Source organism: Melospiza melodia, chromosome 1 (genome assembly GCF_035770615.1).
Source record: "Melospiza melodia melodia isolate bMelMel2 chromosome 1, bMelMel2.pri, whole genome shotgun sequence".
NCBI lineage: Eukaryota > Metazoa > Chordata > Aves > Passeriformes > Passerellidae > Melospiza > Melospiza melodia.
The window spans coordinates 26,022,716-26,094,804 of NC_086194.1; the positions used below are offsets into that span (position 1 = coordinate 26,022,716).

At 39.9% G+C, this 72,089-nt stretch overlaps 1 protein-coding gene across 2 annotated transcripts; it reads left to right on the forward strand.

Annotated features, from left to right (window-relative positions):
* Positions 1 to 11,346: 11,346 nt before the first annotated feature.
* On the forward strand, positions 11,347 to 40,550 carry SDHAF3 (succinate dehydrogenase complex assembly factor 3). 2 transcript variants are annotated; one of them, XM_063151850.1, is made up of 3 exons: positions 13,534 to 13,676; positions 13,826 to 13,945; positions 39,766 to 40,550. In XM_063151850.1, exons 1-3 carry the CDS (start codon positions 13,653 to 13,655, stop codon positions 39,964 to 39,966), a joined length of 345 nt encoding a protein of 114 aa, XP_063007920.1. In that variant the 5' UTR covers positions 13,534 to 13,652; the 3' UTR covers positions 39,967 to 40,550. The 2 variants fall into 2 exon arrangements, with proteins under 2 accessions (XP_063007912.1, XP_063007920.1); XM_063151842.1 differs by lacking the exons at positions 13,534 to 13,676; positions 13,826 to 13,945 and adding an exon at positions 11,347 to 11,508.
* Positions 40,551 to 72,089: the final 31,539 nt, after the last annotated feature.

Sequence of the window (72,089 nt, forward strand, 5' to 3'; positions counted from 1 at the left end):
GGAAATGTCTTCCATATTTTTCTGATATGTGTAACTTCTATAAACAGAGCTCTTATGGGATGTGAATTGTCATGTTAAACATAGTGACACCTAACAGTGAGTAAAAAATAAATCAGATGCAGATTTCTGGGCTGCTGTCCTCTGTCACCACACCGTCCATGACTTTTGAAAGTGGTCATGTATGTTAGTGGTTCTCACACTGTAGTAGCTGGGATGCAGCCTGAAAACAGCCAGTGTGATACTCATGTCCCTGTTCAGTGCCAACATAAACCCTCTGTCTTTCATGCTGGCAGGCGGGTGCACCATGTGTCCATGGGTGCATTCCACAACAATTCTGGGTAATAATTATTACCAGAATAATTACTGGGGAATAATCATTACCAGAATAATTACTAGGACTCTGTGGAGTCCCCCTAGTTATTGTCTTCCTTCATTTGACTTTCATTTACATTTTCTATGAACGTACTTACATAGAAATATTAAAAAATATTTGTTTAGATAACAAAGGGTGAGCTTTGTTTTTTTTTTTCTTCCTTCCAAACCCCAAAAATCTGCTGAGTGTCTTGGCCAGCCAAGAAGATGTTCACTGGTAACCTTCACTCCCCCTCCAAAAAGCATTGCACTGCCTGGGTTATTTGTTTAAAGAGATACTGTGATGTCAAACTGGGACCTAAAGATAGCAACTTTAAACACAATCCTTTTAACAAACCAAAGACTCCTGGAGACATTTCTATGTTTATAATTTCCAGTGGATACAGGGGATTTTCTTGAATCCTTATTGCAAATAAACATCTTCCACTCAGCCAGTCATCCCAGACAATGCAGCATGGGAGTTAGGGAGTAAAAATGATGAGAAATAATTACTTCAACTTGCAATGAATCAACTAATTTTGTTTAATTTGGAAGAGTGAGAAAATACAGAGGGGCAGCTAAATACTTGAAAAATATTTATGAAATCTCAGAAAGTAAAGGTGGGAGGGTTAAGCACTCTGGTTAAAAACACAGTTGGAAGAACATTTGTTCTCAGCTGTGCTAGATCACTGCTATTTCCAGTTAAACAAAGTTAGGAGGAGCCTTTTACATAATTTTCTTCATTTCTGTCTTCAATACAGAGATATGTTTGCATAAATATGTACCTTCTCCATATACATATGTAGAGATGAACCAGAGAACTTTGCATGCACAGAACTGCAGTCTCCATCTGCAGGATCCACTTCAGGACTGAACTGCATTATTCATTTTGTGCTCACTTTGAGACATCCTGGAAGATCCTGCTTTTGGGGAGTTCAGAGCCTATACCATCCTTGGGACATTTAATCCAGACTCTAGACATGAAGAACACTGTTTCCAGCCTTAGAGCCTCATCTGTCAAGCCTAAAGACAAAACTCCTCTAGGACATGCAAAGCTGGGCACAGGGACACCCTGGGTGAGGGCTGAAGCCAAGAGAGGCAGGTGAGGATGTTGATGTTGAAGCTACTCTCATCTTGCCTTGATCCCTTGTTGGTCCTGGGTAAATCTCTTCATTTTTTCAGCAAGGAGACACCCAGTGAGAGACAACTACTAGACAGTGAATAAGCCAACTGTGGAATGGCTAAACAACATAATCATGCTAATAATTCTTAGCAGTTTTTAGTCCTCATCTCCTTTAAAATAATTTTTTTCATCCTGTGGCAACATTCAACTGCCTTTCTCTGGTCCTGCAATGTGGCACAATGCTGAGGTTTGGCTTACCACCATCTGGAGACGAGATGGATAGAATAAAAACTTCCACTTCGCTAAATGACCAAATACAAAGAGTTGTCTTTGACCACTTCCCATCCTTCTCCACCCTGAAAAGATCAACCAGAAAATGGAACAGGATGTATATAAAATATCCTTAAGCTTGTAAGCATCTCCTTGTAGTTGTTCACATGACTTTTGAATGTTTCAGCATATCTTTAGTTCTCTTTGATTCTTCTGAGGTTATATGGGTGGTTGCTGGCAGAATTACACAAATACAGTCTTCACAGCTCAGCAATCCTTGCATCCAGATTTGGAGCTCAATGTGGGTGGCATAGGAGTAGATGCCAATAAGAAGGCTAGGACAGTGTTGTTACTTTCAGAAGCTAAATGACTCAGTACAGAGCCTTTGCAAGCAGCAATTAAAGAACCAGAATAATGTTTTGTAACTACTAAAGAGTAAGAGGGAAACCTCATTTTTTTGTAATGATGTTTTATTTTCACTCTTTAATGAATGTTTTAATCTTGCCTTAAGATATATTTCTGTTACTGAATGTCAGATAGAGACAATCAGTATCTTTCAAGTCTTTTGCTGCTAGGGCATTTCCACTTTTGCTGTGGGAACACCTTTCAGTTCATTTTAGGGTTAAGGCTTCAGATCTCAGTAGCTGCACGTTGCTGTTGTTGAAAGAGCTTCTATAGGATGTATAGAAAGCATTTACTAAAATCCTCGTAGGCTTTAGGTTGATTTGTATGGGTAATATATCTGATGATGATGACAATGATATATTGTCCAAAAAGTTTTAAATAAAAACTGACACATTGATAAGAATGTGAAATAATACAAAGCTGTCCAAACCTCAGAGACAATATCAACTATTAACTGAAGCACTGAACTGAGACACAGGAAAGCCTTAAGTTGTTGTACCATCTCTGACACTGTCTTACTGAAGGCTAGGTTGGCATGATGACCCACTCTCCCAAGTTTCCCATATGTTGAATGGTGATGTGGTACTCTCACACAATCTCAGTGCACCTGGAGGCACATTTTGATAGGCAAGTGTGCAAAGCAATCAGTGAGTGTCAAGTACACATGCACAGGACACAGTTTATATTGTGGAAAGTACTTGCAGCAGCTATCAGAAAGAAAAAAAAAGGCACATATTAAAAGCCTTAAAAATCTGATTACAAAGTAAGCCAGGAAAAATGGGTTTGTTATGTTATTTCAGCAAGTTACAGTAACAAAGTTCTGTGTGCACTTGTGTGTGTGTATTTGTGTCCATGGACATACATATGTGAGTTTGGAGGGGCATGTGGGGGGAAGTATATGTATATACATTTTTATAAAAACAGGTACATGCACATATAGCTCATACTACTTGTGTGGCATGTCTATTCCTTTGCTTGTACAGCAGCACATGAATCAAACACAAAATACTTGAAAAGGAATTGAAAGTATTTACTGACAGCAAGAGAAATTATTCATGTTCTAGTATCAAAAAAGTAATTTTTGATTTTGTTTTTCTTTTTCTGAGCTATCACTCTAGTGTTAAATATTTCTCAACTTGCTGTTTACCAAATTTCAAGTGTCTGTTTGGTTAGCTGAAGAATTAAGCTTAAGATCAGTCTGCAATAAGTACATATTTCATGGGTTTCATACCCTCAGATTTCTCTGAATTGTGTTACAAAAAAAAGATTTAAAAAATCAAGAACCAAAAGTTGCTTAGCAGTTTCACAGGGAGGGAGGAATTACTCCAAATTTACACTGGGAAATGTTCCAGTTATTGTCATGACTAAGTTTTCAAGACCATCATAATATCCCAGTGGATTTCCAAGCATATAAAATGCAGCTCTCCTGGGAAGGTTGAAAAGAAGGGGTATTATCTGAAGACCTGTTAGACCAATTGACTTCAGACCTGCATGGATAATGATGCCTCTGGCTCTGGTGAGGTGTAACAATTTTCAAAACATGTTGGAGATGCCTGTGGATTTCAGAGCACTTTGAAATCCAGGTCTTTAATGAGAAGTTTTGCTCCCAGGGCATAACTTTGAAAGCAGAGTGCAGGAAGACAGTAAATGAGTCCCAGCAAAGCCCTCTGGAAGCTGAGAAGAGTACAGTTTTGACATATGAAGCTGAACAACAGAAGGGGTACAATCCTTGTCGTTTTGAAGAATTTCTGAAGTACTGATCTCCTCAAGAACATCTTTTGATATCACAGCCTGATATTTTACATAGACACCGTACCCTGGACCTAGATGGGATTCTCCAAGTTTTCAAGATGCCACAGCAATTATATGAATTTTGGAGCTCACAGAAAAATCATCTGTCCTACAGAATGTTGTTTTCACCATAAACTCCAGGAGTGCATTGCTGCACCATTAAAAAGTTTGCTTTCAAGATTAATTTTAAAGGATTTTTAAATGTACATTATCTTTACACCCTACTAATGAATATTAAAAAAAATTAACTTCTATATGGTGGGAAAATAAAACTGGAGAATAAACAATGCTAGGACACTTTGCTGTATTCCACCAGTGAAAAGTTTCCAACTTTTTTCCTTTCAAGAGATTGTGACCATCCTACTGTCTAACACATTAGAATGAAACAATTGAAAATTTTCCCCTACATTTTGGTCTGTGCTTCCTACAGCACCTGGAGCTGCTACTGCTCCATAGCATACAAGTTATCTTTCAATATCTCAGTTTAAAAGCAAATCTCAAAGAAGTCAAAAACCAAATGCCACTTCCACAAAGCAACAAGCAGTTTGTGATCACTAACTTGTTTTCAGTCAAAAAATTATTCCTGTGGCACCTTGCAAATAACTTTTGTTTTGGTTTAGGAGAAGTGAAAAGCCATTATTCACAAAGCAACAGCAATAAACTCACTATTAAAAACCATATCTCACTGAGGTGATAATTTCAATACTAAGAAATGCTACATGTCCTTTGATCACCACTGATCCTGCCTTCAGGTGGTTTGGGGAGGGGGTGGAGGGAGGAACTGATTAACAGTGATAGTGATGTCGGATAAAAAGGGTTTAAGGAACCCTGAGTATTTATTTAAATACTTTTAAATAATTTTTTTTCATGTGGTATCCTATAGTTCTATCTTGAATCCCAACCATTAACACAAGATGTTATATCAAGAAACCACATAGGAAAATCCTGACTATCAAGAAATGTAATTACAAATATTACCAGATCCAGTGAATAATAAACCTTGGATGAGTAGCCATCCAGATACACCCCCAGTTTGCAGTGTGGTGCTGAGTTTCAGGGCCGGGAACACAACAAAAGAGCACAAACAGTTTCAGAGCTACACAGTTTCATGTTGGATTTGTTTTCCTGATTGATTACAACATCAGAAACTGGATAGAGACAAGAGATGCCTATCCAAGGCTGCACATCAAAGGTGATGCCAAGTGTTTTAGCGTGAGGCCAGTTAAGTATTCCAGAACTTGGCCGGCATGTTAAATTGTCCTGGACAGACTGGATGCATTCAGAAGGCTTTTAAAGCACTAGAGACCTGAGATGGAACATGTGCTTTGCTGATAGCATATTGTTTATGCCAAAATAATGAATGATGTTGGATTATGCATGCTTAATTTTAAACTGCAGACAATGATCTGGATTTGTGAAACAATAACAACGTTATAGCAAAGCCTTGAACCTGAAAACATGTAACCACTGAGCATGGTAAAAGGAGAAATACAAATACTCTCAGAGGCTGTCAAAATTTATGTTTGGCTTTGAATTTTGTGGGTTTGCCCTGCTTTCTGCTCTGAAGTGTGCAGCATTGGCTGGACACTTGCAGCTGCACCTCCCATGGTCAGGGCAGTCAGTGGCTTTGTTTCTCTCCCAGTGGGAAGGAATGGGCTCCCAGACCAGTTAGAGCCATAGGGCTCATGCTTTATTTGTGACATGTAGACTGCTATCTGTAGATCTTATAAAAGCAAGAAAGGATTTCCAATTGATCTGTGGTTACTTGGTGGTGGGAGGGAGGGAGGGAGGGAGGGAGAAAGAGAAAGCACAGTCTTCTTCCCAGTCCCCTTTGGCTCAGTACTAATGCCAAAACTGAAGCAGCCACACAGAGAGCAGAGGAAACTTTAAAAAAACTTAATTAGGGAAGAAAGCAAACTAAATAATACTATGGTCTATTTACTTAGAGCCGCAATGCTGCCAGAGAAACCTCACAGCTTGCATTTGTAAGCTATGCTTTTCATATAAAACATATTTAATGAAAACAGGAGACGGGACAACAAGCTTTCTTCTAACTTCATTCAAACACGTTTATGCTGCACTTTAAATTCCTCCTGGGTTAATATGAAGCTGGGCTAACACTTTGGAAGTGATGCAGCCTAGCTAGCTTTATTCCCTGAGTTTAGGCTTCAGGGCCTGACAGCACATCATCTGGAGCTCCCAGGGCCCATGGACGCCACTGTTCAGCCGGGGCTTGCTTTTGCTCCCCTCCTGATGCCTTGAGGTTGGGCAATGCTTCTGCAGTCACATATATGTGGTCCCTTCTGCAGCTTTTCAGAATATTAATTTTTTAAAATTTGATCATCTACTCACATGTTCTGTTTCTCCCCTCTGTGAAAAGCATCAACATAAACATTTCTGTGCTCTTTTTGTGTTATTCTGGAAGGAGTTTTAATGGATTTGTGGAAGCATCTTTGCATGACCTTAAGTTTTACAATGACTTAATAAGTAGAACAGGAAAACAAAGCCTTATCTATGAATGGTGCACACTTCATATTATATTTGAAATAACAAAATGTGTGCTTTCAACTTGTATTTATTTCAGCATCAACATTCTGCTCTTAATTCACTTACTATGTGAATTAAGAGCAGAATATTGCATCTCTTACAGAATTTGAATGCAGTTAAACAGAACAGCACATGTGGCAGATTAACCAAGTGAAATAGTACTGTATTTAGCAAAAAGATTGTTCACAAGAAGACACACAGCAATTCCAAATAAATGACATTTTCAAATTCTGTTTGAATTTTCAAAAGTAGAAGAAATGTTTTGCAATATAGGCAATCTTTTGGACGCTTTCTTTGAATGTTGAAAACAACAATAGCTTAAGGATGAAAAAGATTTCCAGCTCACAGTCTGACTTGGCACCACCTATAAAAGACGGTGTAGGATTTTCCCCCTAAAACCATCTTGCCTGCCATTTACATTGAGTTTTGATGCTCTTTAATCATTCTACCCAAAATTTTAATTTTGAATCAGTTCACTGAGTAGAACTCTTTTAAAAAATTTCCACTGAACATTAGATGTGTCTGAAAGGAGATTAAAGAAAACCCTCACAAGGTTAATCGCAATCTTCTCTTTTTCTTTCACAACACTTCCCTGAGACATGCTGCTGCCTGTGTGCTTTGAAATCCAGTGCTGGACTGGGGAGAGGAGAGGAAGGTGGGGAGATGGTGAGCAGGAGGGTCCACGTGCAAGCCTGGCACTCCTCCAGGCTGATGTTGCCTACACTTGGCTTGCTGCAAAGCTCTGCTCTCACATATTCAAGCAGAAACTTGATAGAGTTTGGTAGCTAAATATTTGAATATTTTAGCACACTTGGCATCTTTCATGTCTGCAGGAGGCAAGCAGAACTTCCTCAGGAACTGTCAAAAATTTGTTTTGGATGATATGGACCATGTGCTTCAGATGAAAGTACAAGAAATCTTGCAATGAATGAGCAGCTCAAGCATAAGCTGAACCAAAGCAGAACTTCCTTTCAATGTCCAAAAGCTACCAGCATGCCAAGCATGTAATTGACTGTAGTCCAAAACCAGCTGACTGCCTCTCCCTTCCAAAATTGTCATGTGCTGTATTTATTTCATCAGAATTGTGTTCTATTTGTTTTCATCCTACTATCAGATGCATGTGTGAGTACCTGAAGCCATCCTGATGAGCTGCACCAAGTGACATTTATTATGGCATCTTTTTCTCTCACTGTAATGGAGCTTTTGGAAGAAAATCACCTGTCCTGCTCTCCCTACCACGCTCTGCTGACCAGGCTGGAGCATGCCAAGCACAGGCTGTGTGCAGAACGCTGGGCCAGACAGGGACAGGCAGTGTCCAGCCTCTGCAGCCAACAGCAAACCCCACTGGTGTCCTCATCAGCTCTACTTCCCCAAGCCTGGGGAAAGAGCTGCTCCAGTTTCAGCAGCATCCAACTATAGTAGGTTGCACATCCAGCTTTTGGGTGGGTTTTGGAGCAGACAGTCCTGTGCTAAAACTGACTTTGCTTCTTTTGAATCAAGGACAAAACTCGACTCCACTTTGACAGAGGCAGAAACATCCTCAGAACCTCAAAGTACCCAAAAAATGACGTTTTTCTAAGTCATTTATGAAAGTTAATATTAATTTTCTGTTTATGTTTCCTACAGAACAGGGGTAATTCGGTGTCTTTTTAGTTTATGAGGCACATTGGAAGGTGCCACAGAATGTTTAGTAGACAACTTGTGCTGTCATAACAGATCTTTTGCTTGGTTTTTGAATCTGCTTTGTTATGGAACAGCATGCAAAAAGAAACTGTATTGAATATATTCAAATACTTAGAGAGTTTATTAAAAACATAATAATTCTGAAATGAGAGATGCAATTTTATTGTGATCTGCACAACGCAAAAAAGGAAACAAGGAACAGGGCTATACTTTTTTTTAATAGCAGGAAATTAGACTGTACTTTAACATTAATCCACAATTTACAGAAAAGATTGCATATTATTCTGGGGGGTATATTTTAAATATGACAATACAATTTAGCTTCATCAGGAGTACCAAGAGTTCTGGAAAGAAATACCACTTCATTGCATTCTATATTTAATCATTTATTTTGATTCACAAAAAGAACTTCTCTCAGGATGCTCTTGATAATTTAAAAAATTACAGCAATTATACCAGCTCAATAAATACTTCAGCTTCATCTTCTTTAGTCAACATATTACTGATAAAAGGAAAAAATAAACATGGAAGTGTTCCTCCAGTCTTTCTATATTTGGAATTAGGACTGTAACAAACAACACGGCCACTCTGACAGATTCATGGGGTCAAAAGCTCAGAAGGATGGCTAAGAAACCACTTTGCATCCATGCTTTACCACAGGTTTCTTGTATATCCTTGGGAAAAGAGATATGATCCTACTCACACAGTCACTAGCCATGCAAATAGAGATTTAATATACTGGCCAAGCCACTCCACCTGCCTTTGTGCTGACCTATTGCAGGGCTGACACTGCCTCCCCAGACCCAAAGGCACTATGATGGAGCATGGCACAAAGACACTCTGGTACCTTTGTAGGATCCACACCAATTCTAGCAAAACAAACACTGACCCAGTGCTCTAAAGACCAGTCAGATACAGAATCATCCATTATGGGTTGTCTAAATCACACGTACCACAGTATAGCCTCCTATTGACACTTGAAAGGAAGTAGTGCTTAATTGCCTCCACCTGCCCAAAAAGGAGTGGGATGAGCACTCTCCTGAGGTGCCTTTCTGTGATGCAAGCTAAGAAGTGCTCGTGGGCTGTGGAGCACCAGGAGCAGCAGGACAGATGCCCCAGTGCCCTGCACAGAAGCAGTGCTGCCTGGAAGCAGAGGCAGGCACCAACAGGAGGCAAGCAAAGGACTTGCGCTCGTGTGTTAACTAAAATTGCATCTGGATTCAAAGTGTGGCACAGACATTTTGAGTACTGATGACTGAGAAGTCATTATATGGAAAGAATACCTCTAATATTGTATCATGTCTTAATGAGTTCTGCTGGTGAGTCTGCTTGTGCCTGTACACAAAGAATATGGCACTCAATTGCCTCTGCTGCTTCACCACATTGCCTGATAGTGCAGAGACCTCCGAGGACCTAGGCATTTAAAAATTGATATTAGACAAAGACTGACAACTTAGACTGTTATCAGCAGCTTGATGAACTTACAGCTCTATCTCCTGCTGCAGGGGGAATTCATTGGTAAATCCTCACTCTTCTCGCAGCACCTAGGGAAGGCGCAAGGATGAGGCTCAAGAGCTGCAGCTGAAGCATTCTGGAGGTGCAGAGATGCTGCAGGAATCCTCCTGGGCAGGAACCACCTGCCCCACAGGATGGGCAAAAATGGCTTTTGGTCTCTGTGGACTGAAAGATAAGATGTAAGAAATGTTGAAGGTCACAGATCTGCGTGAGTTGGTATTTGAGCCTGGTGAGAGTATCTGAGAGGCAAAGTGAGTGCCCAGCAGAGGGCTTAAGCAGGCCATGGAAGAAGAGGGCTCCTAAAAACCACACAGGGTGGATGTAGCAAAAAAAGCTCTCAATGTGCAATACTAGTATGTTGGTCAAGATATAATAAAATATTTAAATAAATTCTCTAAATGAATGCACCCTTAGAGGATTCAGAGGAATTGTATCACTGCAAATAAGTGATACAGCAAATTGGTTTTTTAACCTCAATCCTTTTAAACTGTGAACATATTGAAAGACATATGGTAGACAAAATGCTTTAGGTCCAGAAATCTTCCCTCAAAGAAATGTCTGCAGAAAATACAGTTTAAAAATATGAAACTGTACCAATCAATTTGAGGATCAGACCACCTCTGCCAGGGCCCGACTGCTCACTCTGACAGCACCACCAGCAGGAAAAGGACAGGAGACTGTAATTGACAATAGTTGAATCTATAAGCATTTGCTTTTATTTCAGTAACTTTGTGTTACTGGGAACTTCAGTTTTCCATCAGTGAAGTGCTTAGGACAATAAATAAACATAAAGAAATAGTAGTCAGTAAAACAGTCTGTACTTTGCTCTTTACTCTGTTGCTCTCATATAACAACTTGGGCTTTCTGTGAGGCAGTACATTTTTGTAATTTCCTAGTATTTTAGTAAAGCTTAATGCTCCCTGGCCCTATAGAAATGTTTCCTTTTTGTTTTGAATCACGAGCAATTTCACTGGCTGGAAGGAGCTTAACACTCACCCGCAATGAGGCAGGACTTCTGCCACTGCAGCCACTGCCCGACTCTGCTTTTTCCATTATATCTATGGCTGCTGACATTTGAGGGTTTTTCCACATGGGTGAGTTGGAAGTGATGTTAAGCTGCTGAAAAAGCTTTATGGAGAGCTAGGGAGTTGGAGTTTGAGCTGTCAGTGGGAGGTAGGAGAACGCAGGAGTGCTCTCGGTAGTGACAATGTGGTGGCACAAAGTCCAACAGGGGCAGTAAGGCTTCTTGCTATGACTCCCCTCGTCTTATGGTGAAAATGCAAATAAATCAAATTTAAGCGTATGAAGCTTGGGGCTTAGTGGCCTAATTAATTTGTGCCACATTCTAATCTGGTATAAAGTACACATTTCATTCTTCTGGTGGTGAACCTGGAGCCAAAAATGAACTGATTTCTTTATCTATCTATATATCGAGATCTCTGCCACCCGGACCGGTCTTTGTGAAACAACATCCTCCATGCATTCTTACAAGTACTATCCGCGATCCCATTGCTGGGTATCGCTCCAGACGCCACCCGCGAGACGCGGGCTCCCGTTCCCGGGCAGCGCCGCCCCACACGGGGCGCTGGGCGCCGCTCCGGCCGCGGCGGGGGAGGCGCGGCCCGGCCCGGCCCGGCCCCTCGGGCCGCCCCAGGGCCGCCATGGCGGGCGGAGCGCGGCGCCTGTACCGCCGCATCCTGCAGCTGCACCGTGCTCTGCCGCCCGCCCTGCGCGACCTGGGCGACCGCTACGTGAAGGAGGAGTTCCGGAGGCACAGAGCGGCCGGGCCCGCCGAGGCCCAGCGCTTCCTGCGGGAATGGGAGGCAAGTGGCCGCCGCCCCGCGGGCAGGGACGCGGCGGGGCCCGGCGGGGCGCAGGGCAGGCCCGGCCCCGGCAAGGTCAGGGGCGCCGGGCGGTCGCAGCTGCTCGGGTGTCGGGCTCGGGGATCTCAGAGGTCTTTTCCAGCCCAGCTGATTCTCTCTGCTTGGGCATGCTCCCGTGAGGGGCGAGCTCCTTGCAGAACTGCAGAATGCCTTGGGGCTCCATGTCTCTAGGCAGGTTATCTTTTATGGTTGTCAGTGCCTTGCCTCGAATGTGTGTGAGCACACACAGGTATATGTAACAGAGTGGCCTCAATTATATAATTAGCTATGTATAAATATATAAATAAAAGTACACGCACAATTATCTGTATGATCTATAATAATGCATTGTGTGAGTATATATAAATACTTATAACGACATACATAACTAATTTTATAATTATAATTAGCTAAGTATGGGTGTAAATAGCCTCCCTGTGAACTTGCATTTGATTTTGGAGTAACATTTTTTCATTGTTTCTTAAGGAAATAAGTCTTATGTGAACATTGCTTCTCTGCTTAACTCCCCTTCCCCTGAACTTCCTGCCTGGTTTCTCCAAGGAGAGAAAAGCAGATCACTCCCAGGTGACGAGGTTGTAACAAGTTTCACAAGCAGCAGAGGAAGGAGGCCTGTAAGGTGCTTTCCCCACATGCCTGGACTCCAGTAGGTATCAGCGTATTAACAGGTCACCGGGAGTCCACATGGCAAATGTATAGGCACTTCACAGAGGAGAAGCTTCAGTTAAAGCATGAAGACAGCTGCAAGAGACAGATGTATTGACAAGCTTCCCATTAATTTTCATGCTCCTTGAACTACTGGCTTGGTAGTACTTTTGCATCTCAAAACTGTTTTCCTTTCTATGGAAGTAAACTCTGTTCTGCTTTGCAGTGGAAGGTGGTTAGCAAAGGTAGCATCCATTGCCTCCCAGTTTGCAGAAGGAGGGTAGTGGGGAGAACTGCCCCATCCCTTCTACCTGCAGCAGCTGAAATCTTAGGGCTTAAAGTAACTGGGGCATCAGGAAGAAGCAGGGAGAAGACTGCCTCGTGTACAAAGGAAAGGAATAAATGTATTTTAATTGCCTCTTGCCAACTGATAGATCCTCAAATCAGAGAAATTTGTATCAACTTCTCAAATGCCTGATGCTATTGTAATTTTCAATTGCCGTTTACTTAATACTGCTGAAATGTTTCCGCATCACTGCTTTCAGTTTTAACATGAGCTAAAGAGACAAGTTACAGGTTACTATTTCCAGTGCTAAAATCTTCCTTAAAATAGTTTTAGAAAAGGAAGGAAATGTTTACATTGAAATATCTTTAGCCATTTTTAAAGTGAAGTGTACAAATAGGGAAAATGTTTCTCAGTTCTGAAATGTTTTAAAGGTAGATTATAGGGAAAATGGTGACAAAAATTAGACTACGAGTAACGAGTTGAATTTTGAAACCTGACATTTAGTGCTATTAGCTATGATATGTTCAAGGAAAGGAAACTAATTTAATAACTGTTTTGAGTGTGTGAATATAAAGAACTTTGCAAATATGTCTGTCTTCTAACAAGATGCTGGGAGATATTAGCATGTAGTTAACATGTCTCTTCTCATCTTTAATTTTTGTTTTGTTCTGGGGTCTTTTTCTCACCCAAATAATAATTTATTTTGAGTGTGAAATTTAAGTCAGACTTTCACATTTTTGGCCTGTGAGACTTGCTTTGCATCTTATGTTATGCTGTGGTTCCCCGGCCCATGAAGACTTGAATGAGGTGATTGAGGAAAGTGGACTGTGGACAAACTGGGATTAGGTAACTCTGGGCTCTAATTACATGCTAATTAATTCATGTTGGAATCAGTCCTCTGACCTGATTTTGGCTAAGATAGAGTTAATTTTCTTTGTAGTAGCTTGTTCAGTGCTGTATTTTGGATTTAGTGTGAGAATACTGTATTTTGGATTTAGTGTGAGAATAATGTTGGTAATGCACTGTTGTAGCTATTCTTAAGTGTGCTTACTCTAAATCAAGTATTTTTCAGATGCCCATGCTCTGCCAGTAAGGAGATGCACAAGAAGCTGGGAGGGAGAATGGCCAGGACAGCTGACCCAAAGTGGCCAGGTGGATGTTCCATACCATACAGCCTGTAGTATGTTCAATATATAAACTGGGGAAGTTGGCCATGAGGGTTGATCACTGCTCCGGCGTGGGCAGGGCATCAGTCAGCAGGTGGTGAGCAGCTGTACTGTGCACCACTTGTTTCTCTTGTATTTCATTCTTTGCACCCTTCCTGGGCAGCAGGACACTCTGAAAATAGGCTGGAAGCTCCAGGACAGGTCTTGCAGGACAGACCAGCGTAGCTGTGGAGTGCTGGGTTCTTGCCTAAGAGTCACCCAGTTAGCCACGAGGGAAGCTGAGGTAATGCTGCTGTTCATGTAGCTTGTACCATAACTGTACTTCTTGCCTTGTCGCAGACGTTTTTTCATAGAAATCCTTTCTTTGGGATTTGTTCATCTTCTGGGAAGCTGAGGCCCCAGAAGAAGAATGTAAACAATTGTTATCGGCTGGTGTGGAATGCAACAGGTGCAGCGGTGATTGGTCTTCTGTGAGTGTTTGGATTTGCTGACTACTCACAGGAGAGTTTGTCCTTGCTTTCTGCTGGACACAGAACTTTGTTATTCATTCTTTTCTATGCTATTCTTAGCTTAGCAGCCTCTGCAACTTCTCTCCTTATTCTTTTTAGTATAGTAATAATGTATTATATATCATATGTCAATAAATCCAGCCTTCTGATCATGAAACAAGATTCCGTCTCTCTCTCACCCTGAAGACCTTCATCAGGTCGCTGTAATATTGCCTCTAATTTTATTAAACGAAACAAAAAAGAATCAAACCAAACAAATCCACCTAAACAAATCACTACAACATTAATACAAACTGGTTGTTTAAATTGCCTGTTAAATTTCTTTTTTTTTTGGAAAAAATGCTTACGGCTCTGATAACAGTATTATGGCATGTTGCACTTCCAACTTTTTTCTTCCCAATTTGCTTGTTCATTAGGCTAAGCAAATACCTTGCTGTGTGCACTTTGGTGTTGTCAGTATTCAGCTTCCATCTGGAAATGTTCTTTCCTCATGCCTTCTGTTGAATGCAGGGCAGGGCATCTGGTACAGGGTGGCATGATGTCTCATGTTACAGAGAATTAGTATTCTTAATTTTATGTTAAAGTAATATATCTTGATGTATATTTATCAGAGGGTAAAGATTATGGATATGGTGATTGCAGTGATGTTTCTTGACTTCGAATGAGGATTTCAATAAGAAGTGCAATCTTCGTAAGTCATCTGAAATGCTTTTTGAATGAAAATTTCCAAGGATGTCGTATTTGAACATGAAACTCCTTGACTATTGCTAAATCTCTTCAGGCTCTCTTTGGGTAGTCAGACCTTCTGAATATACTAGTTCATAGCCTGTGGTGTGCTTTCTTGTCCTCCAATTTGATTCATATTAGCTGAACATTTAGAAAACAGGCCTGGCATTTCAATCCCATTGTGGTTGCCTCACATAGTGCCCCTGCCCCCCTTGCTATTTAAATTATGTTGATTCAAGGGAGCTGGGCATATTAATTCAAGTTTGTAGCCAGGTGGGAGTCAGCCTCTTGTCCCAGGCTGTGGTTACTGTCCCAGCCTCAGGTTGTGCCGCGGGGAGGTTCAGGTTGGACATCAGAAAGAAATTCTTAGCAACAAAGGTTGTTAAGAACAGACAGGGAGGGGTGGAGTCACTGTCCCTGGAAGTGTTCAGGAGATGACTGGATGTGGCACTTAGTGCCATGGTTTAGTTGACATGTTGTGCTTGATCCAAGGTTGGACTCCATGACCTTAGAGGTCTTTTGCAGTCGGAATGATTCTGTGATTGTGTCTCACAAATGGAATGAATTTCCTTTATTTCTTATGAAACACAGTGGAAAACCTATAGGGAGAGTTTTAAGATCAGCTTTAAAAATAAAAGGAGGAGAAACAAGAAGTAAAAAGCTCTGAGATGATATTATTGTAGGATGTGAGTGGTTTGTGTTGTTTTCCTGTAAAGGAGATGAGAAGGGACCTCATCTTGTTTAGAATGCACAGGAATTGAGGGATTTAATGTTAGAGCCAACCATGTAGATGGCTAATGAAGTTTTGTAGGAAACCTAAGCTGACCTATTTGCACTTATAAAATAGGGAAACTATCCATTGAATATTCTTGGAAGAGTTTTTAAGTGGGTACCACCAATGGTAGACTGCAAGTCCATATGTGCTCATGTCAAAGTAGAATATAAATATTGTGGTTTTCCTATCGTTGGTATTGGATTCCTAGTTTGTGTCTGGAAGCCTGCTGGAAAATATTAAAGAGTGATGATACAAAGAAAGTAAGCTTTGTTGTTCAAGAATTATGCTTCTTCAGGTAGATTCAAATTAAGCATATAAATTATTAATATATGTTCCTATCTATTTTCTAAATATTTAATATTTTAATTAAAATAATTGGTACTCATTTACAGGAGACTGCTGATATAATTAGATTGATACTGATTATTATCTTGGAATGGTATTGAATTAATGTTGACAGGTATGATAAGTCAATTAGTTCAGCAGTCTTCTAAATCATGGTAGCTGATGAGAATGCTTACATAAGATAAGTAATATTAAGATAGGATTGATTACTTCATTTCAGATTGCAGTAGGTTCAATATTCCGCTAAATAATTTAAGTAACAATTTGTTTCACATTTAAGCATTAATTTTGAAAATGACCATTTAGTACTTGGCTTTTTTAAAAAGCCTGACCCTGTAGATGAGAGGGCCTGGACTGTCTCTGAGACAAGCAGAATCATTCTGCAGAATTACACAACATTTTCTCAGTTTAATAGATTGAATAAATTGCCTTTGAAATTCTTTGGCCACTCTTGACCCTGAAAATCTTTTTCCAAGCTTTCAAATGGACTGTCACGTAGCCTCTCAGGAATGACTGAATTTTTGAATCAGTGCATTTGATGCAATACAAATAATTTTCATTCATCAAATTTATTTTCAGTTGCCTGCGTCACTTGTAGTATTTACTTTGCTGGGGTCATTGTGGGATGCTGTCATATCTCAGAGAATAAAGTTGTTCTGATATGTCTTTTTCTGCTCATGAGCAGATACACTTACAGAACTTTTTGCTTCTTAATTTTCTGGGCAAGTATAATCTTCCCTCCCCTTCTTGATTTATTTTTAAACTACTAGCACTTAAAAATATGTTGAAATGTTGAATGGAGAATTTGAAGAGCAAATAGTCAAAGAGGGTGGAAGAGTAAATTGTGGCCAGTACTGGAGTCAGACTGAAATGGGAATGGGATGTGTGGGTTGCCCTTTGTGCTGTCTTTCAGCAAATAATGTAGGTAGTATGAGTATAAAACAACTGCTGGCATTCTGAATTTTGCTCTCAGTTTCAGTGAAGTACATTATATAAGAGATGTTTTCTTTGACTTGACAAAGAAATACATTTTTTGGAAGTAAAATATGTCTTTAGGTTTTTTGCCATTTTATTACTTTTGTTAAAGTTGTGAAATAGCATTTTAGAGTAGTATTTCATTTTAACATTACCGGATACATCAAAATTTGCTTTTGGTGATTTTTATGGCTATCCGGATGAAAATCTTACTAAGAGTAAATTCCTACTGAGTCCTGTGTTTTTATCCCCCACTTAGGGTGTTCACTGGTTATTAGTCTGTAAGAACTAAATTGGAGTCAATTTCCTGTATTTCCTTTTATATTTCTCAAAAGGTAGGAAGGAATTTTGCACTTTTCTGAGAGCCAGGGAGCTGTGGCTGATAAACTGAAGAGCATTTGGGATTAGGGCATGAATGGCTGCAGGAAATCAGGCTGCTGCTCTGACCTGGCGTTCCTGGTGGCCTGCTTGGTTGTAGGATTTGAAGCCTACCTCTGATGAAATTTTGCCTGATTTGGTGAGTGTCCTGAATTAGTATTTATGTGCAATTGCAAAGATTGACATTTGTTGTGAATCCCTGTTGTGAAGTTTCATACAAATGAAGCTCTTCCATACTATGCCATCTCTTCTGTCCTTTCAGTGCTCTTTCAGTTTTGGGTTAAGAAGCAGGAGCTGGTGTCTGCTTCTCTTCTGTAAGAATCCAGGGAGTCTGGGAGCTTTCTGAAGTGCTGACACTTGGGGTAGCCTGGTGGATACCCACTGCCTTGTGCATGATGCACACCCATGGCAGGAAGGGGCATTTGTTGCTTCTCACCTGGAAAGCAGCATCATTGTCCTTCAGGTTCACCTGGCTGCTGCTGAGACCAGGGATTTCTTGCTAGATTGGTTGTTTTGATTATTTTCCCCCCCTGTATACATGCTGGCTTTAGACCTTTACTGTATTTTCTAAATTCAAAATTTTATAAATTGTAGCATCAGCATTCTCAATGCTTCTGTCATGTTACTCTGCCAATTATCAGTATGCTATCATATCTATGGTTGCAGGTAGCTAGTCAGATGACTCTTGATAACTGCTTATCTGCTAGTTGAAGTTTTTATTTATAACTGTTTTGACACAGCAGGAAATCATATCCAAGTCATAGGGGTGACACCCAACAGTAATGTCAATCACTTGCTTGTGCCAGTCACCTCAGGTACAATGCAAGTATAAATGCATGATGTGCAAATAGGCTTATAAATTTCAGATAGTTTTGTAGCATGCCTTGGATATTTAAAATGTGGCATGAATTGAATCCCTGACCTGAAATTTCTGGCAGAATATAGCAATTTTATTAGTTACAGCTTAGATTGAGAAGTTTAAATTGCTGTTAGAAGTGGGATGCATCTCTAATGAGTGTTAACAGTTTACTCCTTACATTGAATAGCACTGAGAGGCCACATTTCTCAAGGGTTGAAGATGCTGTAGAAGTTTTGTGAATGTCTGCTCCATGAGCAGAGACCTGCACCTTCCTAATGAGTACAGGTTAGTGACAGGCAGTGTGAGAATAGGTCTCTAAATAAGAAAAGAGCCAGACACAGTAGAAGCAGCACCAGTAGTGAGCATTTACAGAATTGTCAGTTTAAAAGGTAATTCAGGTTTCCATCTAGTGGTGGTATAAAATTCTGTCCAAGCCAGATGAGACAGCATCTGCATAGCCATGTTCCTAACATACCATTGTACTTCTACATATGTGTGAAACTTAGGGAATCAAAAGCCTTTATTATGTATAAATTATATATGTACGAGCATGTAATTCTCAGGACCTCCAGATTTTTTAAAGTTAGAGCTGCAGTGACCAGCAGTCTGTTATTTTGGGCATTCAGATATCCAAATATTCTTTAAATGTACGTTTATCTTATTTGGTGTGAATTAGGCTGATTCCTCTTTTTCATTATTCCATGACAGCCATTTAAAAAAGTTTAACTTGACCCAGGTTATTGAAAGCAAATGGGTTTCTTAAAAGGTTTTCTGCAAGTTGTATCTGTGCTAGTATGAGTTTTGTTCAATTTCTTCCTCTCTCTTATATGTAAACAAAAGAGAAAGAAAAGGAAACAGGAACAGATGAGTATTCTGATTCTTTTGCTCCAGTGTTTTAGCTCTATTTTTAGTGTTTAAAGTATTTTACAGTAGAATTTAGAAAATCTACGAGATTATGTTTTGAGGTGAGGGTTAACAGTGATTGAAAGAAGGACCAAGCAGTGTGATGCTGCGAGGATGTTCATTGACAAAAAGCACAGATATTTAAATTGTTTTTTACTTCTGCATAAAAATTTCCAGTTGTTCAGTCTACGTGTGATTTAGTACATAGCAGGCCATACTGTGTATATTTTCTTTTGCACAATTACTTATCACAGCAGGCTGTTCTGTTCTTTGGGAGGGAACACAGTTTCTGCAGGTCCTTTATGTATCCTTCTCCGTTTCTGCAGTTCTTTCTCACAGCTTTTTCTCACAGCTCTTGCTGTACAATCTTCAGCAGCTCAAGAGTATTGTTTATGTCCTTTAACTCATTCTGCTCTGCAACACAAGGTATTGAATTCTGAACTTTGTTGCATTTTAAGACAGGGTAGTATCTTAAACATTACATGGGTCAAACAAACAAACAGAGTATGAATTGCAGTTGCAAAGCTATGAGGATTTCTGCTTGTTTGTATTTTATTGACACCTTCCTTCCAGCATTTGTTTGGCACTTGTGTGAATATTGTCAGCATGTAGTGTTTTGTAAGCATGGTAGGTTTTTTTACCGCCTTGTCAGTGCATTTCCACTATCAACACCGTAAACACTGCCAACTTTCTACAAGTGCTGTCAAGTACCATATTTTGTAATTACTGCAATAATATTATGAGTGCTGTAATTGCACATACTGTATAGATGTGCCTTTCCATCCTGTGTAGACAGAAAATTGATATTTTCTGCAAGTTGAAATTGCATGTGGAGCACATCAGAATTATTGTTTAGAAGCTGTTTTTTTTTTCTTCTTCTTTCAGTGTAATGTGAGGTTGCACAAATAGGGTTATGCATATTGGAGGATTTTAAAGCCCCAGATTTTTTATATATAGAGCTATACTTAAGACATACTGATGTGTACCCCTTGAAGAATGAAAGAGGTTTTTTACACAGTTCACTGATATTCAAGTAATTTAATTGAATATTGTTTTTTGCAAGAAGGTGAACCTCAGATTTTGACCTCATAATTTTTATTTAGTGGCATCTTTGTCACCATTTATGTTGCTTTAGCTGTCTTTTGTAATGCTGAGAGCTTTGGCGCTTTGTTTTGAGGCTGAAGCTGACTGTACTTACAGCCATACATCTTCTTGGTGATATCCTGCTTTTTGTGCAGCTCACTTCTGGGAATTCATCGAGCAGAAAATGTCTGCTGAAATATATTTTGTTTCTGTGTCTCAAAGCTGCTAATTTCAAACTGTATTTTTGAAGGATATAATTTAAAAAATACATTTAATCATAGTGTATGATAAAATGTTTGTACTTCTATCTTTTAAAGGTCATTTCCAGAAGTAATGTATAGTAATGAGGTATTTCTAATGAACAAGTTAGAAATCCTGCTAGAAGCATAGTTACTGAGTGTTGGATTTTAGGCTTATTGAAATGTGGGGGGTTGAGTCCTGTCAATGTCCTATTTTTTATTGTTTCAGGGATATTGTTTTATTGTTTCAGGGGTATTAGTGAGAGGAGCAGTCTAAGATGAAAGAGACCATGATGCACTTTTTTCCTCGCTGCAGTAACTAGGTAAATTTGTAAAATACCTTCTAAATTGATCTTGCACCCATGTTTCAAAACTAACTAACAAGAGACACAATGTAGATGCATCTTCCCTTTCTCTGTGGGAATTTCTGAATGGTGTAAACTTGATAAACTAGTTTTATGCAACTTAATGGTGTTTTTTTGTTCTTGGTGAACTATTCTATCCAGTAATTTAGAGGAAATGAACATTAGGTCACTGAAACAATTTTTTTCTTTTCTTTTTTTTTTTTTTTCTTCCTGAACCAGAAGAAATGTGGTGGAAGGGTTTATGTCCCCATCACCGTTGCTTCTTTGGAGATGTCGTGGCTGAAGGTGTTGGGTGGTGTTGAAAGTGTTGACATTTGCAGGGAATAAGCCAGAGAAACTATTTTTTTAGGGGCCATCAAATACCATTTATTTATAACCAGTTTTTTGCTTCTTATGATTGCATAGTGAAAGCATGTGGTCTCTGTTGTAGAATTTGAATTCTAATAGGCAGTCTGTATTGAGATAAGATTTCATATTACATTAGCAATCCTTGAGACTTCATCACCTTCTGACTGAAGTCTGTAATGCCCTTATGTGTAATCTCATGGCTAATTTTTGACCTGATAAAGTGTTGTTCACAAGTTTGCAGTTTTTCAAGTGTACACATGATGGCAGCAAATACTTAGCTAGAGAAGCCTTGTTCCTATGCTAGAAAAAAGAGGCTGCTGAATTTTCTAATACAAACTAGAATTCCTATAGATTCAATTATTGCTAAATAATTTATTGTAATACATATTGAGAATAGTTAACTTACTGCTACAAATTTTGAGAAGGCTTTTCAATTAGAAAACTTTACTGGGCTTTCCACCTGGTTTAGTCATAATGTGTTTTCTGGTTTGGATTTGCATTGGTAAACAACACTCTTGGGCACAGGGTGTGACTCTTGTGGATGGTGCTGGGCAGGGCCAGGGGTTGGACTGGTCCTTGTGGGTCCCTTCCAACTTGGCATATTCTTTGATTATAAAATTCAGATCAGCTGCGGGAGTCCCCAGGAGAGTAAGCCCAGAGCAGATGGAGCCACAGCATGTAGATACAAAACTCTTTTGAAATTTATTTTATCTTTTTTTCATAGTGGATCTATTGAGTTTTAAAGCAATTATTTTTGGAAGTGTACTGTAATAGCTCTAGTGCAAATGTTTTTTCCATCAAATAAAAAGTTTTATTATTAGTAATGTCACATTTTAGATGCTGTTACAGAGTATGTTGGTATTGCATAGTACTGTTTAGAGTAGGAAGTTTTCTTTAAAAATGAAAATAGAGTAAAAAATATTTTTTATTCCTGCCATTATTCCTGGATGCCAGTGAAACATTTAAACTGAATCTCTTTTCTCTTTTTTTCTGCCCCTTTCAAAATGAATATGGCATATGTCAGTCACCCACCATGATATTTTAAGCCAAAGAGTTGCAGGTTGTCACAGTTCCAATAATAAAACCTTGTGGAAGGTGTAGGTCAGCTTTTGGCAGTGGTACAAGTAGGCTGCTCTAAAATGAAGGATATTTTGGTTCATGTTCAGTTGCTTGTTCTGTCTGTGTACTTTATTTGCAGTAGTTTAAACTTGATTTTATGCTTTATTTTTAAGGTGTTCAGGAAATCATGATATTCTGTTGTTTTCTGGGCCTTTTAAATTCAGTTTATTGTTCACAGGTTAGTACCCTGGTGAGCTATTTAACATCCATTATTACAGTGAGTCATTTTAAGAATTTATTTAAGAGATCCATGATGGAAAGGGATTTAATTAAGTAGCAAACATGTCTTTTGTTCTTCAGTTCAGTTACTGATTGAGGAATGACAAGAAATTTCATGGGTAGCACTAGCAATGTTATTCTGGTTCATGGACAGTTCAGTACCATCAGTGTAACTGAAAGGATTTACACTGTTGAGAAAAACATCATCATCCTATCAAGAAGGAAGTGAGAGTTGCTTTGTGAATAATGTCAACTCTGATTTGTCTTTCAAAAAAAAATATTTGTTTTACTGGGGAATCTGATTTTTATGGAGTCTTTGTCTGCCAGCAGATGCCACTCCTCAGCAGCAGAGTGTTTCCACACTTCACCAAATAGAGGAAAATAATTGTGGTAGACCCTTGTTTTTAGATATAAACCAATTAAATATTTATATTGCTATAAATATGCTATAAACAATTAAATATTTATATTTTACAATGGAGCTCTTTATAAAGGTTTGTTTCCTGCTGATGCATTAAACCCCAGGGCTGCAAAAATGGTAGTGTGTGAGGTAAGCTGCCTTTGTTCTTCAAAGTATTTTAGTTAAACAGAGGATGACCCAGAAATCCTTTGGGGCTCAGGGAGCTTCATTACAGAAGGTGTAAAGGTGTCTGTGTTGGAATTGCTGAAAAGATGTAATGAGAAAGCCTTGGAAGCTGGAGGCTCAATGGCTTCCAATAGGCCAAGTCCTTGTAAAACCTTTACGCATATGGAAAAACAGATGGCCCAGTTTTAAGTGTAAGAAGGAACTAAGAAGTGAAAATAGACAAGGAAATCCTGGTAAGAATATTCTGTTTGTAATTTCTAAATTTTGAAAAGACATTATGATTATGTGTCCTGGGACATGAATAATGACATACTGCTATCTAAACTTCAACAGCCAGTGTTTTTAGCATCTGGTGTTTTGGATATGGGCAAGACCTGTCTTGGCCTCTGTAGACATCTGCAGTAGAAGACTATTTTGATAATTGTCAAATATGGTTGGACCACTAGACCCTGGATTGAGATGGTGTCACCTTTACAGCCTCAGCCCCTTCCATCTGTCTGGCAGAAATGGAAATACTTCTGATATAGCTGACAAGTTTTTGACTTTTCACACAGAACCACGTGTGTGTGTTGTTTCATTCTAAAGAGTTTTGATTTATATCCTGGTGAGAGAAGATATTATATATGTATGTGTGTGTGCATCTATATATATATACACACACACATATTACGCCTCCTCAACTTCAAAAATAGTGCAGACTACTTTCTTGTGGCTGGTGGGAAACCTGTGAAGATCTGGGGATGCCATTTGAGCCCTGGAGAAAAAACTGTGAAAAAAGCCATCAGTGCCAGTTTTATTGCATTCCCACGTTTCCTGGGAAAGTTCTCCTTTACCTTCTAGTTTGTGTTCTGTAGTTTGGGTTTCATCAGCTCTTCCTTGGAAATTGTGTATTCTGCATTTTGTGGTATTCCCATCACTTTCAGGAAAAAGTGTTTCTGACTTCATTTGATGTTACAACAAACTTGCTTCTCCTAAGGATGTTTTCTGGAGCATTGATTAGTGTCAGTTATCCAGTGTTAATAGACTTATGTGTTTCACAGATTTAATTTTCTAGATGTTAACTATTTCCAACCTTTTGGAATTTTTTTTTCTGTATTCATATACCTACAGCTGTGCAGTATACCTGCATGGTGTATTTCAGGGGTTTGGCACCATCTACTTCATTGAGTGTTTAATGGCTTTGACTTGAGCAAAGCATATTGAAATCATAGGGTGATTTCAGTGGGTTCTTCTGAAATGGCAAGTGTGCTGGACAGTCTCCTCAGTGGACAGTAGCTGTGGGTGAAGTTGAAGTTCCTTTCAGCTCTTTAAAGCCATTCATGCATCACAGTGTTTGGTTGAGAGAAAATAGTTGGAATTTTGCAGTTAGAGGACTGAAACATTTCCTGTTTGCATGCAAGCAAACCTTTGTATTAATTCTGCTTGACAACATTCCAAATGTTGTACTCTGCCATTCAGAGCCTTTGGAGGCTTCCCAGTGATGGGATTTTGAAGAAGTTATCCCAATTCAAAAACTACACAGCACAGAGGACAAGATAAAAGCAAGCAGTGTATGAAATAAGCTTTTGGTTTGGGAATAGAGATAACTCCTCTTGCAGAGTTTTCTGAGGCCTGTTTGGCCACAGCATTGTTGAGCTAAAGTGAGTCTGTACTGCTGAGCTGATGTGCTTGGGCTGCTTTGCAGCTGGCAGTGGAACAGCCCATTTCCATGCTGTTAAACTCCTGTGCTCCAAAGCAGGGTGGCCATATCCAAACTGCCTGCTGGGAGCTGTCCCTGATCTGTGCCAGCTCACTGAACTTGGGAGTTGTTTCACATAAAGATGGTTATCCTTGATCAAAACCTGTGGCAGGGGCTGTGGCACCAAGCTCCCAGGGTGAGTGCTTGAGTTCTGGGACCTTCTCAAAGCATTCCCTGGCACTGCTATGAGCTGTAACTGCACACAGAATGCTGACTCCTCTGTTAAGTGCAAGTGCTGCTTTTGTTCTGAATTCTCTCTGTCGCACATTAGCAGATTCTTAACAGCTCTTGGATTTATCTTCCTTTCTCCAGATCAAGAGTGTGGTATCTGAAATCCATGTGGAGGTTGAGCTGTCTGAGAAACAAGCTCTGAGCTCTCTGGTGCTGTTCTGCTGCTGGTCTGGTGAAACAAGAGTAGAATCTAGGCCATAATGAAATTGTATGTCAGAGCTGGGCACTGTGTCTGCACAGTAGCATTTGTGAATGTTCAGCTCTAGTGGAAAGTACATTCCTGGAAGGAAAAGAAAATGAAAAAACCCACCTCTGCTGTCTTTCTAACCAGCAGGGATTGCCAGATATGTCTCATTATTCTGCATCCTAGATCTGTAATATTCAGTACCATTCAAATATTATTTGAAAACTAGCATATTAAGAAAATTTCATTTGTGATTCAATTCAAAGACAGCATTCACTGCTATTTCAGAGGCCTCTGGAGAACATAGTCTATCTGCTGTTCATGGTTATGCTTTGTGTTGATAAGACAAGTAAGCACACACCTTATCATCATTCCCTTTTACTGACTTGCTTCTGAAATGTCATGGGCAGGTTTACACTCTCACGGGCCACAGATGAGACTGAGTTTGGGAAGATTGTTTGGTGCGGTGACTTTGAGAGGGTATTGTGAGTATGGGTGAAGGAAAAGCTGCATGAAGAACAAGCTGCATGAGCAAGCTAACAAGCTGTTAACTTCTTTGGGTGATGGTGGGTATAGAGGAGCTCCTGAGTTCCCTCAAAAATCTAGAGCTACTATCATCTTACACAATACCTCAAGGGCAAGCAGGCAGAAAATAAACCTTGAGTAATGCCAATTTGTCTATCAGAGCATTTCTAATTATGTTTTGTTGTCCCTGAGCCTCATTTGGTGAACTGTGAAGATGTACTGCTTGTAAATTTTGATCAGATTTTTTTTGAGTGCTGTTGCATAGTGTGTGTTGTTTTCAGTAGAAATGAGGTTTTGTTATTTTTTTCACTTGCATATTGTACAAGTAAAGCTTCAGTGACTTTTGTATAGAGAGGAAAATTATAAGTACAATCTGTTTCTACCTGAAAAATAGCTGTTAATAAAGTTTTGTGTTGATTATGAAAGAGTAGGATGGAAACTAGCTTGTGTGTGCTAGTAATAGCTTGTATACAAAAAGAGTTTGAATGAATCAGCTGATTATTGAATAATATCAGTATTATATTACTGATATTTTAGGTGTGTGAACTTGTCTGTCTTAGTGAACTATGTAGTGGATTCAATTATTTTGAAACAATTGCCTTGGGGGAAGAAGAGAACTGTTTGATATAGTATGATATCTTCAGTACTGAAACATTTGAAAAAAAATCTGAAATCTGATAGTCCTCAAAACATAATGTCAGATCTTAACAATAACCTGAGAATTTAAATTTGTAATTTAAATATTTTTATCTTGGGAGTAGTCATTAAAATACAACTTGAACTAATCTTGGGTTTTAATGAATGGAGTAATAAAGCAGAGGTAGCCTGCAAGACCTTTACTGGAAGGACCATTTTAGATCAGGTTGGTTGTGACCTCATCCAGTCCTTTACACAAACCCTTTTGGATTTTGCTGGTAGAGAATGTGCAGAAAAGATTTGACTTAAAGTATAATTTTCAAATGTTAGCTGAGAAGGTTCCCAAAATTTCTTATGTTCAAGCAAGAGTAACTACAATTCCAAAAGTCAGTTGTAACCTAAGATGCATTCGCAGGTGAATGGTGCTGAAGTACAAGTGCTGACTCAGCACTCTGAAGAAATATGGTCGCTGACACACGTTGGTATCCTTTGTGGCACTTTTAATTGCTTGGTTTCAATCCAAGAGTAGTATGGATTGGAAACCTGAAAATTTTTTAATCATACTATATTGGGTTTTGCCTAATAATGAGTTAAGTTTATATAGAAATGTAACTGCATAGATGTGATATAGTTAGATGTGTGTTTATGCTTCCACGGTATGTTTAGTATGCTTTAGTTTAGTTTATCTGTTTTTATACAGAGACACAAGTCAGCCATATAAATTGTATATGTCATTGAATTGAGGATTAATGTGCCATACAGTGTGGAATGTGACTGGATGGAACAACTTTCATGGTAATTAGCAAGAGCCTGGAAACCTGTGACTGCTGTCTACATCATTATTAATTTTTATTGTATTATTTTTGATGGATTGTTTGTGTACTTATTTGCACTAATATACACTTTTAATGCACAGTAGCAAGTATAAGAATAAATGAAGTGCATGAGTATTTTTTTTAATATTAATGCCATGGTATCTAAAAGATTTATTTCCAATCTTTCATGGCATTTGATTGATATCTAACAGTTTCACTTGAATTTATTTAGTAGTCTTGCAGAAAGCATGCAGCAGTGTGCAGTGGATTTAATTGTGAAATTGAAATTCATTTTGAATTTATTTGGCTTTGTCCTTTTTTTCTTAACCTTCAGATGTTCAGTTCTGTTACGTGAGATGAAATTCTCATGGTCCCTTGTACTATTTAGCATATCCCTTTTGTTGATTAAGCTTTTGGTACAGTGATGCCCCTGTCACTGAGTACTTACCAAGTTACCTGCCAAAGGTTTCCTTTCTCCTGACTAATGGAACTTTTTTGTTTTAATTTGTCATTAGGTAGCTTGTAAGAGCATTTTTGAGGGAAGACAGATTCTGAAAAACATTTCAAATAGGTACGATAATTTTAACAGCAGCTGTAGCAGAAATTTCCCAGGGAAATTCTCTACCTACCTGACGAAATAAAGCATTACTGAGAGGTTCTGTAAAGGAAGGTGTTTTGCAAAGTTGTTATTTGTAAATTCGCTGCTGTAGTGGATATAGCAAAGAGTTCAGTGAAGATGAGGAAACCTGCTTTATTTTTCTCATAAATATAGTAGAATACAAATGATCCCATCACTTTTCCCCAACACTGTACAATCTTGTTTCAGTGTTTTCCCCTATTGAGGCATTAAAAATTGATGTTAAAGCATTATGCTTTGACACAGAGATGTTACATTTTGTTCCAGTTTCTAGGGCAGCGGTCACCAGGCAAGGCCAGTCCTTTGCTACAGCAGCAGCTGCACTCCGGGCTGGCTTTGCTGTAGTGCTCGTGCCTGTGGCTCAGAGCTCCCTGGGGAGCTTTCAGTGTCTGGCCCATAGGGACATTTCCCAAGCAGCCCACAGGTGGCTTTTAAAAGAAGTGCTTGTTCTGTGATACCAATGATGCATGTGCTGGGATGGCAGAGGAGCCCTTGCAGCCCCGTGCCTTCTGTGCATGGCCATGCTCACAGCTGTCACCTGCAGCAAAGGTGTGCTGTGCTCCCCTGCTGCATCTCAGGATGTAGGTGAGGGGAAGGGCTTTCCCCTGCATCACTGAACTGATGTAGTGGGACTGGTCTAGGCTCCCCTCTCAACTGGTGCCTTCACAAATTACTTTTTTTTCAAAGGTACATGAAACATTCTGCAGGACAGCAAATCATGCTAATAATACTCATCCAACCCTTTAAGACTGAAATAAACCCCTGCTCACAAAGACCCCATAAATTGCCATTCAATGTGATCTGTGAGGTTCTGCTCTGCTTGTGGGCAGATGTCCACAAGACTTTCTTTTCCATATTTGTATTGGCTAGCATGTAAAATCCATTAAGACATATAAAGAACTGAAAAATAATTCAAGTTTTTATTACTCAGATAGCATTGCATTGTTTTAAATGAGTCCAGAGTAATTTTAAAGCCATGCAAATATAACCTGAGATAATTCCTTAGTGTTGAAAAGTCCTGAAACACAAATGAAACCTCTTGAATAGCTTTGGTATTCTCTGACTGGTAGGAGCCATACTTATTGCATCATCACTGGATGGCAGGCAGAGATTTTTCTAATCTTATTATATAGTCAATTTAAAACCCTTCCTGATCATATAGAGTAGGAGAAGAACTTGGTGTTCTTAATGCAGTGTAAGCAAACAGTGCAGTGGTTTGACATTGATGGTAGTGATGGGAGTGTCATTGTATTAGTGTGCAGAGGGCAGCTGAGCAGATGTGGGTGCACCATACCAAAATAATTTAATGGTACCACTTAGAGCAGAGATAGTTTATCATGGGAGTTTTGGACATACAAATACAACTAGTATGTGACCCTTCCCATTTGTGCTCTTTGCTACAGGTTTCTGCTTCTGCTCCAAATGTTAATGTTTTCTTTACCTCTCAGTGAAGACTGTGGCTGTAGAAGCACCTGCAAGAGTGCCAGAGCACAGAACTGAGCTTGCCTGACCAGTCTTTATGTGGTGCATCCCTCTTTCTGAAAGGTTGCCCTGATATTTTCATGGCTCTGGTATTTTCACATGCTTTTTAAAGTATTGAGGTAGATTAGCTTCTATGCCAGTTCAACAATCACCTGTTTGCTTGGGATCAGCCTGGTTTTGCATAGAGAAAAAGGAGAGGTCCTAGCTGGGTGAGAATTTTTAGAAATATATAGGCAGTCTGGATTTTTGTTGGGAAATCTTAGAGCTTTGTTAACTGAATGTTCACTTAAAATGGAAGTACATACAGCTCTAAGCTATTTGACATACTTGATTTCCATTCTTTTATGTTTCCTGTTTTTGCTGTCATTTGCTAATTGAAAGCAAACCCCCTTTAATAGCTGGAAAACCTCTGGCAATAGCAGGAAAAAAGAAAAAAAAAACAGAACAAGATATAGGTGAGTTGCTTTTGAAGTATTTGTTGTATAGAGATTACTGGAGAACATGTCGAGGCTTGAGTTTCATATGTATTTGATCTCCCCAAGAACAGTACAGAATATTTGATGGATTTTTTTTCAGAAGTACTTTCAGATTAACTGTCTCTACAGTACTTTATTGAATTTTGAAACTTGTTTAGCAGATGACTGAATTTTCCTTTTTCATTTTCTCCTTAATCTCTCCAGTCTTTGATGGTGTGGCAAACACTTGCTGTATTGTGATAGACACTTTAAAAATCCTCTTAAATGCCAGAGCTGTTGGATAAACAGATAATGACTTGCAGATGATTACAGAAGGCTTTTGCTGCCTCAGATTGGAGAGTTCTCATGTAGTCAATAAAGATTCATGCTCCCTTTTAGCAGCTCTTGACTGTACTGACAACACATTTGTTTTCTTCAGTTAACTTCTGTGGCCAGTTCTGAAGTAATTCAGAAATTCTATAAAAATCTGCAAGTTAAAAACCCTTGGTAAGATACATAAATTTGTAGGCTTTAGAATTTTTTTACATTAAGAAACTGCTGAAAAAATAAGCCCAGGTTTAGAATGGGAACTTTTAGTTTCTCTGAACATCTTTATCTGCAGTTACACCAGAGGACTCTCTGGCTACATATGTTAAGGAACTTCATGTTGTCATTTTGAGAGCAATAAAACTAAAGATGAAGGAAATGCCATGATTTATTCTATTGCTTGGAGGATATGGAAGACTTTTTAAACAATGTATGTTATTAATTTCATTTGACAGAGGTAGGTGTATGTGTATACAAAGCATTTTTCTGGTCTAAAACTTGGATGCCATTTAAGATATTTTGCTGCAGCAACAAGAACTTTAAAAATCTGCACTGGGTCTGGCACAGAGAGTAATAAGTTAACCTTTTTTGCCTTTTATTAAGTACTGTGAAGTAGATGTTAATTGCAGTAACAAGCTTTTTTTCCATAGAGTGATTTTACAAATATAAACCAGTGTGTTGTTTGTTGTTATAAGGAAGATGTCAATTACATCAATTTGCATTTCTTTTCATAGAGATGTCCTATTGCTGCTGTTTAAAAGTAAGAAGGACTGAATTGCAACCAAGTGATTGTGGCTAAATACATTGATTTATTTTTACAGAGTAAGACTTTCAGAAGTTCCAGACTAAATGTCATACTTAGATAAGTAACATCCTTATTAGAATTCACCTGTGTTTCCCACTGGCAGTATTTTTTTCATTTTTTAAATCATGAGTTTGCCTGTGTGTCGGCTTTCTTTTATTGATGGCAGGTCTCCTAGGCAGTGCTCTGGGAAGAGCACACCTCAGAATGTTTGTGTCTTGTTGAAGAAGCAGATAGATAAACTTCCATGACTCCTTGTTTTTCTGCTTTAAATTCCTCCACAAGTGCTGAGGTAGGGTTTGTCTCTGTCCCCTGTTACTGGAGGGTCCATGGTAATACTGGCCCAAGAAATCAGCCTCTGATTCAGTGATTTCTGACACCAAATTTGCTTTGCTAAATTGTAAATGTATTGTATTGGAACAGGTAACATTGAATATGTTCATTTAACACTGGGGAAGTTTCTGTCTTTTTGTCCCAAGGGGTGAATCTGACTTCTACACTAATGATCTTGTATGTTTTTAAAATATTACCTATGACTTTTTACTTAATTCAAGCACATATTTCTTCTACAGGTCCATTTGTGGTGTCATGGAAATCAATACAAGATGCCTATTAGTGGATTAATTTTTTGTTTATACTTGAGGTTTTCTTTGTTGCTGTATTAGTTCAAGGTTTTGTTTCTAATGAGCATGTAGAAATGCGTGCAATGGAAAAATAAGAATACCAAATTTCTTTTGGATATATATGTACACTTTAAATGCATCATTAGGTATAAATTGAGTAGAAGAACATGTATGGAAGTCATTGAAATGTTATCATCTAGGATATTTAGTTTTTTGCATGTTCTTAGCATCTAGCAGTCTGGCAACTAATGTGGTTGTCTTGGAAACAGGCTTTATTTTCCTTTTGTGAATATCTAGATGTGAAATGATTATCTTCCTTAAAACTCTCTAAATAATACTTCTGAAAGAAATAACTGCAGATTTAAGATGCTTGTTGTCTATTTAAAAGAATTGATACAGAAGTCTGTAAGTGATGTTTGCATTGTGAGCTTTAATTATAGTTGTGTGCTTATGTTGATAAAACAGTCTTTAGTGTTTTTTTTAGGTAAAATGCCTGTCCTTAGTGTTGATATTTGTCTGGGAATTATCTGCAATGAAACACTTTGCCAAGATTTCCCAGCTAAATGTTTAAATAGAAATATTACAGTGTAACTGATGCATTAGAAATGAAATTCCTAAAACCAAACTGATACTGTGACTTAGAGCATTTTCCCTTGCCTTGTTTTAAATTAACAGCATGCAATAAATCCTTGGGTATTCTGTGAGATTACAGCGTAATATTTGCCAGATAAAACTTTGCTTTTTTATTAGCCAGAGAGCTGCCTGGCTGTGCAGGGCATAAAATGTCGACAGGGCATAAAATAGAAACTGAGTCCAGAAAGTACCATCTTTCAAATTGTTGGTTTTTTCTTAGGATTTGTATGCAAATATGAAATAATGTTCTTGAAATTTAATTTTTCTAGTCTGTAGCTTATTTGTCCTTATTTGTCAGCAGTCTCATAATTTGGTATTAGTAACAGGGTATTTTCATTCTCATTTTTACAGATGAAGGTCCAGACAGAATAATTGTCCATGTTTTGTCCTTAAATTGTTAAGTTTAATAAGTTTTCTAATGGAGGTTTTAATATATTTCTCTTCCAGGTATTTTTGTCTCCAATACCAGTTTAAAAGGCTTTTAAATTCAGATAAGTACATCAGAGAAGAATATTGTTTTAAGCCTCTCAAAAAATAACTGTTTTTTTCAGTGAAACTCACACTTTGAATGATACAACCTGTCCAAGGATAGGGAACCATGGCAAGATCTTGTTTAGCCATCAGAACTCACTTCTTTTGTTCTACCTCCCCTCTCTTCCTCCTGCTTCATTTCTTGTGCTGCACCCACATTTCAGAATGATCTCTTTTTCCAGAACTTAATTGACTGTTTTATTTTTGCTTAAATGTTCAGGTGTGTTCCAATTTTTTTAACTTCCTTATTCCCTAGAATAAGGTCAGGCTTTCTATGTGAGGCCTGAGATGAAGCTTGTTGACCTAAGTGGAGAGAATCTTGAACACTTAAAGACTATGATTGTTACCAGATGATGCAAAAAGCTTTTAGTGACCTGTATTTTGGCCCTAGTGTACAACAGTGGCATAAGTATTCTGCACCCAGAAAGAAATAAATAATCTCAGCTTGTTTTTCCACAATAAATAATCAGAGCTGTGTTCCATTTTGGATGCAATAGCATTTATATATGTTTACCTTGATGGCCAGGCCATAAACTTCCCACTTTCACCTCAGATTATGGTCTCATAAATCTTACATTAAAAAACATCACATTTATTTAAGCTACAAACAAAGCTGATTTAGCCTTGAGCTTTTTTTCATATTCCTCTAAATAAATGTCATTTCTTTGAGTTTAACAATATTAGTTAACTGTGTTCAGAAAAAGCAGTCCATTTTATACCTTCCTGATCAAATAATAATTCTTCATGCTGATTACTAAGTATTACATAATTATATTCCCTTTCTCCATTTTTGCTGAACATTTTTTCATCCTTTGCTCCTAAACTGCAAACAAGCAAGCAGCTGAAAAAAAACCAAAAAAACCAACCAAACTCCTTATGGTAACAGTTGTGTATAGTTACAGTATGTGCATCATTGTGTGAATGTGATCAGTTCCCTGAAATTGGCTGATAGTCATACACTAGCATCCTTCTCGAATATCCTGGGAAAATCTGATGTTGTTAAAGTTCTCATGGCTTTTCCTTTCAGATTAACTTTTAGTAAACTTTGATGTTTTCTTGTTCCTGTTCTTTATGATGCAGAGATGTTGTCCTTGAGAAATTTGTTTTACCTCTGTGCATTGTAAGACTTGGTCTTTCATCCCCAGAAATGAAATTATGCATAATTCCGAGTTAGTTCTAAAGATAAAGAGGAAGTACAGTTTTTTTCTCTCATGTGTTTCACTTCAGGATGTTGGCAAGTCTGATATCAATCGGCAGCATTAGGAAAAGATAAAACAAACTTCAGGGGAGGGATTGCAGAGTCATTCAAGGAGAAATGGTATTTTTGTAGCCTTTTGTAATTAAAAAAGCACAAAACAAAATGACTAATGAACATTTTCCTTTTAGCATAAGCAAGGAAGTTGATCAGATAGTCATCTACAGCCAGAGACACAGAGACATGTAGTGGCTTTCTCAGTGATGAGAACCACATCTCTGGAGGACAGTGTATCCACTCATCACAGTGTGTTTAAGAGAGAAGTTTCTCTCTCCAGTGCCCAGCACAAAGACAAGCTACATCCCTAGCTCCACTTTGGCACATGATATTTAGGTGTAGGCAGTCCCATTGCATGTGCATGATGTGCCTTGAAATGATCTCTGCAAATCTTCCCATCTAATATGGACTGAAATACAAAATAGCTTATCCAAGCTGCACTTTACACAACTGTTTTAGAGCTTCTCATGAATTACAGTATCTTGTTGCTATTTCTTTCTTGTATATGCTCGGTGTGTTGTTACACATATGGTGGATGCTCAGGTGATTCAAATGCCACAAGAAAAAGTTGCCTTTTCACCTTCTGGCAAGACTTGCAGTAGGAGCTAGACATGTTTATTCCCTAGAGGTCCTCTGCTGTGCTAGGTACTTCAGAGTGAAAGTCTCAATTCTCCATTCTGTTACCCTTTTCCCAGCAATTACTGTTTTAATTATTCACATAATAAACTCTTCTAACGCCGCCATATGTCATCACTTGGTATCATTCAAATACCATTTGATAGGTATTTTCAAAAGCAGGGGGAAGGTTTACTCAGAACTCTTTTTAGTATATTGATTTTTTCTTTTTTCACGTGTTAATGGTATGACCTTTACAAAACCAAAAGTGATGTATAATTTAAATTTTGAAATTGATAATACATTGCTCCTGTTAGAAGATGTGGGACTTTACATAGGTTTTCATTCACATCAGTTAATTAACTTGGCAGTAATTGTATTTTATGCAATTTTAAAAATGTTTAGGGCTATTTTTAATGGTCTTGTCTCGTGGAATATAGATTGTTATGGGTTAATGTGTTTGTGAGTGCATGAAAATGTTCACTGTAGTGGTATATTAAGCTGCACTTAAATGTGGTAGAATTTTCCTGGGTTTATTACTGCATTTCTAACTATATTTAGAGCTTCAAGTAAAATGTGTGAAGAAGATATTCTGGATTTTCATGGGGTGTAGCGCCCATTTAAAAACCCCTTCTGTAATACTGTATCTTTTTCTGATCTCAGTTTATCATCAAAACAGCTTTGCAGTAAAAAATATAGTAAATAATTTGCAGAATTTTATCTGAATGAATATGAAATTATTAATTCAACATATCTCTGCACAACAGTAAGAACAAGGTGCTCCTTGCTGTGCTGTTCATTCACAGCTGTTTTTTCATGCTGCCACCCTATCAGCATGTGTTTGATTTTGCTCTGAGTAGCTGCAGAAACACTTGAAATGCTGCAATTTGAAATTAACTTCCAGGGAGTGATGACAGTGGCTTTTCAGGCCATGCTCTTTTTTTTTATGTTACCCTGAATAAAATAAATTTAAATAAATTGATAGCATTTTTCCAGTGCCTGACTGTGCCTTGTTGAACACATCTCAGAGTAGCATTTTCTGATCTGGCCACAGTAATGTTTGTTATCAGTGCTGTCATTAATTTGGCTGCAAGTGGAGATAGCCTTTTGGAATGGATGAATACTTCAGCTTTATACTTCAAGTGCTTAAAGGAGAAAAATTTTAGACCTTTTTAAAAGAGAAAATCTGACTAGAAAGTGAATTGTACAGGTGGTTACTGTGAACAGACATATCTTATTGAGATTTTTGGAGCAGTTGTTTAAAATGCAGCATTGAACATATTTAGGAGGATGCCAGAGAAAATAAAAATTATGATTGTTGTTCTTTTCAGTGAAAATGAACAAATGGGCTCTTAATAATTTGATTTTATGATTAAATAATAAATGTTTATCAGCACTTTGTATTAGCATGCAAGATAAATATGTGTCATTGTGGACTAGATCTGGTAGGAGTTTGTATATCTGGCAGTCACAGAAGTGGGGCTTTTGGTTGTGTGATTTTTGCTTTTATTTTTCTATTTAATCCTTTCTCTACTTGGAAAACAAGAAGGCTGATGCTCTTTCTGTAGTGTGTGGTATTTTAAACCTCAAATGTCAGCCATCCCCTTGCCCTTTAATGAATTTGTGCATTCTGTGAATGCCTGTGAGTCAGAGAGCAGAGGGGAACTCTGTATTTGCTTCAATTAGTGAGTTTAAACAAAAAATCCCTAAGGTTATTGATTATAGCAAACACTGACCTTCTGTTTTTTTGTCTAAATAATTTAGAGGTTCAAGCATTTACTCATAGAGGATTTAAGAGAGCCTGATGCTTGGGTTCAGCATGCATGCTGTGGATGCCAGTGATCTGAGGCAGAGCCGTGACCTGTGTGTGAGGAGTGCACCAACCTTCCAGGGAGGCATCTGCCTGCACACTGCCCATACAGAGGGTTTTGGGGTGTCCCTGTGGTTGTACACGCTGATGGCAGTGCTGTGACATGGCCAGGCTGCACCTTGGGCTGTTACCTTGGGCCTCCTTGAAGGTGAGGAGGGTGTCTGTGATATGGATGGGCAGCAGGCTGGGATTTAATATGGAATAAATCAGCCATCTTCTGATGGTAAATGGTAGGAGAGGTGGTTGTAGCTTGAACTTGATTCTGACCCTCTGTTTCTGGTGGCGGTCATGTACAAGGGGAAAGGCTTTTGCTATTCAGCAAGTGGTTTGGGTTTTGCTTGCTTTTGCCATGTAAAAGCCCAGAAAGTTTACAGCTGGTGCAGGCAGAGGATCATTGTAGTAAGAGCTCCTTCCAAAGAAACAACTAACCAACCTAAAAAACGGCCAGGGAGGAGAGCTCCTGTGTCCCTCTGCCATCTTTGTGTGTAAGAGCTCCTTCCAAAGAAACAACCAACCAACCTAAAAAGCCACCAGGGAGGAGAGCTCTTGTGTCCCTCTGCCATCCTTGTGTGTGTTGAGCCTGGCTCTGTGAGGGTGCAGGATTACTTGTGTTCCATTTTGTGTCTTCTGTCTCTGTTTTTGTGACCACAGTATGATCCATAATTGAAATAAGATGCCCTTGAAAAATCTGCTAAGGATTTGTTTCATGATTGACGACAGAGGAGTTTTGTTATATTTGAAAGATGCAGTTAAATATAATGTCAAATGAAAGGCAGAAGTGAAGTAATTTTCCTTGTTTGAGCAACCTAAGCAAGCGTTGGTTTCAGATCTGCTGGTGGAAAATAGTTAAATTCTGTATTTATTTAGTTCTGATGAAAACTAGACCTTACATGACCATACTGCTCCTTATTACCTGAGAGGTACTGTGATCATTGTATTTTATGATGAAAGTTATATTATTGAAAGAGCAAATGTTAGCTTCTCCCCTTTTTATTTTTTCATTATGCTTTTAAACCTGTTACAAAACCTTGGAGTTCAGCACATTAAGTTCATTTGCTGTTAGGAAAATGGCACATTTTCTAGATAGAAGCTGAATCTTAAATTATTATGTACCATCAAATCATGCGGTACCTCTCCACAAATCACTGATCACATAATAATAGTATTAATTTCTGAGGGAACAGTAATGTATTAAACAGTTAAATATTCCAGGCTTTGTCCCTCATCTGGTAACACCGGCAGAAAAAATGAGATATGCCATATAGTTCATCTTATTTTCAACACTTTTATAAAGGCTGAAGCATATTTTATTTGATGCATCACTGACATTTGGTAAAATGAGGTGAGAAAGTTCAATTTTTTGTCAGGAGTCAACCAGAGCCCAGCGTGTTTCCACTGTCCAGTATTGAATTTCTGTTCACATTGCAGATTGATGTGAAACTGCAACCACTGAGGCTTTCTGGCATGTACAAAACATTTGTTCAGCTAGAAAATGAGAGGGGGAAAAGAGCCAGTGGTGATGTCCAGATGGGAGCCCACCGGAGTGCTGTGAAGCAGAACACCTGATGTGAGGAACAGGGGATGTGCAGTCATGACCCTGGGTCTGGGTGCAGGGCACCTGTGGGAGTGGGTGTTGCAGCTTTGTTGGGGACCACCACTTCCAGGATCTGGGTTTGGAAATGCTGGTGCACTGTGAGATGAGGTGCTGTGGTTAAAAATTGTTAGATTAAAAAAATTTATTAGATTCAAAAAAAATTGCAGATGATTTGTCAGGAATTAATTTGATATATTTGGAAAACAAAACAGTTTGTAAAATTGTAACTGTTTCTTAAATAGACTTGAGTTATTTCTAGGTACCAGAGGTCATGCCTGCAGTAATAGCTGCAGGCTGCTCCCAGGTGGTTGTTATTGGCAGTGGGGAGGACTTTCCTCCCTCTGTGGTGGTGGGACACTGCATGGAGGGGTTTGTGTGTTCAGTCAGATCTCTTGATACGATGTGAAGAGTTTTGCATTGCTTGCTTTCAGTATTGTCTCTGAATTATATGCTGTGAATGATGTTGTTTGGTATAATAAAAGTGGCGTGGGGTTTGTTTGTTTGTACGGGTTTTTTTGTTGTTGTTCTGGTATTTTTTCATGTGGGTTTGTTAGTTTTTGTTGGTGTGTTTTTGGTTGTTTTTTTTTCCTAGTCCGGAGTTATTACAGACTGGATTGTTCTGTGCAGAAATACAAAGATAGAATAAAGTAGAATGAGGTGGAGTGGCTGATGTGTAACTGTCAGTGTGCTACTGGTCTGCTGGGTAGCTTGAGAGATCACATTTCTCCATCTGCCTTGATAAGAAATTCTGTAAATTGCAAAGTTGAAGAATTACCCCATTACAATTTTTTATCTTATTACAATGTGATTGTTCAATCATTGGGAAAAAAACCTATTTAGTTTCTTTTAAACCCTACAGCAGCTCTACCATGAGGTAATACCACTGAGGTGTAGGTTTACCATGGGAATTAACCGTGGTGTCACTGTTTCTGAATGCCTGTTTCATTTAAAAGCAGGAGAGGTGATGTTGGGAAGAACCTTGAAGAATCAGTTTGATTCAGAGTCTGTACAAATAATAATTTACTTTTGTTTGCCCCAGTTTGTTTTAGTTGTCTGTTTTCTTTAAATGGCCATGAGTTAAGCTTTGCAACAGGGCTGGTAAGATCCTGCTGACTTCAGTGAGGCTTGACACGGTCCATTAACAATCTAATGTATTTATGTTAGTAAATGGTGTCAGTTTGAAATTTATCACAGGCTCATGAATATCTTTATTTCTTCTTGCCCACTTCTCTGGAATTATTAGACATACAGTTGAAGTAGTGGCTTGGGTTACTTTGCTGGTAATTGGTTTAACAATTCAGTTAAACCAATTGGCAGTGCCAAGGTATCTTTTAGCAAAATTGGGACTAATGCTTTCCTTGATGTATCAGTTTACTAAGTGTATCCTGTTGATATCCTGCTGTATAGGAAAGATTATTTTAATACGTATATTAGATCTAGAATTAAATTTTGTTTTGTTTTCAATAGTAGTATATGATAGGGCATTAATCTGTAAATATATGAATTTTAAACTAGCTATACAAAATTATTGTAGATATTAGAAATGCTTGAATAAGTTATCTTTCTTATAAAAAGTGTTAATTTTTTAGTCACCTGTTGTCAATTAATAGACTGTTGTAGGAGATTGTGTAAGAGTATGTTATTAACATATAATGCTATTAAAAAAAGTTGACCTGAATATTGCTTTTTTCAGTTTTGTGACCTTTATATTTCTTTCTCATTAGAACTATGCAGCACTGATCCAGCAACAAATTGAGGACAAACAAAACTTGAGAGAAAAGGCTGTATATGGAATTCAGCTCACAGAAGAAAAACTTAATGACTTCCGTGATGAGCAGATTGGGCAGCTGAAGGAACTGATGGACGAGGCTACCAAACCTCATAAAAAAATCACAATTTCTAAAGACTCAGAATACAAAACCTAAAAGATTAAAAGAATTATTTTGATGCATATTGCAACCATTTTGAAGCTTTTTCCAGTTGTACTTGAATGTGGTTTCTGTGAGATAATGGACGCTGCTGATGCTATAACTTGTCTGAAGTGGATGTGTTTGGCTTTCTGTGCAAAAACAAATGGAAAAATGGAATAATCACACTTTTTTGTTAATTGCTTTATTTTTTCTCCTTTTTGTTTTTTCCTTCCTAATGGATGTTGAAGACTGAAAGAATTTGGGGAAAGTAAATTGACGTTTTTAAAATATGGAGTTGTTAGTTTTGGAGTTGTTTCGTAATCTTGGCACCAACAGGGCAAAACATCTTTCTGTTTGCTTATCATCCTCTTCCTTAATGCAAAAGATGCTATTAGCATTTATTTTCTGGTCAATATTCAGTAGACAAAGGAATGGTACTAAAGTGGGTTTGTTTTGGAAAGAAATGAGCAGTATTAGAAAAGCATACTGCTGGTGAAATTGGAAGTTGATTTTTGTCTTGAGCTTTATTGTGAAATGGACTTTAAAATAAATGATGTAGCTCATTATTAAATTAACCTTGAATCACTCTTATACAGAAAGTCCTGTGTTTTTTTTGAAGCTAAATTCAGATTATTGTTAGTATCTAAAATTTTTAAAAACCTTTCATGAATGGATTGTGCTGTAGTTTGAATTCAAAGGTTCTTTAAAAACTTGGGATCCCATATTATGCAATATTTTGTACAGACCAGAATTTGTAAATGACTCGATCACAGAAATTATCCTGTTGATAATACTGTATGACCAACATTAGCAATTTATTTCTGATAGGTTAGGTCTTCAGTAAAACAATGTGTGCAACACTTGTTGTAACTCATACCGTTGGAACTAAAGAAAAAGGGGGTTTTGTCTCTTAAGAAAAACACACACATTTCTGTGCAAAAGACAGCTTTAATTTCATCTTCCAAAACTAGTTTTATATTACTAGTTTTGTTCTATTTCTGGACTTTTCTCTGACTGTTACTCACAGCACATTTAAGACAACAAAATTTCTTTGCTCTTGGGGAATAACAGCTTTGACAAGGAAGCACATTTCCATCTGTCTCAATTTGTAACAACATGCTGTTTGCCAAAGCTGCGCTCCAGGATCCTTACAGAGTGGGGAGCAATCTAGGGAGCTGCCTCTTTCTTGCTCCTGTACCTCTCTTCCCAATTCTTTGATGGGATTGTAGGCTGCAGGTTGCTCATTTCTATTAAAAGTCCACTTGCAGGATAGTGTGTGAGGAACATGTGGTTGCTTTGCTGCGTTGTTGTGTTTTCTGAGACGCCCGATGAAGGAAGGAGTGATGAATCTGACTCCATGTTCTTAGAAGGCTAATTGATTATTTTATGATCTATATTATATTCAGGAATACTATACTAAACTATACTAAAGAATACAGAAATGATACTTACAGAAGGCTAAAAAGATACTAATGAAAACTCGTGACTCCTTCCAGAGTCCCAACACAGCCTGACCGTGATTGGTGATTAACTCAAAACAATTCACAGCAGCACCCAATGAAACAATCACCTGTTGGTAAACAATGTCCAAACACATTCCAAAGCAGCAAAACACAGGAGAAGCACATCAGATTATTGTTTTCATTTTTCTCTGAGGCTTCTCAGCTTCTCAGGAGAAGAATTCTGGGCAAAGAGATTTTTCAGAAAATACGATGGTGACAGCTGCATCTTCTCTGGCACCCACTGCCTTTGCTGTGTGTGCAGTAGGAACACGCTTTAGCCTCAGGCACCCAGTGCAAGCAGGATGGAAGGGCAGAGATGACATTCAGGCTGCAGGGCTGTTCCCAGGTCCTGATTCTGGTGCTTCAGGGGCATCGTTGGAAGGAGTGGCAGCTCCCTCCTGGCCTGCTCCATACCTAGGATGCCCCAGCGTCAAAGTGGGAAGCAAATGGCATGTGCATACAGGAAGCTTGAAAATTGTCTCTGATACTGCCATTCACACATTGCTAAAATCTTGTTCTTTTTACATTTTAAAGGCTGTAAAAATCTAATCCAGCTCTGGAGTTTAGGGCATTAAGATTTATTCTGTTGCACTTCCATCAGATGAAGAGTAATCAGTAATTCTATCACTAAATCTATACTAAAAGTAATTTTTGGGTGTTGACAACAGAATTTGTTTCTAGTCCTTGACTGGTAGTAGACCTGTGCCTGCTTTCCAGTCAGTATCCAAGTTGCTTCAGATTTATTTCAAATACTGAGTTGCTTCAGATTTATTTCAAATACTGCAGTTTAAAGCACCTTATTTTTATCAACTCATTTAATGGAACTTGTTAGTTCAATGAAACTAGGTAAAATACTTGTTTTAGCTCTGTCTACTCATGTATGCATCTAGGTTTTAGAGGCTAAATTAATTAATAATGAAAAATTGCTATTTAGCATGAAAATCTTAAGCCTGTAATGACACCTAAAGGGAGTTGGACGTGAAGGTGAACATCTTTACATCCACAACCCTCTGTCTAATAAATCCAACAATTTTTTTCTTTCATTCCCAGCAGTAGTTTGTATTTGGTACAGTATTTGTATTCTTGTTTTAAACAACTCCCACAAAAGTCAAAATTCCATTACAGGAATGAAGCATCTTTCAGGATTCTTGGCTTTAAGACAGTGCTAATAGTAAGGTGTGCTCTGGCCTGAGCAGGGCTTATGTGGGTGGTGGGGCCCCACAGAAGCTTCATGATGCCAACACTGCCACGGATTAATAAAATTCTTTGATTTACAAATGTGATTAATGACAATTAAGTTGAAAACAATGAGTTGGAGTGAGCTGAAGCTTTAAGTAGCTGGAAAAGACACAAGCTGAAGTCTTACCAACAAGTAAAGAATTTTCAGAAATCTCTGCCATTAAAAATGACCTGTTTTGATATGCAAAGTTACACATCTTAAAAAGAACAAATGAAATGTCCTTCTTGTAGTGTTTTGTTAGGCCTGGGATGTGGGTTTATGCTGTTTTTAACTGACTGCCTGGCAAGAGCTATTAGGACGTATTTATTCCTTAAAAGTAAATTAATAATGTAACATCTTGAAGGTAGGATTTATGAAGAAGTTTTATTCCTTAGTTATTTGGGCTTTAATATTTTTGAATTATTAGTGGACATTCTATTTCTTCTTGAATACATATTTGTGAGACACTGAAAATGCATGGATGAGTCAGTGGCCAAATTTTCATTGGCTTCTAGGTAAAAATATCGGAGAATTAATGAAGGAACCATGGCTTTCCCTGCCTGTCATAATCTATTTTATCTTCTGCTTTCTGTAGCTAAATTAATAGCAAAGGGAAGACTAAATCTTCCAGCAGACTGATTTACCCAAGTGGGACCACAGAGGATCTATGTACCTTTGATGTGTTGTGAAAGCTGAATCACTGTGAAAAACAGCTCACATTCTCGGACAAAATAAGTCTCTATGTGCTATCCTGCTTAACTGTTGATTTTCAGACCTCTTGGAAAGAGTTTCAAGGTAAATTCTTCCTGTTAGATAGTGTAGATGCAGGAGGGTATAGATGCAGCAGCACGGGTATTGCTGGGCTTGTTTGATAAGCAGGACTGCCTAATCCATGCCCTGCTGCTCCATGTCCTGGTGCTGGACCAGGCTGCGTGTGCCCACCTCACAGTGAGCAGTGGTTGTACTAGTTTGAAAACAAACCAGTGGAACATTCCAAGGCAGAACTACAATTTAATAGGAAAATTAAAGGCAATAGTACAGAAACACGGGCCTAAACTGACAGTCAGAATACAACCTGACATCGTGTGTGTCAGAGTGGTGGTAACAGTCTGATTAAATGGTGGCTACAGTCCTGTTGGAGTGATGGATGTGTTTTTGTCAAAACAGTGATCCTGTAGAACAATCTGTTCTTTCTGTCTTGAGGTCCAGGAGTGGGTGTTGAGCTCTTGTTCGCTGGGAATCCTGTGGCAGTGCCCCTGTGGTGTTCCAAGTCTCAGATTGTATCCAGGTAGGAATGTCTGGTTCCTCCCCCTGGGCGGGGCATCTCACAATAGAATGATGTAATTTTATGAGTCATGCAGTGGGACTCGATTTTCCCATTACCAGAGATAGCCCCCCCAGAGGGAGTTATCAGGGATGAGTCATGGAAAAGATAAGGAATACTGCCCCACTTATTTTAGCATCTTATGGAGATGATAATAGAATACATTATTTTGGTTACATCTTACATTGTAACCTAGGACAGTGGTGTATGGAGGGGTCTTCCCTGTGAAGCCACATCAGGAATTTGGCTGCAAAAACTGACACAAATTAAAAGGTGTTAGAAGTGATAACATTTGCACTTGTAAATGATCTGTGTTTGTTCATGGAGGTTATGCATCTGCTGCAAAACCACTGGCTTTGGTAGGAACATTTTCAGCAGTTTCAGTGGCCCCAGCTCTGCTCTGGGAGCAGTGACAGTGCTGAGTCCTTCCAGATTTTCCAGTGCTCTGTCTACCAGGTAGGGTACATGTAGATCACAGAACCAAATTTTATTTAGTGCAACCTTTACATATGTATATACAAAGTATTCTTTGTTCATTGAAGTTGAGAGCTCTAAGTGAATGCTTAAATTCAGTGCATAAGAATGAAATGGTTTTGCTACTTGTAGCAGTGTGTTATGAGGAAATATCAGGTGTTTCAACAAGCTCATTTACAGGACACATGATCCTGCACAACTGAATGTGTGTGGGGAGTTCAGTGTTTAATCTCTGTAACCATTTCAAAGCTGGTACTTGAAGTATAAACAAGGAAGAATCCTTTTTTAGATAAAATGACCTTTAGTCATTGAGTATTTATCAACTTGTTATACGTGCTTATTACCACTGTAAAACCCTCAATAAGTTCTTTGTTGAAACACCACCACTTGCAACACAACTTCTATCACTGTGCCTTCTGGTTTATGCCAGTTATGTTCCTTGAATGTTGAAGTGAAATTTGTGTTAAACAAATGAACACTTTTACCCTTTCTTTCCCCAAAGGTTCCTATTTCTGGTTTTGACTGGAGAAAACGTGTTCAGAATCTGAAACACTGTGTTTATCCTATGAGATTAACAGCAAAACCAATAAAACATGCAGAGGAATCTAAGATGGAAATTCCCTGTTGGGGTTGTATCAAAGGCAGGATTTCACTTTGCTTTACTGTGTTAGAATAATGTACAGAATCTGTAGCACAGAAAGTCTGCCAGAGCAGACTACTTGAGTACATATTAAAAATCATGCTGTTACCAGTGAAGTCACCTTTGATTCTAAATTACAAGAACTTTTCAGAGCTGAAAAGAATCTCTAGTGAATCCAATACTCAGTTAAAACTGATTTGAGAACTCCATCCTATTCAATTTATAATGTGAGCACATACTACTGGGTAGTGGGAAAATGAACCTGTCCTAAGTATCAGCTTGGTATTGTAAAGTGCTCCCAGAATGTACCCTCAGGTGCAGGAGAAAGGAAAACTCATATGTGGCTTTTCTTTACAAATGGTGAAACTGAACCACTCTGCTTAATTTTTTTCTTCTGAGTTAAATTACACCATTCCTGTCCAGGTCAGCTGTTCCAAATTAACATTGTCAATTGCAAGATGAGCTTAGAAAAGAAATTAAGGGTATTTTTATGTGCAATAAGGTTTGTTTAGATGCATCTGTTTTTCAGCTTGCTTTTGTCCTTCTAGTCACAGAATCACCAAATAACCTCAGTTGGAAGTGACTCATAAGGATCATCAAGTCTAGCCCCATACAGAACAGCCCCAAAAATCACACCATGTGCCCAAGAGTGTTGTCCAAACACTTCCTGAACTCTGTCAGGCTTGGTGCTGTGACCACTTCCCTGAGGAGCCTGTTCCCGTGCCCAACCACCCTCTGGGTGAAGAATCTTTTTCTAATACCCAACCTAAATCTCCCTGGCACAGTTTCATGCCAATCCCTTAGGTCCTCTCACTGATCACCAGAGAGACTGGCCAGCACAGCACGAGCTGTGCTGTTGGTTGCTGATTTCACATGGGGGAACTTCGCTCACACTGAGAGAGGGGAAATCAACACCTCCTCCACGCACAACTCTAATGATGTGCCTAATGATGTGTGACAGACACGTTGCTGTGGTATGGACAGGAGTGTGGCACACACAGAGCTGCACATCTGCAGCCCCTGCCTGCTGCTCACTGGCAGCCCCTGCCCAGGAGACTGGCAGGCAGGTAAGAAAGGGTTTAGGAAGAACTGGCTTTACTAAAACTTAAGTCTTCCAAGCATCTCTTGTTACTTTAAGGTACTTTTCTCTGGAGAGCCACTGCTGAGTGCTGATCCATCACACAGAACTCCAAAGCCACAGCCAAGGTCTTGGTGCCAGACACTGACTCAGACTGTGGGGTCCAGTCTTCCTCAGGCTCAAAATTCCCCAGTTTGTCCCAGAAAATTCAGTTTGTGCACTGCAGGAGAGAGGGGTCATGATGTATGTCAGCTGCCCTGTGCTCAGGAGTGCAGCATTTGCTGTGTGCCTCCTGCACTCTGCGTGGCTGTGGCAGGTTCATGGCAGTAACCTGGGACAATTACTGTGATTTTGGTGCAAATACAGCAATGCAGCCCTGTATTTTCTAGGGATTTAGTACAGTGTTGCCTTCCTGATCCCACAGTGGTGGAATGGTCAGAGGAAGATCAGCACTGCTTAGTGTTAACATTTTCCCTTCTCCATTGCTTTCTTTGTGTTAGAGCAGTGTGCTTTACTGTATACGAGTTCTAGAGAGGTAAATCCAGTACTTCCCAAGCCCTGCCTCACACCCCAGATCTCAGGAAAGCTTTTGGGTCTGATTTAGCCTATGCTACTCACCCCACTAGCCTGCTTTCAAAACTGCAATGAACAAGTAAGTTAGAAAATATTTTAATCTCTTGCCGCTCTCCCAAGCCTCAGGTGAGACTATAGGATTGGACTTGTAAAACTGAGGGAAGGGAAACATTTTTCGTTGTTGCTATGGAGACTGGAGTTTATGCAGCAGTGACTTGTTCTGTTTTCTCTCTCCCTTATCTTGGACCAAAAAAAAAAAAAAAGGGGGAAAGGAATATGAAAATATCACGGACAAAACCTCTGGGACATAAGATTACAATTTGAATGACCTCTCAGCAGTATTGCAAAGAAAAACAAACATGACAGGAACAAGGAGGAAAAAGTCTTTGTGTGTCAAGACAGTCTCTTTCTGCAGAAGAGGAACTAGGACCACAGTGAACATAAGAGCAAAGAATCTGGTTGCAGATTCTTTGGAGGGTCCAATGTTCCCTATCCAGAGCCGCTGCTCCAGCCCTGCTGTTCATGGAGCCTGGCCATGCTCAGATGCTAAGAGAACAACATAACCCTTTTAACAGTAAGATAGACCCACATTTTATCTGTAATATGCATCTTTCAACAACAGGGATATGGAATCTGGGACTTCACCTCCTCCTAAATGGCTGTGGATGTGGTCTTCCCTTGCTAGTCCATCACCTGAAGGAAAATCTGCTGTGGCAGCTGTATGGCAGTGTGGTAAGGAACAGACTTGTACCTGTGAGTTCATGATCAGTAAGGGTATGAAGGGTACATGAAGTCTGTACCAGGCTCTGTTGCAGATCAAAGCATGAAGTGTGTCTGATCACATTGCTGCAGTAAATAAATTATTTGAAAGCAGCTCTGAAGTTTCAAAAATTGGCACATCCTAAGCATAATGGATTGCCCTTAAAAGACCCCCAGCATATCAGTACAAAAAAGTGGGACTCTGCCAGACTAAAGATGTTTTGATGTTGCAGGATTTAAGCCCTGGAGTGGAGACAAAATGCATCCTCGACACTGTGATCAGACAGGCTTCAGAGCATTGTGGAGGAAGAACCCTTTTGGTTTATGAGCACTGAAATCCTGTGCTGAAGGAGCAAAGAGGGTGGCCATGTGGCCCCATCCCTGACCTCTCAGATCCATCAGCAGCCTCTTCTGGTTGTCATGACTGGGGACATAACTGAATCCATGTGCTTTTCCACAGTGATGCATGTGTCAGTCCTGAAACAACACCCCAACAAGAGGAAATGCTGCAGCACAAGTAAATCAAGTGGAATTAGCTGCTCCATTTTCTCTCCCTTTTCACTATTGAGCTCTGCAAAGCTGCAGCTGGCTCCCAGAGCAAGAAGTGTTTCTCCTGGCTGTTCCTAAACATCTGTATTGCCTCTAGTTAAGAACAGCAAGGCAGAGGGTGTACAGATGTCTGTGCTGACTGACAGTTATTGATAGACTGGATAATGGCTTTCAGCGTACCAGAAATGAGATGACGGGGACGTGTAGGAATTTACTAGTTTGATCTCTTATGTTGAACTGTTGTAGGAATTTTAGGGGATATCAAACCAAAAGCTCACCAAAATCTACATAGGAAGTCAAAACAAGCAAGGAGTATTGACCTGAATGCCAAGGGGGTGATGCCTTGAGAGGCTGCCTGGAACAGGCTAGACAGTGCTAAAGGAATGAAGTGGGTATTTATTAGAAAGGCCTTCAAAGGATACACCTTGGGCAGTACAAGAGCCTGGCCAAGGCTACACCCAAGATGGACAACAGATCACACGTTTTCACACTTTTGTACATTTTGGTCCATTTACATATTTGGGTTAATTGTCAATTACAGCTTCAAGTTATGAAGTCCCATCCTCCCAGATTGCTCTCCTCAATTTGCTGTTGTTTTTACTTGTTAGGCCTGAAGGTGCAATTGTGTCTTTTGTTCTCAGGCTGGAAAAGGATTGTTTTGTCTAACTAAACTGTGAGGAGAATTTGTTAACACATTATATGAAGTTCAGAGTTATATACTAACGCAGTACAGAATCTGGAAAATATGAAAGCTAAAACTTAAGGCATCAGGGGTACTTGGAGCTAGAGACAATCCTGTAAAAGCTATTCCAATGTTATTGACATCCTACAATGTGTACAGTTCTTTTGAAACCAATTTTCAGCAAGTTTACAGGCCAAAATATGATTCTGCTCATCTCAAAAGCTGGATAAATTTAAAAGTTGATGTAAAATCAGCCTCAAAGGGAGAGTAAATTAGCTCCTGAGAAAACATCTAGAGAACTGGAACGGGGATCTGGGGGATTGTTTTAATTCAAGAGTGTCTTCAAATGCTAAGTGCGAGTTAAGAAGCTGATTCTAGCTTGAAGACAGTTCTTGCTTGGTTGGACTTGATGATATTGGAGATCTTTTCTAACCTTAATGGTTCTGATTCTCTCCTTTATTTTGCTCAGTTTAATTCATTTCTTTATTATCATAAGAACTGCTTGATGAGTTAAAAACTAGAGCTATTTCTTTTCATGTTTGGGAATAAATACAAAAACTGATAGCAAGAGTTCTTAACACCAGTATAAAAAGTTCCTATAAGTAACTAAGACTTGAGAAATTTGAAAATGCTTGGGCTATACTCCACAAAGCAGCAAAAAAGGCTTAGAAAATGAATAATGTTATTAATTACTCCTGAACAAAATATGTGTAATGAGATACCTGTGAAGCTCTTCATATCACATAAACCTTATGCATTATTTATAATCACTTCTGGGTCTCATCTTTATCACAAAACCCCTTCTATTATAACTAACTGATCACTGTAATTAGTGATGGAATAGTCATTTATAAGAGCAAAAGTTTGTTCCCTGCACAAAGGTAGCAGGGGAAAAGCAATAAACATGAAATATCAATGCTACCTGTGGGATTAAATTGCTGTTTTCCAATAGCTGCAATCCTTAACAGCTTGTTGCTGTAGCATGGGTGTTTCAGAGATGTGAGGCATGATATACAGCCATGGTTAAGTTAAACCACACTCTGTCTTTCATCTGGCTACCCTCTAAATCAGGTAAACACTGGGTGTCACATCCCCTGGGGTGCAAAGGAGCATTTATGCTGGTGAGAGCCAGGGAATGTCCTCCTATGGAAAGGAGGAACCCATTCCCCAAGGTCCTTACTCCTGCTCCTCCCCAGGCAGTGTCACCAGCTTCAGGGGACAGGGCTGCCACCTCCACCCTCTGCATGGTGAGGATGGGCTCTTGTGACACAGCTCAGCAAACCTCTGAGGGAAATCCTGACGTTTTGCTGCTCACTGCCCTCAGCAGGCTGAGTTTTGGACTGCAAAGTCCACACTTCTTCCCTTGTGGGGAAACAGAATGGAAGAAACTGAAAATTGCATCAAACCAAATCTGGTCCCAGCTGTGTTTGTTCTTACTGTGTTTTTTTCCAGTCCTGAGGAGGCATTTCTTGACCAGACCTGTTTGCTTTTCAGCTGAGAAAATGGAAAGCCTGGCTTGGGAAAAAGACTTCTTATCTCTTCCCCTTTGCAGGTAAGAAAATCTGCTTGAAGTTTGCGAACCTGGCTAAGATTTTTGAAATGGATGCTATTTTACTAAACACCAGAAGCTCTGGGGAGCTCAGGACCCACTGCACTGGCCTCTGCAATAGAGGTCTCCTCTGTGCAGATGTGCAGGGGCTTCTGTCTTCACTCCAAGGGACCTGTGTGGATTTTCTGAATTAATTTCAACATACCACAGAGGGGATTAGGAGAGAACCTTTCTACCATCTGTTGTGGACTGCAAGTGAGCCCTTCTAGAAATGACTCAGATGCTTTGGTGTGGACAGGCTGCTTAGATGTGGTTTTTAGCCTCAGGTCACTGCATAACACCTGGAACACCAACATTTTAAAGAGCATGGCCTTAAAATTCCATATCTTTAAATAAAAAATGAACTTGTACATAAACATTTGCAATAAGCCCAAATATAGGCTGCTGTATTTTGTTTTAAGAAATGATTCTTACTTCTTGTGCCAAGTGCCAAGTATGCAGCAACATCTGCTGCATAAAAAGCACATCTGGTGAGCAGGGGGAGAGGGGACAGCCACAGAGGTCCCTTTTGGGGGTCATGGTGAGGGGTGGGCATGGGCAGATGTAAGAGGCCATGGAGGGTGTGAGCAGCTCTTGGTACAGCTGCTCTCTGAGCCTCGTGCTACCACTGCCCTGCCCTGGCCTGTGCCACCCCTGCTCAGCCTCATTCAGCATGGAGAAGGCTTCCCAAGCCCCAGGAGTGTGGCTGGTTGCTAGACTCAGTCTCTGCCATAAATATGAAGGGTTTTTTCTACTCTTTCTGACATTCTGCCCAGATTGCATGCTGTGAAGATTCAGAGCTGTCATGGAGACTTGATGTGCTGGTGAACACCTTGTCCAAGCAAGATTTTAGTGTATTTTCTTCCTAACAGGTGGGAGAGGCAGCTTCTCCTAGACTTTGGATCACAGGTCTTCCTAGGCCTTTGGTGTGCACTGTGCTTCCAGGGTGCTTGGGAGCAGGGTATGAAACAATTTATAGTACTTGGCATATCTCTATGAAATATTTATAGAAGCACTATATTCCAGTGAATTTTATCACTGGCTCATGCAATGCAGATGATAAAAATGCCCTTTCTAATCCACAGAAAATAAATCCATCAACACTGTAGGAATAAGATTTACAACTGGCAGCATCACTGAGTAACTGGAATCCAGAACAAGGACAAGCCCCATTCCTCCAGTAAGCCCCAGAAACAGGTTCGAGGTTCACCTCTGTCTGTGGAGCCAGGCTCCTGCTGCTGGTGTTAGAGAAGGAGATTTGTCAGCACCTTGGCCTGAGAACCAGCCTGATTTCCAGTCAGAGAAGCACAGGTTGTGATTAAGGAGCAGCATTGCTCATTGCTCACCCTCACACAGCTGGCATAGAAAAAACCCAAAGCTGCAGACAAATTCACAGTCTCAGTTCCTCTGCTGGGAGGTAGAAATTGCAATGATCCATAATGTCTGTCTAGAGGCAAGAACAGTATTTCATTTGGTTAAGGGGAACCTTCCCATTCCCTGAGCACATGCATAAATGCTGGTGCAGAATAAAACCCACCATGAATGAGTTTTCATCAAAAGCAGAAGTGAGTTATGAAACTGTGTTCAATATAGTGGTGATTTTCTTTTTCCACTGCAGGACAGACTCCAAGGTATGCAAGACAGAAAAGCTTGAAATAAAGTCTTCCTTTTCCATGGAGATTTTATTCTAGTTCTTCCTTTGTCCTCCCTTATTTTCCTACTTGAAAGTAAGTTGTCCCACCAGTGTCTCAGGCCCTGGCAGCCCCATCCCACAAGCAAAGGAGGTGGTGGCAGGTCAGTCTCCTTCCTGCTGCTCAGCCCTGCCATGCCCTGCTCCCAGGACACAGCTCTGGGGCACAGCTGACTGTGGGGGACATACTGGAGTAAGAGAGACAAGCATTGGTTTAACTTGTTTTATATTTTCTTCTTTTTTTTCCCTGAGTTTTTTTATTTCAAGGTAAAAGTGGAGTAAGGGATTAGATAAAGAAGTACTGAATGAAGTACTTGGATCAGTGGTGATGAAGGAAAAAAGGGCTGGAAAAATAAAACACATACTTTGTCATAGGAATTCCACACTCACTTTGAGGAGAGCAGGCTGCTGGATCCAGCAGAGATCACGGTACTCCAGGCCACTGGGTTATCAGGGGGCAAAGCTGTCTTTTTGCAGGAAAGGCACCTTCTGTGTTGCTGTTGTCCTGCTTTGGAGTGTGAGTTCAGCCTTGGTGAAAGCAAACACTCAGTGGCTGAATTGGTTTTCTGCATCTCAAACGTGCAGTCTGGGAAACATCACCATTTCTGCCTCTCCATACTCATCTGGGTTTTCTCAGCTGTTAGCAGGATGAACCCCTAAGTGATATTTCCAGTAAGAAGCTGTTTAGAAACAGATGTGCAATAATTTCAGGAGCATCCTTATTTTAATGTAGCCTTATATGAATTTGTCTTCAAATCCTTTGGATGGCTAATTCCTCGTTGCACATGATGATTCATCATGAAAATAATAATCACTTTACTGGCTGCATAGCATTTAATTTTTCAGCAAATAAAGAAGTGATTGAAACTTGCTCTTATCACACCAGAACAAGTTTGTTCAGAAGAAGAAAATAATTATGTTATTTTTGTACAAATTGGTATAATGAGCTGTCTCTGTGCTATTATCTCTGAGCATTAACTGGCTCTATTATGCAGGATAATACTCTGAATAATTATTACTTATCTGCGTGTACATACACTGAATAATAAAATAATTAGACCTTTTAAAACAGAGGATAGAAAAGATTCCATTTACCGTAATTCTGACTTTCTGATTATAAGGTTGGAATAAAAAATGTGAAAAAATGTGATATTTCAGCAGTGTGTCAAGCCACTAAATGCTGGATTTGTAGAAATCAGTGCAGGCTTTTGCGTAAGTCAGTCTAGACTGAGCAGAGATTTACATAAGGATGTGAAGGATCTGGGCTGCTGAAATTCAGGGATGGCTGAAGCTGCTGAGCACAACAAGCTCTTTGCAAGAGCAGTGCTCCTGCTGCAACTGTGCTTTGGTGCAGTGCCTGTCCCATGGGAGCCTGCACATCTGGAGAGCAGGAGGAGCAGCTGGGCTCCTGCAGATGTGGAGGCTCCTCTTTCCCCTGGGTGGGGGCTGCTCCTTTCCCTCCCAGCTGCCAAATCCTCACGAGGGGGAGTGAGCACAATCTGCCTGGCAGCTCAGGCTGACCCAGGGCTGACCCAGCCATTGCATCTCAGAGAAGTGGTCTGGGCTCTTGGGCAGTAGGAGCACATGGATTCTCCTGAATTAATGCACTTCTTTGGAATATTACATAGGGAGCTCTCACATGCTCAGACTGCCAGAGCCTCCCATCTGTCTGATGGGGCAGCTTCTGCTCCACATGTGTGCTGGGAAGACGAAAGTGATTATGTCAAAAATGGTGGCGTCTTACTGTACTAAAAGGTAAAATGCTCCAGCCCTGGGTTTGGTTTTCTTTTTTTTTAGTTTTTTTTTTTTTTTTTTTTTTTGGCATATGTGAAAGACACGTGTCCTTCAGAAATTGAGTCATAGAGTTATAGAATAGTTTAGTTTGGAAAAGACCTTAAAGACCACGTCTGTAAGTACCACATCTGTACATCCACTAAATACTCACAGGGATGGTGACTCCACCACTTCCCTGGTCAGGCTGTTAGAGTGCTTAACACTTTCCATGAAGAAATTTTTCATAATATCTCATCTAAACCTTGGCAGAACCTGAGGCCATTTCCTCTCATCCTGTTGCTTGTTACTTGAGAGAACAGACTGACCTCCACCTCAGTACAACCTCCTTTCAAATAGTTGTAGAGAGCAACAAGGCATCCCCAAGGACATCCCTGCTCTCCCCAGGACAGGGATGGGGAGCCTGGATGCAAGCCCCGATGGCTGCCAGCAGGGAGCAGATCTTTAGGGTGGTGTAAGGCAAACCTCTTCTGCCCCAAAAGGCTCTTCAGAGCCAGGAGACAATCAAACATACACTGAGGGATAAGCTTTTAATGTGATTGCAAAAGCAGACAGATCCCAGGGATCATCAAAACCTTCTTATTGTACTGGTCCAAACGGAATGGAATCAGTGGGAGATGGCTGCTGCAGAGAGCAGGGTTAAAATGTTGTGGTGGGGTGATGAGAGGTGCTTTGAGCTTCACATTTTTGGATGTTGCTCATGATTTTCCAAAGTTGCATTTCTGTCTATCATGCACCCAATTCTCTTGCCTTCACTCGCAGTTCATGAGCAGGCTGGCCTTGCCTTGTGTGCTCATTCTTGGCCTGGGGTTGAATTTCCTTAATTTGCCATCTCAAGAGCATGACCTTCTGACTTGCACAGTGGGCCTGAGGAATGGCAGTGGGTGTTAACCATTTCTGATGGCTCACTGTTTAAGGGGAATTTGCTTGGCTGCTTGATTTTCAGGACACCTCAGAAATAACTGAACTGTGTCAGATAATGAAGAGAAACCAATTCATCTCCTACTCTCTTGCAAATCCCAGACACTGGGTTAATCACAAAAATGATTAGGAATTCGAAACAGACTGGTGGAACATTTTAATTCTGTTTGTTGAGAGCGGTAAACATAATTGATTTACATTTCTCTGCAATAAGTTAATTTGAGAGAGTGCTTCCATTGTGAATAATATCAGATTCAAGGCTGTATGGCTTACAAATCTCAGTGGCTCCACTGGAGAAAATACAGATCACTCCTTGCTGCAAAGGATGAAAAGGATAAAGACTAATGACTGGTAAATGTTGGCTTCCTGTAAACAGAAAATTACCAAATCTGATAAATGCAATACATTAGCACTGTTACACAAGAAGCAACATGCTCTCCATTATCCATCCAAGTTAATGGATCAGTGCTGAAATTCAAAAAAAGAAATTAAAGAGAATCTTTGGATGCAAAGTCTCCACTATCCAGAGTAGTTTTGGTTTAAAAAAAGAAATTCCTGGAAATACTACAATTAACTGATGGTATGATATATGAAACATTTTTCCGTCACAAAATGTAGATTGGCTAAAGATGAAGATCCCTACGGAAGGACATCCCTTGAGATTGAATCTTTGGCTGTAATTGTGGTGAGTCAGACAGAGGGAGGGAGCAGGCTGAACGTGGAAATGCAGCAGACCCAGATTCAAGCTCCTGCTGATGCTGCAAATGTTAATCTTAACTGGCTTGTCTAAAGACTATCTAATGTGTCTTTTTCTTTCCTTTTTTTTTTCCCTTTTTTTTTTTAACTTTTCCGTTTCCAGAAAAAACTTTGTCATGTCTGCATGGAACCAGATCTTATGTGATTTTGGTTTTTTTGTTGTTTATTTTTTGTCTGAGTGAAAGAGAATTTTTGTATCCTGGAGAGCTCTGTGGTCCTCCCAAGTAGGCAGGAGAAACACAGACACTGTGAAATATTCCTTGCATACTATTGTTACCTCCTGCTGTTTCTACAGCAAAGTGAAACAATTCAGAAACTAGAAAGGCTCAGTATCCAGCTTAATCAAAAATTCACTAAAAATTCCATAACTAGTAAAAGAACAAAAACCCCATGCCCCAAAACAAATGGGGACAAAAGCCCCCTTATCAGGATGATGAAGGCAATTGGGTGAAAAGAGCAAGAGAAAAGGCCTTAGTCACAGTGAAATGAAGTTTAGTTAAATAATGTCAAAGCATTTCCATAAATATTAGTAACTACCAATATGGAAAAAGTTTCCTTCGGACACAGCCCAATCACAGTGACAGGCAAAATAATTCCCTTTTTTAATGTAATTGATGCAGGTCAAGGTTTGCTGTGTGTTTTTACAAGCATGGCTTGCATTAATCGCACAGATGTTGCAAATGCCTCTGCCCTTGCCAGCTCTCATTCCCACAGCTCCTTGTTGTTGGCACAGCTTCCCCAGGAGCTGGGCTGGAGCACTGAGACTTGCTCACCTGTCCAGGTGAACTCCTTCAGTGCAGGATGCTTGGGCTCCCAAGCCTGTCTTGTTAGGGAAGAAACATATGAGGAAGGCTCTTTTTAGCAGCAAAATTTGAAAATATTTAAATATTTGTAATGTTTGATGCAAGCTTCTTGTAGGTAGCACTGCAAAAGCAGCTCACCTGCATATGCATGTTATAGATCCCTAGTAATCCTAACCCTTTCAGAGTTCAAATTTACATCCAAATCCCTTTGCTAGCAACTGAACTAAAAAAAGAATTTTTTATGAGGTTATCATGGAGGTGCAATTAACTACCACTGTAAACCTGAGTCTTTCTGGTCTCTGAAAAGAAAGAAAATAATAATTTTCAAATGGATCTAAAAATTCTGCTGCAACACTAGAAAAACCAGGCTGGATATTTTCTGCCCCATCCAGTGAGTTTTAGGGATGCCACTGTGGATGCTGCTGTGATGTTTGGATGTGAAGGACAGAAGGTGCTGGATAGGTGCTTGAAGAGTGGGCAGGTGTCTTACCTCCTTCTCCTCTGCCAAAGCTCCAGTGAGAAGAATGCTAAGATCTCCAAATACCAGTCTTTCCAGGCATGGAAAACACCATTTACTTCTTAGCTCAGGGATCCTGGCCAAAGACACCCAGAAACACCCAAATGTGGGCTGTCATGAGAACTGAATGAATATTAGAAGTCTGCTGGGAAATGCAGTTAACGTTAATGAAGTGCTAACATTTTGTTAATTTACAAAGGAGCAGAAGAGGACCTTGTGCTGTGAAATTGTCACAAATACCCAAATATTTACCCAAAGTCAGTAGTGTCTGACAGTTAATCACAGAATTAGATGGGGTGCAGGTGTTAGTGGCAAGGACTTTTCCAATATTGTTGTCCTGAGACAGACACAGACCCCATCCTTTCCCATTTCTTAGCAATTTCCTCTGATTTGTTTTGAAACCTAACTTTCTCAGAGAGATGAGAATGATTGTCTCAAACTGTTATAGATTTACAGGATCCACTCTGGCTCAAATTAGCTAGAGGATGTTCTCCATAGGTGCAGGCATGAGTGGGTTATATTTCATCCTGTTTTTCTTGCTGTGAGTTTAATGGCACATGATCTTTATGAAACATTCACCAGTCTATAAAAGCATGGTGTTTTCCCTATTTCAATCTCATTTTGCAAATCTGCTTTACTCATGAAATATATGACAATGGCACATGTGCTCTGAGTAGCTCCCTGGTAACCTCTGCTTAAGATGAGGAACACAGATTTGACCTAATTTCCTTTGTGAAAACTTGTTATGCTCCTGAAAAATATGATCCTGATTTTGTAATGATTGGCTCACTTAGAAACAGGTTTACAGCCCTTTGCTTTGTTTTACAGCCCCAACTCCGTTTGTTTTCTCATATACGAGCAAGTTTTTGTTGCACCTGATGGCTCTTGGAGCACAGTGCACAGGGAGATGCTGGCTCAAGGATGCTGGTTTGCATCCTTGTCTGCACCAAAGTGCTGCAGAAGTGTCCTGGTTCATGGATGGCCTTGCTAAACCTCACGTTGCATTCCCTGGGTAGAGGCAGATTCATCTTCCTACAGAGATGGGTCCAGCACAACTCATTCATCAGTGCTTTCTGATGGGACAATATTTCATTGACAGAAAAGAAAAGCATTTTTTAACTGGTCCTTCACAGGATGAGCTGTGCCCCAGGCTATTAATCACAGTGATTCATTGCAATTTCATTTCTTTTGGGAAGTGTTCTCACTGCTCTAGGCCTCTGTGTACCCCCATCTGTCAGTTGGGTGGAGTGACTTGCTCCATGGGGAACCTGGTGTTGGTAGGATACTGAGATGTATAAAAATGTGGAATTATTGATTAATTTCCTCCCCAAATTTCACATGAATTGCTCAGACAGATGAATGTTCGTGTTGTGTTTTGTTAATCAGTTTCTTACAAACATTCCAGTTTTTCATGCCTGAAACCACTGTGTTGACTCATGCTTGGTTCAAGAGCAGCTCTGAAGGATGCTGGCTGTCATAGCATTAAGAATTTCAACCTATGCCTCAGAAATTCTGGAAATCTGTTGTTTAAGTAGGTGCCATATTTGTGGTTACTGTAGCTCTTTAATATCCATCAGCATATATTCTCTCTAAACCAGCTGTAAATCCCACAAATAATTTGGAAAAAAAAAAGCTGAAATACCTGTCCTGTCATCCTGTCCTCCATTCTTTCATCATTAAATTACCCTGTGTAAACTCAGCCTTGAAGATTACCCTGCACAGAGAAGTGCTGAGGGACAGCTGTGTCCTGGGACTGAAGTGGGCCGGAGAAGCTACTGGCAGCACCAGTGTGAGCACCCAGAGCTTGGAGGAGCCTTGGATGGACAGAAGGAGCCCAATCTCCAAGCTCACCATGTCACTGTTTCTGTGGCTCAGCCAGCTCACAGTGGGGGTGCCACAAAACACAGAGTTCCATGGATTAATATAGCTTGGGAATGTGTGGGATGCCCAAGCACTTCCCCTGCCAGGGGAGAACTTCCCTCTGTCTCTATTGTCACAGCAAGTGACCCTAGGGGTGCCCAGAGGGCTGTGCAAGGTCCCAGGCTCCCAGGTTCCAGGCACAGGTCTCTCTGCTGGTGGTCTGGCAGAAAGCAGGAGCAGAGTGACTCACTCATGGTGCTGCCACAGTCCTTGTGACACTGCTGGTGTGCCTCTCTTGTCCTTGTCCTGACACGGCAAGGCAGCAGGCTTGCCACACTGCATTTTGTAGCTGTGGATATAAGTGGGTGAAAGGGGGAAGTCTGCTGAGCACTCAGGGGGATGCAGAGGCAGTGAGGGGAGAGGTACTGTGGTGTACCTGGGTCTGGAGAGAAGGGGTACAGTTACTCTAAAATCAGTATAATGAAATAAAAATGAAAGATAAATGTACACAGTGGAACTTGCTCAAAGCAAAGTCTGACATTGAGGGACCTCATCTGTCAGCAAGGAATTCCTTCCTTCTATCTAGTGTAAACCATCTCTCTTTCAGTTTGCAGCCATTCCCTCTTGTCCCATCACTACATGCCCTTGTAAAAGTCCCTCTCCAGCTTTCTTATGGGCCTGGAAGATTCCCCAAAGCCTTCTCTTCTCCAGGCTGAACAGCTCCAGCTCTCTGAGTCTCCTTCACAGGAGAGGTCTCCAGCCCTGTGATCAGCTTGGTGGCCTCCCTGGGCTCTTTCCACAGGTCCATGTCTTTCTCATTTGGGCAGCCCCACATCTGCACACAGCACTCCAGGGTGGGTCTCATAAGAGCAGAGTAGAGGGGCAGGTTTGTGAAAAGTACAATGCAGAAGCAGAACCCAGGCTAAAGGCTGCTGGTTTGCAGAGGAGAATTGTGCAGGTTATGAAACTGGGGCTGTTTGTAGCCTTTTGGAAATAACTTCATCCTTTCCCAGCATCAAAGATTATTATGGAGGGTTCAACAATGAGAGAAAATGGAAATTAAAAAGAGCTAAAGGACTCATTAACAGATTCACACACTGTTTTAAAAGGTAACACAAAACTCTTTACAGTGTGCATGACACAGTCAGGTTTGACATTTCTGATGTGGTGTTTGATGAGCAGGACTGGGCTGGAATGAACGAGTTGGGTCTGCTTTGGACTATGGTGGAACCAGGGTTTAGCTCAGTTTTCCCCGTCTCTTTTAATTTGTTCCTGAATTTTGCACTTTGACTGTTTTCTGTTCTGTTATAGAACAGTTTATAAGCATTCTGCTGAAGAATCTGATATTTATTGCAAAAGTTCTGGCTTTCTTTTTCACAAAAAAAAAAAGCATAAAACTAACTAAACTTGCACAAAATGCCTTTAAAAGATGATAATTCCCCTGTTAATGAAGCTCCCAAGGAAGTGAACCTGCAGAAAACAGTGAGGTTGCTCATGGCAGTAGAAATACTCATGGCTTTTCTGCCATTGTCTGTGGCTTGAAATTACTGCAGCTACTGTAATATGGATTTATGGAATTGCCTGAGGCTTGCCTGGTGGGAACAACTCACTGAGCTACCAGGCAATTTGGGTCTCCCCTTATAATCCAGATATACAAGGATTTTGGAAGGAATGCTGTTATTGTGGTAGAATGTTTCCTCTTTTTGAAAAATAGAAACATTCAGATAATTTATTTCTGCTCCCTCTTTTTCTGACCAGAACTACTTCAGTGCAAACTTTGGTCACCAGGGTATAACACCTCCATGCAAACATGCTGTAGGTGTAAAACTCCCAGCCTGGAGAAAAAAGGGCAGAAGGAGCCTTGAAGTGATTTTGGTTTCTGTTCTCATCTCCTGTGGCTGGGAAAGTGGGGCCCAGAGAAAGGATACTGGCTTTTAGCCATTAATTATTTCTTTCAATCTTCATTCAGGATGGTTCAACCTTTCACTGGAGAGATACCAATTGTGGACACTCTGATTTATATTCTTACATCATGGCAAGGAATATACAACAAAAATATGTGGACTGGTTATGTAATCATTTGGATATGCCAGTACTGGCATAAATATATTATTTTGTTATATTATAAAATAAAATCAGTGTTATTTGGAGGTAATCTTCCAAATTACCCTCAAAGTTATCTGTGCTTTCTTTCTTTCTTTCTTTCTTTCTTTCTTTCTTTCTTTCTTTCTTTCTTTCTTTCTTTCTTTCTTTCTTTCTTTCTTTCTTTCTTTCTTTCTTTCTTTCTTTCTTTCTTTCTTTCTTTCTTTCTTTCTTTCTTTCTTTCTTTCTTTCTTTCTTTCTTTCTTTCTCTCTCTCTCTTTCTTTCTTTCTTTCTCTCTCTCTCTCTCTCTCTCTCTCTCTCTCTTTCTTTCTTTCTTTCTTTCTTTCTTTCTTTCTTTCTTTCTTTCTTTCTTTCTTTCTTTCTTTCTTTCTTTCTTTCTTTCTTTCTTTCTTTCTTTCTTTCTTTCTTTCTCACTTTTTTAAGGGACTTTTATTGTTACAGTGAGCTTTTTCTGCCAGGAGATTTTATTTTGGTGATACATCCCTGTTATCAAGTGTACTATGGCAGCAGTTCTATCCAGGCGTCCTACACAGTGAGCCACAGCCACTGGTGAAAGAAAAGAGTATTTCAGTACATTTAGTGTTCCTTTGAGGCAGTGTCTTGGGGAGGATGTTGTTAATGAGGTCCACAGTCTTTACAAATATAAATTTGTGTTCTGGGTTTCATCTGATTCTGGGGAGGCAGTCACTATCAGAGAGTACCAGAGTTTCATCAGACTTAGAACTACAATTCTTCATATTTTCATACTTCCCAAGCAAGGCACTTCATTTACTGGACTTCTAACATATGCACATTCAACTTTCTATTACTTTGTATTTTAAGTAATTTAACAACCTAAATTTCACTTTGACTTATAGAAAGAACATTCCTAGGCATGTTTGGATCTGTCTGCATAACTTCCAAGGGGAAAAGGGAGACCTCAAATTACCAAATTTAAGATCACAGAGGACATTTATATTCTCCTATGAAATGTGCAGTAGAACCACAGTTCCTGTGTGTGCTTTGATAAGACTCAGTTTGTACTACAGTTACCTACTGTACCAATTTTCCGTCTTTAAATTTGACTGCTGTTCAGGTAGAAAGAGAGTTTGTATTATTTTCAACATAAAAGTTATAAAACTCCCAGTAATTCTTAATATGAAATTGACTCTTACAATCCTTTGAAAAATAGTGCTTGACTAAGCACTTATTGTTTTTATATATTTTACAATGTGTCAAAAGAAAAATGTCCTTTGCCACTTAAAGAAAAGTCTGTCATTTTTCTGCCTACAAGTTGATCAAATAATTCACCACATCTGTGATCAGAATACATATACATTGTAAAGGGGAGAATCTATCTGGAAAAAAACAAGAGTTAATGTGAGCCAGCAGCCCACCTCACACCTCTGCAGCAAAGGTAATTCTCTGGGGGACTTGAGGACTCTGCTTTTAGAGTTTGAAAATACCTTGTATATTATCAGAGGAGTATTTTTGGTACATTTCTTCTATGACATGCTGGGAAAGTCAATCAGTCCCACTGGTTGATCAGAGCAGTGCCAGCTCATGTGTTTAATTCACGCTGGGTTCAGAGGCGGTGGCGCTGCAGCAGCTAAAAGATTAATCTGCCTTAAACTTAAATGCAGCAGAAAGATCACCCTGAGAGCACAGACAAGCCAAAGCAAGGTCTGGAAGAGATGCCAGCTGAGGCCAGGATTGCGTCCTCAGGGAATTTCTTGGAGCCACAGGCTGAGGGGTCCCAGAGCTGCTGTGGTGGCCACAGGGTGGGATATGAGCCCCTTCCCCCATGGCTGCAGCACCCACAGGGATGCCCAGGGATGGAGCTCCCAGTCCTGGACAGGGTGGTGGGATGAGCCCTGGGCTTCCAGAGAGGCTCCATAGCTCCTGGTCCCCCGAGAGCCCTGACACCCAAAGTCTGCTCAGTCTTGTACATCTCATTTTCTGAGTTTTTTTCTTGCCTTTAAAAAGAAATCTATGATTCATGAGTAGATATTTATAAATTCATGTGGGTAAATATTTGGTTCTCTTCAGCTCTGTGGAAAACAATTAGATGATGAACAGGTTGTGACTAAGTACAATTAATAGTGCCAGAGTGTGCCTTCACAGGGGAATAAATACAACAATTAGTGTCTTATTTATCAGTTGTATAGGTTTGTTTCTAATTATAATGGCACTCACAGAGCAGGCTAATACAATACATCAGCTGAATAGAAAACACCAGCTCCTCTCAAATCCCAGGACTGTGTAACTTGGGAAGAATAAAACCTACTGTGAAGCAGAAACTTTTTCTGGACTGGTGCAAGCTCAGAGGCCATCTTTGCTTTTTAGAAAATTGAGGATATTGATGGAGGAAACTTTGGGCTTCAAGCCTGAGCTCCAGCCCAGACACTGATAACCATGAGCTCAAGTGACTGAGCTGTGCTGGGGGCCAGGGGGTGCACAACAGAGCACTGCACCCCATGGATGCAGCTGCAGGGCTTTCCCACTGCAGCTGGATGTGCCTTTTCCTGCTGTGGCACGGGATGGAGATCAGCTTCCTCTGGGCTGTCTGTCAGAACACTGCTGGGAGTCAGGGACAGCAGGTTAGGATGCAGGAAGGCAAAGCTGCTGCTTTAGCTGCTGCAGCTGTGTCCTCAGTGTCCTCAGGTGCCCGCTGAGGGGTACATTCTCTACACCCAGGTAGAGAATGCCACAGGACACCCAGGTAGAGAATGCCAATTGCCTCCATTTGGCTGTGCACTATACCTAATTTTAAATTGCAATGTCACACTTCATATGGCATAACATCTGTTGACTGGGGCTGCTCAGCTCTGGTGAACCCGAGCAGATAATTTTGGGGTGAGAGAAGGAATATCCTTGCCATGTACAGCCTCTGGTCAAATCCCATGGGAAAAGTTGTCTCAGTTCTCAGAAGGGCAAAACAACAGTCAGGAATGACCATATAGTTTTCATTGCAATTTCTGCCCTCCTGCCTGTAAAAACTTGGTGACCTTTTAGATGAAATGGCCAGCTAAGATTCTGGTGGCTGACACCAGACTGTTACAATGGAGGGCTCTGGATAACCTCAAAGGCAGGTTCCCACTTGCTACATCAGTTGGTATGGAGAGGAACTTTGGTGGATAATTGGTCCCATGTTGGTCACTAATCCCATATTAGCTCTTGATGTCAGTAAATACCATTGTATTATTGGAAACAGGACCTGTCTTGGTTCCTTTTTTATGGAGATAGAAACGTGACAATTTCTGAGTTCTCCATGGCTCTCTGTCACTGTCAGCAGCACACGTTGTTGCATTACTCAGTCTCAAATCCATCCCTACTTTAATTGCTCTTGCACTTTTTTCCTGTGCATTGTTATAGCACTCAGGAATTACTTCAAGGTGCTATTGTTTTTCTAAAACGTATCTTATTGTTATAAAGATCTGAAGTGTTCTATGCAAATGCTGCCATTCATCTTTTACTTTTAGCTGGATTGTTTTGAGCACGGTTAGCTAGAGCTTTAATAGCTTAGCTGCTGTTCACGTGTAGATAAAACCAAAATTTAAGGGGACAGCAGGTGATCTCCTCTGAAGAGCACAGCAGCAAACAGACCACCAGAGGCAGTGTCCCTGCCACACGTCCTGCCAGCTCCAGCTGCCTTGGGATGGTGTTGTGAGGGAGGGATGTGCCATGGGCAAAGGAATACAAGTCATGTCCCCTGTCTGTACACACTCAACAGACTAACATCTGGAATACAGAAAAGGATCTAAAGCCCCTCCTACCCTTGCTTTGCCCTGAAACCAGCCTCTTGTGGGATATAGGGCAAAAACAAGGCAGAATTACGTGGGCCTGAGGCCCTCCATTTGCCTCTCTCACACGTGGTGGTGATTCATCTCTTCTCAGAGACTGAAAGTTGAAGGAGCACAGACTCAGAAAAAATATCAGGTGTGGTGTGAGGCTATAGCAGAAAACTCAGTTTTAACATTGAAAGGAAGTTCCAGAACTTCCACTGAAAGTAGAACAAACATATATGTATACATACATTTATGTGTATTTTCTAAATACTGTAATGATTCAATGTGCAGCACTCAGTAATGACTTGAGCTATTTTTGGACGTAACAAAAACCCACCTTGAACTGTACTAAAGTCTATTGTACCAAAAGTGATATTCAGACTGAAAGCTGTTGCTCAACCAGAAACGACCTCCTGTAATTTAAATTAGTCTCAATATGCTTGAAAAAGCATTTAAAAAGACTCAGCTTAGATTATTTTCTTAAAGGCACACAAAACTTCAGCTGATTTAGTTGAAGAAATGCAAATTTTTTTCTAAGGCTAATTTTCATGGAGGCAATCTTCTGTAGCTCTCTTCCCTTTTCCAAATACGCTTTTACAAATCTTAAGATTGGGTATTTGCATCTGCATTTTCTGAAGTCGTTATTCATGTCTTCATCATGAAGACTTACAGAAGTTTTGAAGCAGTGTATTGCTGGAACATAAATTGATAGAAGGCTTTAAACTTGAGGTGAAATCTTAATAAATGGTAAAGTTCTTTTATTTGCTACAATAAAAACATTTTCTGCTGCTTTCTTGAGGTTGTATGCATACTACCAATGCTCTCATCTTAAACTTTTTTGTCTGTATCATCTTGGAAGAGAGCTGCTTCAGTTCTTGTTTACCAGAATTTTCTTCTAATCTCCTTAAATTGTCTTCCCTCTCATTGATTCTAGTGTGCTGATTAGATTTATAATGACTATAACTAGTGAACAGACTAAGATCAGACTTAATGTTTGCAGAAAACACAAACCAATCCAGAAGAATGTCACAGGTTGATGTTCTTACCTCCTCTTGCTGGCCCCCATAAAAAACACAAGCAATCTTTCTCTTCACATTGTGCAAAGCAATTCATCAGTGGACTGCAAGCAGATTCTTTATTAAACTCCACAAAAGGGAACAAGCCCCCCAATTTTCATTCTGTCTGGCCTCCTCAAAGATCAGCATGGTGGTTGCAGGTGGTGTCTTGACATTTCCATTGGCTCTGATAGTAGTAGAGCTAATTCACACTAGTAGAGACATAGAAACAAAAATAAAATAAAGAGAGATGAATTCTAGATTGTTTTCTGAGCCTTTGTTTGCTGCCATAACTCTGCACCAAACACACTGAAGGCTTTGCCCACATATGAGAGCAATTCCCATCAGCACCTGTAAACAGGTCTTTCTTCTGCCACAGGTGATTTTGTGCTGTTGACCCAATGTAGCTAGGCATGAAATTTTTAATTGCAGAAGTATTCTGCCTTCCCAGGACTATAGGAGTAAGCACTGTAAACCCATTAGCTTTTGCTGAACTGCTCTTTTCTATTGTCAAACAGCCTTGGGCAGCCAAGATCCATTCTACTCCCCCAGGAACCACTATTATGCCAACATAAATTCGTTTGACTTCAGTGAAGTTCCTGCCCTTACACAGCAGAGAGAGATCAGACTGGACCAATTGTCTTTAGCAATGTTTTTCTCTGTTGCTGGATAGATAGCATGTCCAAACTTTAATTTAATAAAATAAGTGTATCTAGCATAAACCAGATGGAATAAGGTTTGTTGACAAAATGGATAGGTTATTTTCAAGGACACTGATTCACTGTTCTCCAGAGAAAAACAGCATTTAACAGATCTATTGTTGTTGAATAAGCAGAGAAACTGGGAAGATCAATTTACCTAATGTTGTTTTTATATTTTAGATGTATTTTGCTGGGAATGAGGATACATTAGGCAAAAAGTGAACCTTTTATTATTTTCTTTTAGAATCACAGAATCCTGTAGGTTGGCATTCCTGTAGGGATGCCATCCTCTCCAAGCCCCTGCTCCTAGCAAGACCAAGGGTGAGGATGTTCAATCTGTCCTTGGATGCTTCCAAGGATGAAGATTCCACAAATTCTGAACACCTGTTTCTGCTCTTGACCACTGCTGTGGTGAAACCTTTTGTCTTGAATGAAGTTGGCCTTTCCCTTTCTTGAGTTTGAGCTTGTTTCCTTTTTTACTGTGCCGGTCTGAGAGCAGTATGAATTCATCTTCTGTATGATTTCCCCTTAAACAGCTGAAGACAGCAGCAAAATCTCTAATTAGAATTCCCTTTCAAAGCAGACTCAAATCTCTCAGTGTTTATGTGTGTGTCCCAGGACCCTGATGGTTTGGGTGCCATAAATCCCAGGCACATGGCGGGATTCTTGGTGTGTCCTGTGCAGGGCCAGGAGCTGGGTTCACTGAATGGGGCTCTTCCAGCTCAGCACGTTCTGTCATTCTGTGACTTTCTCCAATATGACAACGTCTTTTACTATGGAGCACCAAACTGCTCACTTGTTTAATAGCATTTTCTCTCTTTTAATTTTATTGCCCCCCACCCCAGCCCACATTTCTGAAAATTATGAATTAAAAAAAGTGCTGCATTTCTAAAGCTCTTCCAGCCACTAGGTACAGATAGCCACTACTCTGCTGCAACTGAGATGATGCTTCTGGAACTTTAGGAGCTCTGAATCTAAGTGTATTGGGTTTGTGTGGCAAGGTTCTTGTAGTGAGGGGTCTGCAGGGCTGGCTTCTGTGAGAACAAGCTTCTCTCATGCCCAACAGAGCCAATCCTTGGAAGCTCCAGGATGGACTTGCTACTGATCAAAGCCAAGCCCATCAGTGATGGTTTTAATGTCTGGTGATAACATATTTCAGAAAGAAAAAGGTCATTGCACAGATGTAATTGTGGTCAGAGAAGAGTGCAGTGATAACGTGTGAGAGGAACAGCCCAGTTGACACCAAGGTCAGTAGAGAAGGAGGCCAAGGAGCTGCTCCAGGTGCTGGAGCTGAGATTCCCCTGCATCCTGTGGTAAAGACCATGGTGAGGCAACTGCACCCCTGCAGCCCCTGGAGACCCATGCAGGAGCAGATATCCAGGTATCCCATGCTGGAGCAGATATCCAGGTATCCCAAGCTGGAGGCTGCAGACCCACGGGCAGAGAAGCCATGTCAGGACTCTCTTCTCCCTCCTTGTTGGGGTGCAGGGAGGTTGTCCCCAGCTCATGAGCCCAAAGGAGAATCTTTTTGTCTTGCTACTCAGTGGTGCATCCTGTCCAGTGTGCTTGGCCAGGCTCTCAGGGGCTGGGACTTGGCTCATTCATGGGATTCCTCTTTAAAGGGTCCTCTCAGGAGTCTCTTCGGCATCACACAGACCTCTGAGGCTGTGCAAGCCCACACAGCTGCTTGGGGTTTGGCAATACAAGCCAGGGCAGACTAGGAGAGGCTGGGATGTTGTGGGGCACCCCAGCTTTAGCCCACATCACATCACTTTGGCTTTGGCTTATAAGCCTGGCTGTGAGCAAAAGCACTTCTGGCAATTAGGGCTGGAAAGGCAAAATGAGGTCTTCCCACAGCAGCGAGCTTCCCAAAGCAGCTGCTGCATGGATGTTGTTCTGTTCCTTGCCTATTACTATTCATCTTGCTTTTCAGATCTAATATCGATTAAACCTTCATAGGTTAACAAATGAGATGGTTTTCTTGCAGTAAAAGCTTGAGAAAGGCAGGGCATTGGCATTGGTATGCTGTTTGCCTCTGTTTGAATACGATCTCTGAGCACTGGCAACATTATTTGAATCTAATAACCAAGCAATTTTAGAGTGGTGATATTCTAACAGTTCCATCTATCTAGAAGACAGGCATTTTGAAGGACTCCATTTGGTGGGTTGGCAAAGCTGCATCTGTACAGAATAAGAAGGATGCAGATATGACATATTGCATCATCTTTTTCTCTGCTAAGGCAATTTCAGTCCATGCATATGAAAGTTGTATACGTGAGTGAAGACCAAGGCACTAGATGAATAGAAATTATTTCAGTCATAACACTGCCCCTATCAGGGAACTAGCACATTTACACAGGTATTTTTCATCTCTTATCATTTTGCCTTTTTTTCCCAGCAAAGTGCCAAACTCTGCAGGCTTTGCTCGGCATCACAGGCATTCTGCAATGAGAAACTAAAGAAAACAAGCCAATGCAAAATGAGAGTTGCAATATTCACAACAGGAAAGAACTAAAGAATATGTTCAGCTTTCCTCAACATTAATCCAGCTACAGCAGGTGTGTTTTAGTCCCATGGTCCTGATTCCTCCTTCTTTATCTTTTTCTTACTCAGGCAGCTTTATTGTTTTTGTGAACTGGAATCTTGAACTCCATCTGCTCTACTCAGCAGTAGAGACAGATAGTAATAAAAGTGAGAGGGTGAAATGCCTGCCATGGGGGAGTGCTGCATTTTGTGTCAGCTTGATCAAAAGCAAACTCCTCCTTTAAAACATATTTTAATTACTTATTAAATGACCTTAAAGGGTTTTTGTGAAACAAAAACTGACAGAGGACTATCAGCTTTTAGAAGCACTTAGAAACCCATGCACTGCATAAATGCTTTCAACACATATACATACATATATATATATAAAAATGTGTGTGTGTATATATATATATACAGCTTTGAATATCACCATCTTTCCCACTCTAGGATCTTCACTATAACAAAATCCAGATTTTGCCCACAAGATATTCAGGTATTATGGAGAGAACCTGAACAAAAATATTTGGGCAGATGCACAAGCTGATCCTTCTGTTTCATTGTGCCTCAGTGGCTTGAGTCCTTGCACCCTCTGAGGCAGAGCACCAAGGTTGCAGTGGAGCCCTGTGTTGGGAGGGATGCAGGCTGCAAGCCAGGGGGCAGGGATGGCTTTTCCACAAAGTTCAGTTGCTGCCACCATGGGCAGTGCACAGCAGAGCTGATGGAGAAGAGTTTGCAGAAAGAGTGTTGTGCTCAGGTAACTAAAAGTTCTGTCATGATGTGTCCAATGGCTTTAAGTTACATTGCCATTCTTAGTTGGTGCTGTCTGTGTGATTGGCTGTGCAGCTGGAATGGTGGAGCTGTGCTGGGGTACATCTTATGGAATTGATCTAAATACTTGCTCCAAAGGATCTTCTGGGGACGTTTCAGAAAGCAGAGCAGAAAGCCTGGCTCAAAGTGTTCTGAGCAGGCCACTCCAACGTGAGCATTAGCAAGGAGATATGGCTAAATAATCATCCATGTTTCAGTTTAGAAAGAAAATAAAAATAAATAGGAAAGAGGCCACAAACAATCCTTTCTGACAGAAGAGGATGATTGCTTAAGTTTGTTTTGATTGGGCACTCTATTAACCAAAAATGGAAATTTAGATAGGTTATACTGCAAATTCAGCTGGTATTTCTCATGTTGTGTCATCTCAAAAGAAAGAACTAGAAGTAGGAAAAGATAGGCAAAACCAAAGTGTTTTGAATTATGTTAAAAACAACAACAACAAAAAAAAGGAAGTTATTTACTTAATTATACACCTAATGAAGCAATCACTGGAAAAAAAAAATCTTCTTCAGCTAATGTCTCAGCTGGAAATCTTGTAAATGGCATTATCCCTCTGCAACCTTGCTGTTGTTTTAGAACTTTTTGATAAACAGAAAAATGCATCTTTTGTAAAGGAAGACACCATCTCTATGCTGGTAATACATTTTGCCATGGACTGTATAACACTCCCCTATAGTCAATAACAAAAATTGGTACAGATTATAAGGTCAACAATGCATTTCCTTTTACTGTAAAAGGTAATGGTTTCACCTGGCTGTGGAAGCCTCTTACAGGCAGCACTCTGTGGTGGAACACACAGTCTTTGCCACTGTTAGGAGCAAATTTAAGTTGTACCATAAGATAAAATACTGGTGTGGCCAGGACTTCTATATCAGGTATGCTGTGGCTCAGAAAGGGGCAAACAGTAATGCTGAAGTGAGAGCAGTGAAAAATATTCTTCACAAGTCAGTAAAAATTTCAATTTCAGACCTACTTAAGTTTTAAATGTGTTTCTGAATTCATATCAAATTTTACATTAAAGTATGAGCAGAAGTGCTATGAAAGTCAGAACACTTATTTCATCATTGTCAAATAAGGCCATTTGATTTTTTTTTCTTCCTAAGATATCTACATTAATTTTGAAAATTCCACCTTAAAATTGAAAAAAAATCTGAGGTTGAACAAACTGTTTCTTCAATCTAGACATGCATTATACAGAGATAGGGAGGAGGCTGCCTCTTACAAGACATAAAAATAAATTATTCATGCAGCCTAAATATGATGTATCTATTATTTAATATCACCCTGTTGTTTCAGTTTCACATTACTCACACAGCAAAAGTGCAGAAAAACCCAAATTCTTTGAAGGACGATATAGGTTCATCACATTTGATCTCATAATAAATGTAATTGTCTAATAAATTGGTGTGCCATAGATCTGTAAAGGAGGGTATGAGTAATTAGAAGTGCTGTATGATAAATCAGGATAGTTCTTCCCCGCAGTCCTGAAGAAGCAGCACTTCAGACTTGGTGGAGCTGTGAGCTGTTCTCACTGATTCTCCTGCTGTCAGTCCAAGACAGCTCTGTTGACAGGTGGCATTGATTTTTCTAAAATGCCAGCAGGCTGACTCCTGACTGCTTTGGCTTTGTTCTCCCACAAAATGCAACCCACAGAACAGGTCAGGAGAAGGCATTCCAAAACTGAGGAATGTGATGTGTGCTGAGGGAGTTTTGCTCTAGGGAAAATTCCTCAGAACTTGCAGGAGAGGCAGTGCTTGTGGGGAGAAACTCAAAAAGATAATAAACTGTTTCTATTCTGATTTCTATACAGAGTCAAAAGAAAGAGAAATTTTAAGTAATGGTCTGCTGAGATTTGCTCTCCTCTGACTTACAAATTGGAGAGAACAACCTGTATCCTTCTCAGAACCTGACTCCCAGTGGAAATACATACTAATAGAAGAGTAATGGGTTGTCGTGTTCCCTGCCAATCTCTGTCTTTAATCCATAGATTTTTTTAATTATCTCACTCTCTTCTCTTTCCACCCTTGCATTCAATCCACTGCAAGTGCTGTCATGCCAGGAAGCCAGGCATACATGGAGCAGAAATGCCTTGACTACATATTTTATGAGGGTCCTTAATCACACGCGTGGAAAATGTTTATTTTATAAGTGCAGAATTGTCCCCTGGGGATGTTTTGCTGCACAAATGAGCCTAATGAGCATTAGAAGTGCAGCTTTGTTCTGGAAAGTGGTAGGTTTATTGTTCCTTAATTTTTTAATTACAACCCCTGACCTGAATGACTAGCGTGAAACTGTAAACAGATCAGGATTACAAGCAACATGCCTTTTTAATCAGTGCCACCGAGGGGCAGATGGCAATGTGCATCCCCCCTGCTGCTCTGGGGGGATGCAGGGTGAACTCTCGCTCTGCTGAGTGTCAGCACTGACCTTG

Excerpts from the sequence above, each read along its gene's own strand:
- SDHAF3 (XM_063151842.1), top strand. The coding sequence starts at position 11,347 with ATGGCGGGCGGAGCGCGGCGCCTGTACCGCCGCATCCTGCAGCTGCAC. Across the intron at positions 11,509-39,765 it reads GCTTCCTGCGGGAATGGGAG|AACTATGCAGCACTGATCCA; the intron begins GCAAGTGGCCGC and ends CTTTCTCATTAG.